Source organism: Dermacentor silvarum, chromosome 1 (assembly GCF_013339745.2).
Source record: "Dermacentor silvarum isolate Dsil-2018 chromosome 1, BIME_Dsil_1.4, whole genome shotgun sequence".
Classification (NCBI taxonomy): Eukaryota; Metazoa; Arthropoda; class Arachnida; order Ixodida; family Ixodidae; genus Dermacentor; species Dermacentor silvarum.
The window spans coordinates 254,785,420-254,855,752 of record NC_051154.1 but is presented as its reverse complement, the minus strand read 5'-3'; the positions used below and the strand labels follow the sequence as shown (position 1 = coordinate 254,855,752).

Below are 70,333 nucleotides of genomic sequence, written 5' to 3'. Positions count from 1 at the left end.
AAACAAAGATTTCGTTTGAATTCTACGTTTCTGTCACCATTAGCCTTTCGCGATTGGTGAAATGGTTTTCGCACAACGTCTTCTTCACTTGTCTGTCACGTGACGTCGCTAAACAGCAGAAACTTACATGCCGAAATTACGTGTACGCACTAAAGATGTGTTATTATGCCGAACTATACTGAAAGTTTTTTGCAATAGCCAGAGACTGGCATGTTTCAAAATGAATACAGCGCGGCCACTGATCGCTGCGGCGCTGTGTACTCGGAGCTGCCGGCGAGAATTGATTTCTTTGCTATGTAACGTAATAAAGGAGACACAGATACAGCACCAGTTTCTGGGCCAGCTGTTCTATTCTCTTCCTCGCCGTCTTTCCTTCGAGCGCCCGCCTTGCGAGCGCCCGCGGCCAAGCTCACTTCGTCTTTACACTCAGCCATGCTGCATGCTTCCGGCGCGCGTGAAACCACACAACTTGTCCATGTATTGAAGTCGACATTTGTGAGCCGTTCAGCCTAAAGCCCCTATATATAAAATGTAGCGCCATTCTTAGATCTTGCCGCCACCGCGCTCACCCCGGCGGTTCCTCCTCGCCGCCTCCTGTCGCCCCAGCCTTCTCCGCTCCCCCATTGGCCAATTCGTATCACGTGGAAGCACGCGTTGCGCTTCTGTATATTTTTTTTCTTTCCAGCGCGCTCCGACCGCCATTCTCGGGCCTCTGCGACGAAAGTGCTGCACGCACAAAGGGATCAAACGTGTTAGGGACAAGAACTTCGTTGTGATGGCATGCTGCTGCGCCTGAAGTTGCCGTAACCGACAAGGCGCGGGCTAAATGCTTTTTTGTTTACCATCCGGCGAGCGCAAACGCTTGCTGCACACTTGCTTTTTGCGCCGTCTCGCATCGTCGCGTTGCTACTTCCAAAACGGCATTATTAACGCCAGTTACTGACTGACGAAGCAAATTCGCACCTCAATAACTGCTCCGCAGGGCGCGATCTAAGTTTTCCGCGGATTTCCTCTGCTAGCGCGGTAGCTGTCGTCTGCCACGGCAGGCCCGACGTACGCGGCGCCACTGTCGATATCGCGCCTCGATCTCGCTGGCCGCGCCGAGCGCGACAGCGGAACGGAGGAGGAGGGAAGCGGATGGCGCTACTTTTTATATATAGGGGTTTTAGTTCAGCCTGCAACCATAGAGAAAGGAATTCAACAAGAGGGGACACTCGGCAAAAACTGGCAACAGGAAACACGTCACCATACGTCACGCTATACTTTTGACACCGAACGTTAGCTGCCGCGAGCATCGAAAAAAAAAGAAAGTGAACTTAAGTTAACAGGCATTCATTTATTTTTAACACGAAAGTGTTTTATGCCGGGGTCCACCAAGACTTCACTGACGTATTTCCGTCACGGAAATACGTCAGCATACAATGTACACGAACATAATACAAAGAAAGAAACCAGAAGAAAAAGTTCCACAAACATGCAAAATTTGGAAATCGAACCCACGACCTCTCGGTCCGCGACGATAGATCGCCGAGCGTTTAACCCATTGCGCCACAAACGCATTTGCAGAGAGCTACACAGACGCGCCTTATATATCTAACACTCCTCCGTGTACCCGCGCTCTTGCTCGGGGCGGTGCCGCCGCCAGGGGCACCGCCCCGAGGGGCGGTGCCCCTGGCGGCGGTGCCGGGCGGCGGTGCCGGGGCGGTGCTGCCGGGGCGGTGCCGGGGCGGTGCTGGCGGCGGCGCCGGGGCGGTGTCGGGGCGGTGCCGCCTCAGCACTACGACGCCTCGATGCCAGCATTCGAAGGGACGCTGGCATCAAGAAGCACTACCAACGCCACCTAGGTGGCGTTCACCGTACTCAGCACAGCGGAGCGTGGCCTCCGCAATTAGCTCTGAAAATGTTTCTGAAGTTGATCGCGGAGGCTGCAATTACGACGCGCCGTACGCGCTGATTTGACTCGGTGACGATTCAGTTACGTGCTTTGTCCTGCGTGTTGTATTAGTGTGTCAGTTACGTGCTTCGTCTTTCGCGTTGTGCTAGCGTGTGCAGCGTAGTGCAGCTTCCATATGCACGACGGTTGCTCATGGTCATCGACGTTGGTAGTCGGGATGGAGGAGACGTGCCACCAGGCGTCAGCGTGGGTGCATCAACGCCTAAGGGCGCTTTAGCCACAAAACACCAATAGACATTATATATCAATGTGCAATAAACATTACACTACTTCTGTGAAGACACGTTTCACTTTCGTGTTCTATACCGATTCCTATATAAGAGGGATCAACCACATTTTTTTTTAATTCTTTGCCGCGAAAACTAAAACGTTTTGCGTATAAATGAACTTAAGCTTTGTGACTTATTTTCCTTGCCTTACCTAGCCACAGGTCAATGACTCGGCAGATACAAGCGTCATCTGCCAGACACTCCCCCGAAGCCAGCGAGGATGGCTGCGCGCGCGTTTGAGCGCTCGCGCGCGGCGACCCGTCTGTCTCATTCTTTTTTTCTTTTTTAAATGTAACCTGGTTTATTGGGCTCTCGGCGTATTCTTGCGTTCCTTCTGCACTGGGACAAGACACCACTGCACTATTGGAATACGGCAAGGTGAGAAATCTTGTTTCACAGTCTACGACGCAATTAGGCTTACGGCACGGGACCGAGACTTAAGACGCATTTAGCGAAAAACAGCTCGGCCATCCTGGCACAGGTAATTTGAGTAAATGAATCGTGCTGAGACATGTTTCCGACACTTCCTATGGGACTATTGTAACTTATTTCGGTTTTTGAGCCACACTGGCCGCACAGGGCGCCGTGTCGCAGTTGGCGAGAACTCAGCCGTGGTGTGTAGTCTAGTGCATCTTGCTAGGAGAAGCTTGTGCCGCTTTCTCTGACGCCAGACATTACTGAAAAGTAATTTCGTTACTTTCTGGGGTACTTTTGAGGCACGCTGGCCGCACAGCGCGCTGTGACGCAGTTAGCGATAAGCAGCTCGGCCGTGCATGGTGATAAAGTTAGTTTGGCGTGTAATGAATCTTAGAGGGACAAGTCTGTGACGTTTTTTGTGGCTCCGCAACAACATATACCTTCTTTCGGTACTCACGCCTGTTGAAAACGCGATGGGCGATTGCCAAGAGTGATAACATGGGGTGTTCTGCTGGCGCCGGCAGAACGCGCGAACGACGAACATATCAGAAACTTGTAATTCGAAAATTATGTCTTCTAAAGGACTGAAAAAAGGCATTGCACCCACGCATTTGTCATGAGTGCCTGTTGCGTCCGTCTGTGTATGTCACGTACCGTCGCGTCGCCCGAGGCCAAGTTTTGGAAACGCGAAGTCGCTCGTGTATTTGTGCTGCCTAAGTGCAGGAAATAATGCCCGGAAATTGGGGAACGCTTGGAAATCAGATGTTTTCATATATGTTTGGGATGAGTCGGGTATTTCTACGCCATGTATGTAAAAGCGAATTGCTTTTGTTTGTAATGCCGCCCATTCACCGCTTTCGCACGTTTCGCCTCGCAGTATTCCTATGTCTAAATACCAAAATGACTCATGCTTGTAACATGCTGTTACGTGCTTGCAAATGTAACATGCTTGTAATTTAATTTTTTTTTTCAGCTGGTACCATCCGGTGGAGCTTCATACAGGAACTACTGCCTTACCTGCTGGTGTCACAACGTTGGATGAACGCACAAAAAGCGCGGAACGAGCTTTTATATAGAGCAAAATAAATATTTCCTCATTGCACAAAAGGTCTTGCGTCTACTTTGTGAAATTGCACGTGGGACAGATTCGATGGGACTTTACGAGATCGTTCGCAATCATTTTTACTAAATAATAAACCGATTCTGCACGAAGAGCAAAAAAAAAGGAAGGGGGGGGGGGGGGGGGGGAGGCGTAGCCGGCGTGCTAGCTTGCGTTCAAAATACGCACGCCCAAAACCGAAACCGGAAGTCATGCAAGTGATCGACACCGACCGCTTGGCACGCTGCAGTCAATTCGGCCGCTGGGCCCCCTTTCTCTATGCTGCAACCAGTTTCTCTGGCGGGCGGCACTGGCTGCTGCGCGTTGGTGGCAGGTCTCGCCGATGATTATCTCGCCGCTCAGCGTTGTCAATTTCAGCCGAAGTTGAGGAGATTCCCTTAAAGGGTGCTCCGTTAATTACTGTGAGTGGTGCGACTGCTCCCAGTCTTCCCCGCTTCTCCTCAGGTTTTCCAGGACTATCACAGGAAGAGTTTGAGAGGCAGTCCACGTATAGTGATGCTCTCAATGACTGGAAGGCACAGTCGGAGCCATTCTGATGCGGCTCTTCGTTGCGGTGGCCACTATGTCTTGGGCGCCGCAGCGTATTAAAGAATTGCGTGGCAGTGAATAATGTTGCTGAGCCCTTTCGGCACATATACGTCATCGCTGTGCCAAATCTTATTGACTTATCAGCCGTTCTAGCGGCATTTTAGGGGCGAAGCTCCTTAAAGCGGCACCCGTTCGTCCCTCGTCGTAGTAGTAGTGTGTAACCAGTCTGAGAAAAATGAGAAAAAAAATTCCGAAGTTGTGCCCGTAGCGCGGAATCGAACCAGGGACCCCTCGCTTCCGAGCGCGCGGCGTTCGCCCACTACGCCACGAAGCACACATAGACACAAGCACCACGATGGCAATAAATACCCAACATTAACGAAAGGCCGCGTTTCTAGCGCGTTTCTAACGCGTTTGTGCTAGCGCGTTACGGCCCGTGTAAGAAGCTGGTGTAAGACGCTGTGGCCTCTCCGCCTTACCTTCAACGCGTTTCGAACGCGCTGCCCAAGGCGGTGGCAAGTCAAGTTCAAGTCGAGGAGCGTTTATGAATACGGGGGGTATACTCTCTCAGCAGTCATGTGATGGCGTCGGCAAACGCGGTGCACGTTCCGGCATGTGTAAGTGGCTGCGTAAGACGCTGTGGCCGCTCCCCCTTACTAGAGAGTACTGCACGTCTCTAACGCGTTTGTGCTAGCGTCCCCTTAAGCGGGAGATCCGATGATTCCCTCCGGACCTTCGCCCACTCATCATCATTCACCCCGTGGATATGCTGTGATTTTTTTAACGGCCCATTGCACGCCGCCACAATCGTCGACGAGTCACTGCAAGATAAGCAAAGGGAAGCGGACCACTCAAGAGAAGATGGCACCGCTCTCCTCACCCGGTTATCTACTTTCACTGCGCTAGCTCAACGCCTCGTAGATAGCAGGTCTGTGCACTGTGTTTTATGACGTCATGCTACTTGGACTTCCTGGTAAAGCCCCTATATATAAAAAGTAGCGCCATTCTTAGATCTTGCCGCCACCGTGCTCACCCCGGCGTTTCCTCCTTGCCGCCTCTAAAACCCCTATATATAAAAAGTAGCGACACTCTCCTCCTCCGCCTTCCCTCCTCCTCGTTTCTCCTCTCTTTCGCGCCCCTTTTTCGACCGTTGCGCCGCCTACACCGCTTGAAACACGTGCACTTGTTTATCTTTCGCCGCTGATCAGATTCGACGATCGCCAACTGTGTTCGTCGCTATCGTCGTGCTCCTCGCCAGTCGGTAGACGCTTCTCGGGCGAAAATGGCGATGGAGCGTGATCGTAAACAAACGCAGCCAGCGCCCGGGGGCTCGACGGTCCACGTGATGCCATTAGGCCAATACCGACGCGGCGTCGGCCTCGGACAGGGTGTGCGAGGAGGCGGCGGCATTCTTCAAAGTGTGACGCTACTTTTTATATATAGGGGTTTTAACCGCCTCCTCCACTCCCCCATTGGCCAATCCGTGTTACGTAGACGCACGCGTTGCGCTTTTGTATATTTTTTTTTTCTTTCCAGCGCGCTCCGACTGCCATTCTCGGGCCTGTGCGACGAAAGTGCTGTACGCACAAACGGATCAAACGTGTTAGGGACAAGAACTTAGAACTTAGTTGTGATGGCATGCTGCTGCGCCTTAAGTTGCCGCAACCGGCAAGGCGAGGGCAAAAGGCTTTTTTTGTTCACCATCCGGCGTGCGCAAACGCTTGCTGCACACTTGATATTTGCGCCGTCTCGCATCGTCGCGTTGCTACTTCCAAAACGGCATTATTAAGACCAGTTACTGACTGACGAAGCAAAATCGAGCCTCAAAAACTTCTCCGCAGGGCGCGATCGAAGTTTTCCTCGGATTTCCTCTGGTAGCGCGTTAGCTGTCGTCTGCCACGGCAGGCCCGACGCAGGCGGCGCCACTGTCGATATCGCACCTCGATCGCGCTGGTCGCGCCGAGCGCGATAGTGGAACGGAGGAGAAGGGAAGTGGATGGCGCTACTTTTTATATATAGGGGCTTTACTTCCTGGCCGTCTCGAGCGCCACTCGCGTCCAAGGCCATTGACCGGGGTCAGACCGAGACTCCGGCCCACGCGTTCCGGACACTCTTCTCGTGACTCGGGCGGGGTCGCGCGCAGAGGTTTGCAGCTTGCGACCTCTACCATGGGTCGGGCAAGACCTGACAAGCGCGTGCACAAGCTACATCCACCAGCGCTCACGCATCTGCGAGCGCGTGATGATCGAGTTTGCCGCTTGTCGTGCCCACCAATGATTGCGCCCGGTTCCGGTTCGTTCCGCCTGGCCTGCGTGAACTACTGCAGAGGCGTCTGCTTTCACCCTCTCTGTGCCGATGTGCTGTGCACCGCTAAAATCCCTATATAAGAAAAGTACCGCCATCCTTTGATAAACGGCGCTTCTCTCTCTCCTGTATCTCCGATTGGACGATGATAGCGCGCGGTTTTCACTTCTTTATATTTTCTTTTTTTCCGCCTCAAAGTCATGTTGAAAGTCCTCTGCGCAGCCGCAGTCGCCGGCGGCGGCGGCGACGCGCGCCTGGCCTGAAAGCTTTAACGTGGACTTCCTAGGTGCGCTACCGGCGACTTGGCTTTCGCAAGCAAAAAGTAAGGAAAAAAGCATGCGCTTTAGGAGAGGAGGCGGCGGAGGAAAGAGTAGATGGCGGTACTTTTCTTATATAGGGACTTTATGCACCGCTCGTCCGCAGCGCCACTCGAAGCCTCGTCCACCGGAGGGTTTACTACTCGCCTTCGCCTCTAACGGACGCACTACTTATACTGACCCCGGTCCCTTTTGAACCTCGTTCCGGTCATTTGCTCTATCGCCGTTCCGTCTGGGCGGAGGGCCCTGTAGCGCCCACCAACGCCGCAGCGCGGAACGCTATGGTAGGCACTGCAAAGAGAAAAAAAAATAAAGATGCGCGGCACGTGCTCGAGGCGCAAGCTCGGCACGCGCAGTGTCGTTCTGAAAGCTTGCACACCGCTCGGCTCGCCGCCTTCGCCTTCTTAGTAGGGACGACGGCACGGCTCGTACAGCCGCCGTCACGTCCTCCTACACTCTAACGGGGAAAAAACCAAAGTGGCAAAGAATCACGAATGAATGATGGTAATGGGTGCACGTATGGTTATGATAGTAACGATAATGATAGTAGAATACAATAATGGCTCAATAATGACCATGACAATAATGACCAAAAATGACAATGACTCAGCGATAAAAGGATAATGCTCAAAAACCACTGAAATAGGTTCGGGCGTGTGTACTAAGCGAAGGAGACACTAAGGGATGAGGTAGAATTCATAGTGATGAGCATAACTCCGCAGAAATGACTGACTCGGCGAAAAAAATTCGGGGTAGCTTGCACAATAGTGGCGCAAGGCTAAAAAACACCGCCCAAGCACTCCGTACAAATGGTTAACCAGCGAAGCTGAAACGTTCGGCCCCGGTGTTCAGCAGTGGGTTACTCTCGACGCTGTATTGAAGCGTTTCTCAATTATTGGTTATATGTTTGTGTTTCTAGTGGAACGCAAGCGTCAATGGCGGGCGGATGCTGCTAACCCCGACGTCGAGCTAACTCGAGATATCGAACGCATGCGACAACGGCGAGCCGAGGAGACGGCATTGCGGGCAGAGCAGCGTCAACGTGGCAATGGCGGGAATGCGTTCGCCGGGGCCAACGCCCGCTTTCGGCGGGAGTTTCTCGAGCGGCACTTCGGCTTCGGCTGCAACGAAACGTCCACGTTGAAATCGCGAAGTGGAACGCAAGCGCCAATGGCGGGTGGATGCTGCTAACCACGACGCCGAGCTAACTCGAGATATCGAACGCGTGCGACAACGGCGAGCCGAGGAGGCGGCGTTGCGGGCAGAGCAGGTACGACGCAGACAACGACGTGACTAACGGCGCTGCCAACGGCGCGCACTTAGGTGCGACGTAGAGAACGACGTAACTGACGGCGCAGGTAATGGAGACGTTTATCGAAACATTTGGCGAACGGTTTTTCGTTTCACCTAGCCATATACAGCTTTCACTGTAAAACACAGCGGAGCTGATCGCTTCCTACCTGGTCTTGGCTATACGAAGTGACGCTAATTTATACGAAGTAATGCCAAGAGATGCTAAGTTGATATGCTAAGTCGTTTTGCAGCGGTTTCTTCGGCTAACCGTGCTGGGTCCAATCGGCGTCGACGCTCGCAGTCTCGCTTAGCAGCGCACCGCGATTCTTGGTAAACGGCTTCTTCCACGGCAGTGCGAACCTTCCTTGGTCTCCCCATGTCTACATCTGGCGGGCCGCCGCCGCGCACCGGCTTTTACAAAACGAAGGAGCGCATGCACAGTTGGCCGTGACGTTACGTCTGACTCGCTGCGCATGTGCAGTAGTGCGCAGCTGGTGGCGAAGTCGTAGGGGAAGTATAGGGCGAATGCTATGCACTGTGTACGGGCAGCGAGCACGGACGCGCCGGGATCATGTCACGGCGCAGGCGCAGTAGCCCGCAGCTGGCGGGAGCTCGGCGGAGCCGTGTCTGTGTCGGGCGAAGCGAGCGCGCACCTGCGTCGGCGGTTATGCAACACGAGGGGATGTCATCGATGCGTGGAGTTTTTTCTGTCTACGACAGACAGATTACGCTCGGCATAAACTGTCAGTCAGTCAGTCAACAAACCTTATTAAGGTCCTAAGGAACTACTAAGCCGTAGTTGCGGTCCACTGCCATGTTGGGGCCGGAAGACCATGGTCGGCATAAACAGTTCCGCTGTTAAAATGAACCCTCAAAAAGCCGGCAAATCAAATTACGGGGTTTTACGTGCCAAAGCCACGATCTGATTATGAGGCACGCCGTAGTGGGGGACTCCGGAAATTTGGACCACCTCGGGTTCTTTAACGTGCACCAAAATCTAAGTACACGGGTGTTTTCGCATTTCGCCCCCATCGAAATGCGGCCGCCGAGGCCGGGATTCGATCCCGCGACCTCGTGCTCAGCAGCCCAACACCATAGCCACTGAAAAAAAAAACGCCGGCAGATCCCACGCTCTGTGGGAATCGATGCTATGCGAAGCAGTGTGCGGGGAGCCTACCAAGTTAACGAAACGACCATGCGAGCACCAAAATGTAGGGGGCTGTTTCATGACCTACATGACACGCATGTCATAACATTCTTGTCATGACCCATCATTTAAGTCCGAACCCATTTCAGTGGTTTTTGAATGTTAATCTTTTTTCGCTGAGTTATGTCATTTTTACTGAGTCATGCTCATGAATATTTGGGGTACTCACGCGGGGCTCGGCAGAATACTCGGCACTGCGACACCGAGTAGTAAACGATGCTGTAAGATTGGGCAAGTAAATTGCTACCTTTGGAATGAAACACGTTATCTAAAACCCTACAATCAAGACTTCAATCGCCTAGCCAGGGAGCTGCGTTGACTGTGGCATAGGCAGCAAATGGGGAGATGCCGCGAACGCGAGTCACGTTATGACACTTTCTACGTCACAGCGAAGACATCACCGGTCTCTCCAGTGGTGGCACTTGAGGCCAATATCCAGCCAAGGCCGGGATTTGTTATAGTTTTGGTCGGATTCGCGGAGTAAGATATATAGTCACGCCGTCTACATGATAAATGGGGTGCGACTGTTTTCGCAACAAATACGTGCAGGGGCGGGGCCTCGCCTCGCCTCGATGACGTATCACCATTACCGTTTTTTTTTTCTTCCTCTCTGTTTGGCGGCGGTAACGGAGAACATGTTGGGCTGTTGGTGACTACGCACAACTGTGGCTGCTGTTAAGGGCTCGATGCTATTCTTAAATAAACGCATCACTGTTTCGATGATCCAAATATAATCTCACTATCACGGAGGGAGCAGTATACCTGACTGAAGCAGTATTTTTTTATTTGGGGTGTTGCTATGCTGCGCTCCGCAACACCCCAACGACCACCGCTTCGTGTCGGCGCCCGGCACCGCTGCTTCCGCCGCGGCACCAGGGCACCACCAACCGCTCCGCAAAACAGAGAGGGAAAAAAGAAGAAAATGGTGATACCAAGAAAGAAAACAAATAAACTTCCTGTCGAGGCGGGATTCGAACCCGCGTACCACAGCGGGTCGGCTGTCGCTGTTGGAAATACGATCGCTTTCGCGAGTTTTTGTGTGACATTTATTTAGACGCACTGTTTTAACGCTTAATTCCCTTCCAATTGAATTTCAGATGACGGGACGCCGAACCAGGTGAAGAAGCTGGAGTTCGAAGGCGTGCAGGTTGTCGAGAAGGGCGACATCGACCGTGCCATCGACGTCTTCGGCGAGGTGATCCGCGTGGTACACAGGAGGGCCTCCGGCTACAACGTATAGCACGGTGCTGGCGCTGCGCATCAAGGGTGACGTTGGCCGTAAGTCAGCTACACGTCACACCGTGTAAAAGAGACATGCACTAAACGGTAAAAAAAAAGAGCTTACACTCTCTTGGGGCGTACTTTGCCCCCAAACAATAACCTGTCTTGCTTCCATATCCTGTCTTGAAAACTCTGCACTCGCTACTTTCCTGTGCAATATGATGTATGTGTCACGCTGATAACGCACATGACGTTCTTGGCCTGGAATGGCCGGGCACGCATCATTAAAGGAAGGAAAGTCACCCGAGAAAGATTAATATTATTGATTTGGGGACAAAATACGCCCGCAAGGGTATAAATTTTATTACAGTGCACTTCTCTTGCACTTCAAAACTGTTACTCAATTAAGGAAAAAATCCATAACCCTTCATCAGTGTTATGGCCGCTTCCTCCTAACGCTGGGCACTTTCTCCACAGAAGAGCACAAAATTATGGTCCGGCGCACAGGGTCCCCAAGAAAGACGATAGTGGGGCCAAAGGTTGCACTTCCTGAAAGTGTATACTTTAAAAAAATTTTCACGAAAAATACCTGCGACCTTGTGTGCATTTCCTTTTAAGTGTGCAGCCAGAATGTTCTTGACAGGAACGCAATGCGCATCTCAGCGTCCCATAGAATTCGTAACAGGAAAGCACCAGGCACGCGGCGGTTCCTCGTCTTCTCGTTAATAGCGTGCCGTTCAAGTTGCATGGCAAAACTGTAGCCAAAAGAGTGTAGCTTTTAAGAGTGCATACCCTAAGAGTGCGACCTTCTTAGGCATGTGCGTCAGGTCACAGAATGCTTAGCTAAGTGCTGTTGCAGTCCAGTTCGTTTAAAGCTCCGGTAGAGCACCGTAATGTGATTGACAACATAAAGCTATACTACAAAGGTGCACAGCCCTACGATCCACTTGGCCACCCTAACAGTGGAGCAATAGTATCGTTCCATGTGTCCACTTTCAGTTTAGCGTTTTTGTGCAAGCGCACTCGCGTTGTGCCATATCAGCAGAGCGAGGTGTGCCATATAAGCACTCTGAGGAGGAGGAAGTAAAACACGTGGCCACTTGCGAACATTGTTGCCTCCGATAAACAACCAAGAGCCAGAGACCGCTTAATTAGGCCGGTTAAGTAACCGGCTTAATTCATGATGAGACAAGATCGAAGAAACGATACAGCAAGGGTTGCTGAGAAAAAAAGGGCTCTTATAGCGAGCAACGCCCGCGGCCCATAGCGCACTCAATCACGAGTTTGATGACGATGCAACGAGCACATTCTACGGTGATTGCAGCACAGCTAACTGGAAGACAAGTCACAGGCGAGGAGGAGTGACCTTGGAGTCTTCGGTAAATATTCTGGGTCAGGTCTGAACACGGCTTTTGCAAAACGCAGCTGGTCGCCACAAAACGGTGTCTTATCGGACGCTCCGCCGGCTCGGCATGCGCCGATGTCGGCGAATCGTTGGCGCGCACTGGAATCGAGTAATAAACGATGAATCATACATCCGGGCGGGGAAGCTCAACTGCGCTTACAGGCAGCATGGGGAATAGGGTATCTCTCGAACATGCAATCTGACGAAGGACGCGGACAGCACGGATGGAAGGGGGCGGGGTGGCGGGATCGACCACTTGGCACCCACCTGCAGCGTATGTGCCCTTGCCTGAGCACAAAAAGACGATGTATTAGTTTCCTTTCAGCAACAACTCTAGACAAACTGCATTTAAATGCACCGCGAATGTCGCAGTGCACGAAAAAAAAACTTATCTATGCATATATAATACAGCGCGGAGTCTGCAACAGGCGTGAGTAACATAATTTTATCTTCTTGGAAGATCAGCACACCTTCCTCTGCGACACACAGTCACTCCAGCACTTCGCTGCCGTCCCAGCTGCACTGTCGTCGTCACATATGTGTACAATGAGCGCCGAGAGCCACACACAAAATAGCGACACGCGTTTGCTACGCTAGCCTGTTTGTCTGTCGTCTGCTGCCTACACTCGTCGAAACGGCAGTGTAGAAAGTGTAGTTTTCATGCTACACTTTTGCTTTCAAATATGATTTCGTGTACGTGGGCGGAGCTACGCTTTTTCTACACATAATAAAAGATATGGCGATTGCCTACACTATAGTGTAGCTGCACTCGTGCAGCCAGTGTAGGTAAAAAGAAATTGCCCTAGTATCCTCGTGGTCATCTATAGAGAAGTACGCGGCTAGGAGGAGAGGGCGTCCCTGGGTAGGGTAGCGAAGGTGAAAAATAAACCCCTCGCTCGCATTCAAGCACAGAGTGGTTTATGGACCATTTAATTTTTACCTACGCCAGCAATGCAGAAATATCACACAAGATGGCATTCACTGATAAGCGCGATGCACGCGAAACTGACCTGCGTAGCAGAGCCCACCAACGTGGATGGCGCATGATTCGTGTTACGGGAGAGCTATCGACTCGGCCCACTGGGCCACTCAGCTGGACCGATCGTGTTGTTGGCAGGGTGCGGAAAATCCCTATGCCTCCCTTGGAACACTTGGTTCAATGCTGATACACGGTAGCAGCGCCGCTTCTACCACTAGCGATTGCCAGATATACAACTGGAAATAATTCACAAACAAAACAATGCCTCATGACGTCCCTGATGGTGTCGAAAGGTAGAGGGAGAGCTGCCAGGAGGAGGAGGGTTGGCACTTACGCCCTCCTTTCCCACTTCGCATGCGTGCGGGCTGTGTTAATTTGCGGCACGGAGACATTGGCAAAATTGCGGAGCAGAACCCGCTGAAGTGTGCCGTGTTTGGGGAGCGCTTTCTTTCAACCGCGTTTACCTTGCAAGCTTATATTCATTTTCTTAATCACTGGGGCATGGCTCGTTCGTACGCAGCAGCGCCAGGTAATTACAGTGAAACTTCACACGAACGAACTTCAAGGGACCCAGAAAAAAGTTCGTTAAAGTGAAAGTTGAACTAAAATAGCTATGTTGCAACTTGTTATCAGGAGCTAAAGAAAACATCAGCTGCTGAAATGAAATTTGAACCCTTTTATTTGGAATGCTGCTGATTTGAGTGTGAATTTCTGCTTATTTAGCATGTTTTGAAGAATGCAATAATTTTTCGCTGCACTTGTGCCCTTAGGACTGCAGTGGTCATGAATTGAGTCACTGTGTCCAAACTCTCATTAACCTTCTCCGGCACAACGCTCTGCTGGGCAACGAAGGACTTCACTTTTTCCAAGTACATCAGTGCTTCTTTAGCGGAAATTCTTGGTGCATTCTCTACAAGGGTTGCTTCTTCGTCCTCTTCTTCTTTCTGAGGTAGGACGCTCGCTACAATCTCTTCTGTAGACAGAGCGGCACATGTCTCAACGTGAGAGTCACAGGTGACTTAGTCCTCAAAAGGCAAAGCGCTGTCTGTACCCAGTCTTTCAGACAATTCCTTCCAGCCACCGGGTTCAGTGCTGTCATCAGTGTATCAGCTGTCATTGTATGTAGCCAGCTAATCCAGTTTAAAGATGAAAGGGTCCGACTGTTCGTCACGTAGTATGAAGCGCCGTTATCAGCATAAAATAATGGCCTCCGCGATGGGCGCCGGTGGCGCGCCGCTGGCGGAACTTATTGCGAAGGCCACGGTAAAGCTATGCTACAGAAAGTGCGGTTGTACTTGTGATCAATATGATGTGGGAGCCATTGGATGGTGTCACAAAATATGTTCGTAGAACTGAAATGCGCTCTGCACTATATGTTTCGTTAAACTGAAATGCGTTAATATTGGGTCCTATGGCGCTTCGGCGGGGGATTTAAAAACGTTCCTACAACTGAATAGTTTGTAACTGACGTTCGTTCAAGTGGTATTTTACCTTATAATGAGAAATATTTATACAGCAAACGTCGCTAACGACCAATATTAGCTCTTAAAACGCTACAGTTTTGTCATTTCGTGAAAGTAGTCGCTTTAAAATTCCTGACTTGTGGTTAAGTTTAGGGCGACGGTTTAACCTATCTGTTGTTACAGTGGGGGCTAGCATAAAGAAAAATACCTTCCTTGCCTCATTATTCGTTAATTTTGTTCGTGTGTTGTGAAGTATATCAACTAAACATGGCGGAATTCCCAGTCTCCCAAAACTCAACACTTGAAAAAGTCAAACGTTTTTCTTTTTGTTCACACACTTTGTACTGCAACAAGACTGACCTCCACGCAGAGCGAAAGTGTCAATCTGCAGAAGCAATTTTCATTCATTAGTGAAATTTGCACATAATAAGAGAACATAGATTCCAGAAGATACAAACCAATGGGGAAATTATTTAACATGATGGTTGTGTCTTTCTTTTTTTTTTTCTTTTTTTTTACTTTAACCTTGCCTGTGCATGTCGACGAAGTAAAGATTGAACAAAATGTAATACCCAACAAACACGCACTCAAGCCCTTCATTACAAGTATTTCACCGGCAGAACATGGGCTGCCGTCATGACGAATGAGTCGAGTGACACTGCTCTTATGTCAGTCTACTCAGACTTGCACGGAACATGATCACTCATGCAAAACTAATACCTGCGCGGAAAATAGAGTGAAACACTTGTGCTTACCTGTTGTCATTAGGAAACCTGAAAAACTTCGCAGAACTGCAAATCGCGGTCTTAGAACACCACGCAGCCGCACAAGACATGTGATGGCCCAATTTTGCCATCTTCCTCTATAATGCTTGGTTGGCCTAGTTTCCTGCGTCTGCCGTTCCTTGCACGCCTGATCAAGCTTATCTGTCTTATTTTTCCCATCTTCATACTTGACACGACAACCGAAGCAGGTGATCGAGCGCGATTCAACTTGATATCGCTAAGCGCGTGGCAATGGTGAGTGGAGGCAAGCTTGACGGACGGGCGAAGACAAGCACTTCCCGCGAATCGCCCGATTTAAAATTGAAAAAAAAAAAGAAATGAAGGAATAACTTAGGATGTCCGGCAACCGCCAGGAGCGCATGTTCTTTAAAACCGAAACTTGCACTCACCTTCAGGGGGTTGTTGTCGGCATGAGCTCAGTACTGTGCGGGACAGCCATGGCGTGCTCGTGTAATGCGGTTCCTTGCTTCAGGTGCGCGTCCGGACTGATGCAAGGCGTGGCGGGCATCGTCCACTGCATGTTCGCACTGCTGCTCAGGTTGAGCCAAGAGGATCGATGGCTTCTAGTTCGGCCTCAACCTCCTGCTAGACGTAACGGTGAGCAGCGCTTGAGGCGTGTTCAGTCTAGGTGCATTCAGCAGTAACATTCAAATACGAGTTCACACAAATACCGCGATCGTGACGAATAATCGGGGTGCCTGATGAACGTCTGCCAACGGCGTCTGAGATTAATTGATTTAGTCGACACTCAATAAAAGCATCATGTGAAGTGTTATCGTCTGGATTCAGAAGCAATGCAGGTAGATAAAGAACTGTTATTGCTGACCATAAGGTTGGTGTTTAAGTTCCTCGCCGCTGTGGCTGCATTACGATGGGGGCGGTAAACACCGCGGGAATGGGCAGTGACAGCGACAACACTTAGGCAGCCAGACAACTAAAGCGAAGCTATACTACAACGTACAGAGTAGAGTGGTTACAGTCATCCGTAAAACTTTACGGACCACGTAAGCCCGAGGCCAACAGCGTCTTCGCGACACTTCGGCTACGTCAGCTGCAATCGACAGCAACGCTACGCCCTAGGCGCATCTCTCCCTAATCGATGGCCTGTCTATTTTCTCACTCGGCACAAATATTTTCTATCTCTTTTTAACGCGGCGCACTCTTCGGCAGCCATGGCTACGTGCTTTTGTCTCGAGAGCCGTATATCAATATAGCTTATCAGTCGCGAGCCCTGCGGCTGGCATCAGTTTGATTTACGGGTTGCGACGATAATTTTTTTTTTCATTTACAGTTGTCCTTTGCTGCTTTGACCATTTGTTTTTTTTTTTTTTTTTACCCGCCGGGGTGGCTCAGTCAGCTAAGGCGTTGCGCTGCTGAGCACGAGGTCGCGGGATCGAATCCCGGCCCCGGCGGCCGCATTTCGATGGAGGCGAAATGCAAAAACGCCCGTGTGCTTGCGTTGTAGTGCACGTTAAAGAACCCCAGGTGGTCAAAATTTTTCCGGAGCCCTCCACTACGGCGTGCCTCATAATCAGAACTGGTTTTGGCACGTAAAACCCCAGAAAGAAGAAGAAGACCATTTGTTTTGATCGCATTTTATTGTTTTGCAGGGGGAGCGCTAGCATGAGTTCTGCGGCAATGTTAGAGGACAAAATAAAACCTAGGCTAAAAACAACGTTATGTGGGACACCTCCGGATAAATTGACAGCACACGGGCATTTTCGCATTTCGCCCCTATCGCAATGAGACAGCGGCGGCCGTGAATTGATCACATGGTGCCGGGTTTAGCAGTGCAAGGCCCAAACCACCACGCTACGAGAGTGCTTACCGTTTGAAAAATGAGGAATAATCTGGTGCAATGACTCTGTGTACAAATGTATTCATAAAGCCTATACATATATGCCATGGTGTATGTAGAAAAGCTAGTACGATGTGAAATGTCCACCGGTTTCGACAACGTTATTAATGCGTGCTGGCATCGACTCGTAGAGAGAGTTTGTAATATCCGGTCAAGAACGCAAGGTCTCCCATTCTTGTGCGATTGCCTGCCACAACGCATCCGAAGTGCGGCCGCGGTTGACTCGTGTGTGTCGCCAGGCGCTTTTTTCAGCATGCCCCATAGGTTTCAGGTCGGGGCCACACGGAGGCCCCTCAAGCTGGCGCACAGCAAGTTTTTCGGGCGATGTGCTCACAACGAGTTTTATGTACAGTTGAGTGCAAAATTCTAGAGACCACGAGAACGGCGACTGAATTGCATCACAGCGCCTTCTGACTGCTGCGCGCCTAAAGGCCCAACCACAAGGAACGGATTTCCGACGGATTTTCGGCGTCGGCGCCGGCCGACGGCCCGCGGCGTGGACGCTCATTGACGGCTCTCAACCACAAGAGACTCTCGGCGTCGACGTACTTCAAGCGTGGCGCAATGTGGCCAGATCCTTGGCCCCGAATTTAGCCGGTCAGTTTTGCAAAATGTTGCGCTAACAGAACAATTGTTTTTACTAAGCAAGGACTTCTTGTACTTTTAAAACTTCATAAAATTGTCCGTAGCTCTAGTGCCAACATGTACGCTGGTTGTCTGTGCTGAAAAACGTAGCACCAGTCGCATAGCATGGATAGCATCACCAGCAGCTTCTGTTCCTAGCAAAAATACTTTCCGCTAGATAACGTGACGCGTAAATTCTACATTGCATGAAAAACTATATCCGCTGTCGAACGTTAAACACGAACGAGAGCTCCGATACTTGTCGAGCTCAGCTACAGTGCACGGCTACCGGCGGCAGACGACCGGCTCGGTTGTGCCCGCATCACAGCCGACGGCGCCGCTAATATCAGCGCATTTTCTTCTTTGTGTATAATTATAGCGAATAGCGACAACAACGGTGACAAAATATCGCGGCTGGTGAGCGTCGGTGATTCATTCCGAAGCGCCGTCAGCTTAAGCTTTCGAGTGAGCCGGAGAAGGCCTAGCGACGATATCGGCGCCGCCGAACGATCAGCGGCGGTGAGGCTGCCGTCGGTGCCAGGGTGACCACCCCTCGGTCACTGATTGGCCACTTCGCTGTACAGCTGCAGTACAAATGGGTCCCGGTCCCATCCTGTCTACGGCAGGGAAATCTCGCCGCTCGCGAGCGAAACCAACGTCAAACGGCGACCCGCGAACGGCGAGTTGGCGTGCCGGTAACGTGGACGGGCCTTAAGTGTGCACTTCGGCGTTCCTTGCATGTCCCTGTCTGGAAAGAGTATACATCATTATCTATGATACCATACAAAGCTGCACCACTTGCAATGACCGGAGCACGCGCGAGCGATCGGCTGTTTGGGACGCAGACGAGGCACAGGCACCACAGAACACCCATACAGGCACTCGCGGACGACAACGCCGGAAGCTCGCTTTGTAAATGGCCTCCGAGCTCACTTACATGGCACGGTGCACCATCTCGGACGCTATATTTTGTTTGTCACCTGCGTCTACCGCCACTTCCGCCGTCAGCGCTGCAGTCTGGCCTGCTCTAGAATCACTGGAAAAACAGAGTACCGCAAAGGTACGCGGCATGCCGGCAACATTGAGTGGCGGCGGCCATGTTCCTTCCAGACCGCCGACGCGCTGTAGCGGTGCCAGCGTGCATTGAGTAGCGTTGACTTAACTGGCGGATTTCCCCCCTAGATTTCGAGTCCCGTTTCACGAAACTGGATTATTTTTGTGTTTTTCTTCAAATGGATGCCACAAGTGACATCAGGATATCGACGGAAATGAACGTACTGCGCGGTAAGCGACGGAACGTATAAAATGTGCGGCGATGGTTCCGATGCTCTACGTGTCGCTTTTGGACTTCGTCTTGCGTCAAGTGCTATGTGCAGAGCTGCTGCAAACATACTTGTATGCGCACAGTGAATTCGCTTGAAACGTCTTTTACATGAAAACTGGGCCCTGAGGTTGTGTTTGCGCTAAAAACGCAGCTTGACAGCCGATGGAATATGCAGTGGGTGTTCAGGTTGCCTTCATAGTGCTCGTTCGCGTCCTTTCGAAGTACAAAAGCAAGCAAATGTAAACAGCTTACTGCTGCGCTTGTTTATCTGTATAATCGGAGCAAAGTGTAAGCAGTAATTTTTATGTAGATTTATAAAGTTGCCTGTCACGTATCAGTGATAAAACGCCAGCAGCCTCTGCAAGCAAACTTCGCGTCTTGCGGCTACTGGCGTGTTTGCGAATGCGTGCTTGTAATGTTCTCGTCGATTTGTGAAATAAGCTCTCTGAAGGTAACGTTGTAAACGACTGGTTAACAGCTTTTAATTCACGCGAAACTCAAGCAGGTATCCGCATACGGCTATAAAGAATGTGTGCGAATGTTTTTTTTTTATACCTTTGATAATGTCAACCTTTTAGCGCACTTATTTCCAATCTGTTACTGTGTTCTGGAGTATTGTGTTGACATTGCCAGTACTAAACAGTGGTGCGGTTTTCCTATATTTATTTTCGATCATGCTCCTTTTATTGTATACCCTTTATGTGAATCGGATCATTAACACAAAAAGAAGTTTTCGAAAAAAAAAGTTGCGAAGACACGGTAAAAACTAGGTTTCTGAAACGGAATTGTAACATTGAGCACTTCTATGTTTTAAATGATGTTCTTGTCGCTGCACTCACGGAATAAAAATATGTATGAGGCTGTTTATAGAGGTGCTGTGCCAGTTGACAAGCATTCGTAATCATGCTGTAGCAGGTTTGCAATAAAAATTACTATTTTACAGCCTCCCTGTATAAGGGACACCATACCATTTGTCCCCGAATTGCTTCATGCTGTCAGCAAAATTCCCATTTTCAGAACAGCATGCAGTCACAAAGTAAGATGTGGAGGCAAGCAACATATTTATTTCACAACAGTCACAACAACAATTTATTTCGTCAAGCATGACAACAGCATACCGTCTTCCGATTCGACTCTTGGTTTCTCAAAATCATCAGGAATGAAACGGTCCTATAGTTTGTCCATGGAGAAAACAAAGAAAAATAGGAATGTTAATAAACCTACCCTGTGACAGTGCTTAAAATATCTAAAGTGTAAGTAGTCGCAAAAAAAAAGAGTTAGGAAATCTATAGAAGACATTTTGAAGCAACATTTTCTGTGTAGACCTGGTGCTTGTTTAAAACACGTTATTCATGGGAACCGCCTCCTTTTACTTTGTAGCACAACATGCTCACTTGAAATGCATGTTTGTTGTTTCCATCGAGCCGCGCGAATCAAGCACTGCAGCTTGCTTGACATGTATGTACGTTTTCTTCAAACGCGGCGCGCAAACCGAATGAAACAGTGGAGAGCTTGCTAGAAAGTTCGTAGTGCGACGTTTTCAACAGCACTAAGAGACTTGAAACATAGGTACTGGGCAATTTTCAATAGCGCAAAACAAAGCGAGCCGCGCGAACCGAACAGTTTACTGGAAACAATAGCGCAAAGCAGAGCGGGCCTCGCGAACCAGAGACCTTACTTGAAAGATAGGTACTGGGCGATTTTCAATAGCATGAAACAAAGCGAGCCACGCGAACAGAACAGCTCACTCAAAACCACGTGTGCTAGCTACATAGTGTTCAATAGCCGCACCCAGAGCGATGAGCGTGAACTGGACAGGTAAAGTTTAGCGGTCACACGCAAGTACAGTCACTTGAAAGCAATAACTGTCCAGCAAACTAGTTATTCAAGAAACTTACCTCGCACAAGCGGGTGTTCTTCGAGGGCGCGAAGTTTTTGCGGCCAATTCTGTGGAGCCACGCAGAACGTCGTTCACCGTCGTCCTTCCAGCACGGAATAGAGAAAAATGCCTTCCCGGACTCCGTTCGGTTGCTACACCCGAAGGCGCAGCAACCAGGCATGATGATGGGTTATTTCTGACGCCTGTGTTCGCAAGCGCAACGCAAGCGCAACGCAAGCGTTGAACGAAACGGCGAAGTGCTCTCCGTGCGCGGTGCGTGCGCTACGGGTTCGACGTGCCAACTGAAAGGGCTTGGAAGAAATATGGCGGCAAAAGGTCACGTGACACGAGCGCCCCAATCACCGGTGGCCGCGGCAGGAGGCGGCGCGCGGAAAACAAATGCGATACTCTAAAATTTTTCCAGTGACTCTAGTCTGGCCTGCTCTAGGGTGCCTCGATGCCCAGCGCGAACGGCGGCGCTGGCATCGAGGCACCCTAGCCTGCTCGGTCTTGCGGCGCCGACCGGCGGCGCATTGTTCTCCACGCCGCCGGCCGCCGTCGCGTGCCGCCGGCCGGCGCCGACGCCGAAAATCCGTCGGAAATCCGTTCCTTGTGGTTGGGCCTTAAGTTCGAGAGCGCGTACTGCACACGCGCGTCCTTTATAATCTGCCAACCTGCTCGTTCTCTCGCTTCAACCACGCGCGCACCAGAATGCGGGCGAGAACGCAAGGTGCCACTTCTGCAGTTGCTGTGCAAGCGCGCGAGGGATGATATAGCCCGGCCCACATTCAGCGTTTTCACCGGCGTTTCCTGCCATTGCGTCTCTCGGCGTCGTTGCATCAACGGCGCCGGAGAGGTCACAGACGCACGCAAACAGCGCCAGTCCAGCGTCGCACAATGTGACCAGACAGATTTAACCAGAAGCAGTGTGCAATGTCATTCAAGTGAACTATGAGTAATGTTCCCGATTAAGGTTTTTAAGCCCTGTTTATAGTTCTGCGGCACACACACACACGCACACACATTCACGGCAGCGCGCTCGAAGGTACGAGCGGCTGCTTTCTCAGACGGCGCCGCCTCGCCGACGAGACACTGGCGCCACATGGTGGCACGCACGCGAAATGGTTGCTGCGGAAGTCGCTTGCAAAAGTTGCCAGCAGCGCGGCCGCAGCCATGCGCTGATTGGTCGGCGCCAAGTCGGCGCTCATCGATCCGCTTCCGGCGGCGGCGCCGGCGCCGAGATTTCTGGTGTGCCTTGAGTACGACGTTTCGGCTTGGCGCCTCCCTCAGCGTCGACGCTGAGCGGCGCCGGGTCACGAAACGCCAGGAAACGCCGGGAAAACGCCGAATGTGGTCGGGCCTATCGCGAAGGAAATAGTTCATTTGTTCTGGCAGGGCTCCGAGCGCGCCGCTCTCTAGGCCTTGCTTCTAGACGTAGTAGCACAAATAATTGCATCATTTTTATGGGGTTTTACGTGCCAAAACCACGATCTGATTGAGGCACTCCGTAGTGGGGGACTCCGGAATAATTTGGACCACCTGGGATTCTTTAACGTGCACCTAAATCTAAGTAGTACAGAGGTCAACACTCATGTCTAGAACAACGGAGCGTCGCGCTCGGGACTGAACGTGCGACATCTACAGTTTGAAATAGCCCTTTGTGCGTCAGCGAGACACATACGTCCCACTTTTCCTTGTGCAGAAAAAAATTTCTCTACAAACACCCGTTGCAGGCAGCTTAACGGTAAAATGCTGCCATCTAACGTTAGTCATTATAAATTCAAGAAAAATTGTTTTACTTCGACTTCGACAGGTGACAGTAGTGCCTCAATCAGTTGAACGTTGAACTTTGTATTGTCTTTTAGGAAAGCTTCTGAATATCCTCTCGTTCAGCGCAAAAAAAGCTGCCGTTCAAGATGCCAGGTAAGTTTCTCTTTGTGCGGTTTTTTAGAGTGATCATTCTAGATTCCAATCATCATGGGTTTGCATATATTTGTGCAGTAACTCGAGCTGTAAACGTATCGAAGCACAGTCATAGGCAGAATTGCCAAGTTTTTCGCTAAGCCTACTTTTTGTGAATAGTGCAAAGAAATATTTTTTCTTGATTTCGTACGCTTTAATGCATTGCAGGGACCTCGCTTACGCCCGAAGAGGCCTTGGAATTGTTCTTTAGCCTTCCCGGTGACTCTGAGACCAGTGGCGATGAGGCCGAAAGTAGTGACTGATTTCGTGCCTGAGATTAGGCCGGCGGAAGGCAGCAAGGAGAGCGACGACATCGATACACAGACAGCCAGGAAGCGGAAAAGGTTGCAGAGAAAAAAAAAGAAAATCGAAGCGACCAGCTGACACCTCGGAGCTGAGGGATGAAGGTAGCGACAAGTCCGAAGGAGAGGAAGTTGAGCCTAGTTTGTGGAGTACTTCGGAACCTTTGAACATTGTTAGAAGCCTCAAGATATGGGATCCGCAATTTTCTTCAAAAGTGCCAACAAATGCAGCTGAAGCATTTGCTCTCTATTTCACCGATGACCTTCTCGATGTCATAATAGAGCACACAAATCGCGAGGGTGCCCGAAAGTACGGACGCAAGTGGTCAGTTCTGAGCATGGAGGAACTAAAGGCATACTTTGGTATGCTTTTACTGATGGGTGTCTCTCCAAGGCACCATCTCTACCACTACTGGAGCCGTGACGGCTTTTTTCATAGCCCCGAAATATCGCCAGTGACGACATTCAGGCGATTTCAGACTATCATGAACAGCCTGCACATGAATGACAGGAGCAAGCAAAAAACCAGGGTATGAGGACTATGATAGGCTTGTCAAGGTACGTCTGCTCATCGACGCCCTCAACAAATTTTTTCAAGCTGAGTATACTCCCTCTCCCCACCAAGCTATAGAGGAAAGCATGATTCCCTTTAAAGGCAGGTCCACTATGAAGCAATATTTGCCACTCAATTAAGCCCATAAAAGGGGGCTACAAGGTGTGTTGTAGGGCAGATTCTAAGACCGGGTACCTGTTAGAATTTCAAGTTTACGAAGGAAAAAATGCAAATCGACCATCGGACCTGGGTCTGGGTGAACACGTACTCGTCTCGCTTTCCAGCAGCATACAGCATGGAGGTCAAGTTTATTTTGATTATTATTTCACGTCTACGAGACTGATGGAAGGCCTTGCCAGGAAGAGCATCCTTGCAGTGGGGACTCTGCGGGTAAACAGGAAAGATCTGACCGAGGCAATCAAGAAAGACAATATACATAGTTTGCACCCGCGTCACTTCCGCACCGGTCCGCGCGCCTGTTCGCCATCTTTAGGCAACTGCGCGCCTGCGGAAGCGTGATGCAGCACGCTGCGCGCGCTGACACGTTGTTGATCCGAAGTTCCTTCTCACGTCGTGATCATGCCAATCTGCATGATTTTCGGTTGCCGCACAAGAAGTACCACTGCCGCGAAGCCGAGCTACGCAGAACCAAGTGTAGGTCTGCACCAAAAGTAATAACATGGGAGTGTGAACGCAGAGGAATTCTGTCGGAGAAACGTCAGTGCCTGTGGCTTTTCCGGATAAATCGGAAGGACCCGAACAACGTGCGTGTCGTCACTTTGTTTCGGGCGAGTATATAACACGCGAAAACACCGGACATCACGCATGATCGTAAAAGGGTGGCAGCGAAAACCCCCGTATAGGTTGGTGACCGCCTGCTCGCACACGCATGGTCGCTTTCACCGCTCTGAAAAACGCCCGTGTGCTTGTGTTTTAGTGCACGTTAAAGAACTCAGGGTGGTCAAAATTATCCCGGTACCCTCCAAAACCGCGTGTTTCATAATTAGATCGTGATTTTAGCACGGAAAACCCCAATTTTCTTTAACGGCCTGCAAACTGCTTCGCATCGTCATTTCTTGGTATGTGTGCTTCGCCTAGCGATATGCTAAGCAATATTTGAATGTCTGCATGCTTTCAATATAATGGGCTACTTCTATTTAATGCAACAAAATTCACATGCACGGACATGCACCGAACTGTAAACCAAAACTCGCAGAAAGAAGCGAACACACGTTTTGAAGCTTGGGGAAAAAGTGCATATAGCTGAACCTTTGTGCCAAGAAAGCTGTCCCTGAATGGAGCAGCACAAAAAATACTGAGATAGTTTTCTCTGCCGCGCGCCAACGAACATATGCTTTCATTGAGTCACCTCGCCGAGGACGATGTTAAGACCCGACGACAGGCGCTTCGCTGCAACCTTCCTCACCCAACCGCTCGTGAAGTAATTGTGCGGCTTCAGCGATTTGTAAGCCTTTATTTCGTTCAGCGTGACGTAGCTCGTGGACGGCACAAGATAATTAATAATATCCACGTACTTCGTGGCCGGGAGCACCTCGGGGTCTGAACTGGTATCCACGTCAACGTGCAGCTAGTATGGGTCCACGCCGTCGCACATTCCGACCTTTTCCTTGTAGCAAGCCCGCGTCGGCCCTACAAGCTTGTCCATGTAGGAAGGGCAAAATTCAGGGCTCCTGACTTTTGCCATTGCAAAGCTTTCACGAGAGCAAACATGCGGCGCTGACACGTAGAAGCGAGCGCCGAACACAAACGCAGCGGACCAGCGGCTAATAGCGAGGTGCATGCCTAGCGATGGCGGACGGTCGGGGCAGGCGGCGGATATGACGTCACGTGCAAACTATGTATAAATTGAAGAAGGGCGACTACATATGGAGATCGAAAGGCCCAGTTGAAGCTTATCAGTGGCGTGACACAAAAAACGTCCATGTGCTGTCGAATTTTCACTATCCGGAAGACAATGAGGTGGTGTCACGCGAACTGTCCAATGGATCATCCATCGGTGTCACATGCCCAAAGGCAATTGCTGATTACAACTGCTGGATGAATGCTGTGGACAAGTATGATCAAAAGAGAAATTCCTACCGCACCGACAGACGCTCAAAGAAATCATGGTATAGGATGTTCTATTTTCTTTTTGATGCAGCAATTGTAAATGCATCTATTCAACTCGCAGCAAGCAATGACATGAATTCCTACATGTATTTCCGCGTCGTTCTTGGCCGTCTCTTGATAAATGGGCAGAAATTCAGGGACAACAACAGTACTCGACCCTATCGATAGCAAAAGAAAGGACAAAAAATGACCAAAAAATGGTTGGTGTATGCGATGAGGGGAGGTTTGCGGGAACAGACCACAACCCTATGGAGGTTCCCAAGAGGCGCCGGTGTAGGTGGTGTTCTACTGCTGGGAGTGAGGTGCGCACAAAGTTCCTCTGCGCAACTTGTGAAGTGCCCCTCTGCGCCACATGTTTTGGACCATTTCATGCAAAAAACACGGCGAAGTAATCGCAAGATGGTGCCTTGAAGAGTCAGTGGGACAATGTTTTCCCACTTTTGAAAAGTCGCTCATGGGTCAGCGGGACATATATGTCCTACTTTTTTAATAAACTATTGGCTTGATTTTGATGAAATTTGTTTTATAGTATTTCTTTGCGGCTTATATGCATATACCACAGCCGTTTTTTTTTATATTATCGTGTGAAAAATATACATGAACCTACAAAGGGATAGGCCACATCTGAGCATGCGCGGTGCCAATGACGCACCTGCCTCGCATTTTCTCTCCTTGTTTATCGCCGCGGCTGTAACAACTGCTTTGGCTGGTAGAAGCGCTGTCAACGGGGTAGCGCTAGGTAGCGCCGCCAAAAAAATTGACCGCCAATCCACCCTGTGAAGGTGGTTGGAAAGCGAAGCTTTTTACGCCACCCTCACGGTGACTGCGGCGCACTTGATATTTCACACACTACAACGTAACTTCAACCACGGCCTTTATTATTATTATTGCGATAGCAATTATATGGACACTCAAAAGCAGACTTCTGCCGTCGGCGTCGCCGTCGCCGTCACCGTCACCGTCGCCGTGAGGTTCCGTATGACGTCAATGGAGATTAAATCGTCGCCGCGCGCCGAACGCTGTATGTGCGAGTGAAAGGGCGCGAGGGGCGCGCGCTTTCACGGGGAGTGAACGCACGGCGGAGAACAAACGCGCGTTCTGTGCCGTGCTCCCTTAAGGGCTGCAGAAGTAGGCGTCTCTTTCCTCATTTACAATCACCATATATGTAGAGCAAACGCGCCTTCTTCCGATGCGCGAGAGGCCGTGGGGGAGGGGGGAGGGGGAGGGAAGGGAGGCGACGTTTAGCTGCGGCACCAAGTGCCTATTTATATCAGAGGCTCCGGCAACAGTCACCAACGCCGCACGCATTTTGAGCGAACGCGGGCAAAACGCCGACGGCGTCGACAACAGTTCTGCGTGTTGCCAGTGCTGCTGCATGTCCAAGTTTATACAGTTGATAAAACTACTATCCTTACTCCGTATAGCTCTCTACTAATTTGCTATCGCAATTGATGCTTCGCCTTTCAGGTGAAACTGCGACAACTTTTTTTTATTATTTACTTCACAACAATCTTCACTAGTGATTTATGATCGGTGTGATATACACTACTAGACTACCCCATAGTGGTGTAGTCTAGAAAATGAACCGAAGCAGTTACTAGGCTGGAAGGGTTTCGAATGACGTCAACCCTCTTTCAAGCAGCTGCATAAGCTTTGCAACAGCTGCAATCTAATCTTACGGACCGCGCCGAGCCTGTTTCCGTTGTTTTCCCGCAGCCCTTATCATCCATCATGTTGGCTCATCACTTTGAAGCTTGTTTTTTGTGGTTTTTCTTGCGAAAACGAGTGCTTAGTAGTACGCTGAATGCCTGAATTCAAGTAAGCTATACTGCTATACCTGAAATTGTTAGCGGTTCGTCGGGATCGTTTTTTGCTTACAACGACGGACACGACAGAACCCTTGGCTGGTAGAGGCACAAAGCTTCGCTTTAAAAGAAAAACTCGCGGAATCAGCCGGCTCGGCGCCCTTATACTGCAGGCTTATTCTCAGTTCGCGGTATCGCCATACCGCCATTGCGTCGCGCATTATATCTCGCGCATCGCGCCATGGATTTTGCATAACGCATTGCGTTTATTGCCGTCTGTTATGAGTGAATTTTACAAACCTACTTTCATCGTTTATTGGTCGTCAACCCGCCAACGTTAATTGCCAATAATTGTAGGTTTCGATCGCACATACAGAAAAATGCTGCCTAGATACCCTGAACTTATGAGTTTTACTGAAATCAACACATATAGGTACCTTAAGAACGCTGTCAAATGTAAGCACAACATACATGCATACATACATACATACATACATACATACATACATACATACATACATACATACATACATACATACATACATACATACATACATACATACATACATACATACATACATACATACATACATACATACATACATACATACATACATACATACATACATACATACATACATACATACATACATACATACATACATACATACATACATACATACATACATACATACATACATACATACATACATACATACATACATACATACATACATACATACATACATACATACATACATACATACATACATACATACATAGTAGGCTTGGTAATATCGATGAACAATTAATCGATTAATCGATTAAAAGTATCCCGCAAAACGATGAATCTTCATCGATGTCCACCTTTCATTTAATCGACGTAATCGATTAGGCCTGTTCGATTAATCGTTTTCAAAAGTTCGACAGCAGTGGCACGACAATTTTGAAATCGTACTGGAATGGCGGCCCACGAGCAGTGTCTGTGCGGCTGGGGTAGAGCGACTGACGACTGTCTTTCCGAGTCCAGAGTGATGCCAACCTGAGCGTACTCCCCTCTCTTCCTCCCCCCCCCCCCCCCCCCCCCATCGCACACGCCACCACGCCAGGCGGAGGCTTGAAATGCCTTCACAATTCAAGGCAACCCAGTCGTTAATCGTAGTGCCACTCCCAGTCCACTAAACATGTTTCACAGAATTCGCGCCGGCTAAGACCATGTATTTTCATAGCGATGGAGTTCTATACTCTCGCATGCTGGTTGTGATTCAAAGTAGGTGTCGGTTTCGCCCAAACATGCCAGCCAATTGACATTCCTTCGCTCTGTATAAAAAAATTATGTGGTTTAATATCCTAAACCACTGACTTTCTTTTCCCCTGTGTACATTGCAATTTCTTGCATATTTCTGTTAAACTTCACCTTTCACTTTTGCCATTTTTCTTAATTCTTCTTTAACTGTACAGTGCTGGGATTCACTAGTGCAATGTACCTTAATAAAGAGAAGCTTTATATGTCTATAGTCGAATACACCTTAAGTCTGCAGTGAAGCCCCGCCCACGCCCTCATAACCACCAGCCACTGTTCCTCCGCGAGGCTGCAAATAGTTCGTACTTCAAAGATTCCCTGTTATTTAAATAAGGCGGTAACCATAAAAATAAAATTTCACTCAACTATTATAGTGGGAAGTACAAGTACGTCAAGTAGAGTCGTATCAAGTATGACACCATTTTGAAAACGTCGCATGACGACGATTTTGTGTGCTTCTGTGATTGGCTGGCGGAGTAACACAACCCCGCGCAGTCCGTCTGCCTTCTTTGCCAACTGCTGTTTTTAAAGTTGTATCCTACTATAGGCGAAATCGTATATGGCTAGGCGAAATCGCCTGTGTACACAAAACAATAATCATCAGCATTTGCTCGAGCGTCGTCTTCTTCCGCAGCTGGCTCGTTGATGCCCCTCGGGTTGCGCTCGTTCTCGTGCTCGGCTTGCACTCGTGCCACTGCTCCCGCGTTCGTCGTCATCGTCTGCTTCCATAGCTGACTGCGTAGCCGCTAATCATTCCAGCACATAATTTCACTTCTCTTCTGTCGTCGTAATGAGGAGGCCGCGTTTATACGGCGCTATGATCTCAAGGGGGTATGAGCCATTTATTGTCTTACGTGAGGGACAGATTTAATTTTTGAAGCAATTTGATTTCGAAGAACCGCAAGCGGCAGTGGCGGACGAATGCTGCTAACCACGCCGTCGAGAAAACTCGAGACATCGAACGCAAGCGACAACGGCGAACTGCGGGCATACCGTCATTGACGTTCTCCCCGTCGCAGCCGAACGTGTGTGTAACCTCATAGGATAGGATAGGAATAAACTTTATTTGTCCAATGGTTATAGCTCATAATTGCGAAATACTTTAATGAACCCTAGGGATTAACCCAGTGATTAATACCGCGGCCGCACGTTTCAGCTTCGCTGGTTAACCATCTTCAAGGAGTGGTAAGGCCGACAATTTTTTTTCATTCTGGGCTAAGTGCCATTTTATAACATATATTGGTGATCTTGTCAAAAGCCACTAGTGCCAACTATAATTAATCATTAACAAGGTAATGATTACCTTTATCAAACGTTTATACAATTGTGTTTCAAACCTGGTTCCACCTCTCAAATATTAAAATAGGGCCCTACAAAAGTAGGGCATGGGACATCCATCCATCCATCCTACAAAAGTCGATAACGGCGTTTCAGCCTTCTTGAAAGTGTCCGGCGAAAATTTCGATTAATCAATTAATCGATGAAAAACCCTGCATCGAAAGCGATTAATTGATTAAAGGCTAAAAGGATGAATGATTAATCGTTAATCGAATAAAATAATTAATCGACCATAATTAATAAGCAAGCAAGCAAAGCAAGCAAAGCAAGCAAAGCAAGCAAGCAAAGCAAGCAAGCAAGCAAGCCAAGCAAGCCAAGCAAGCCAAGCAAGCCAAGCAAGCCAAGCAAGCAGAGGCATTTCACACATCATCATATCACCGTGGAAAATCACATTGGCAGCTTTAGAATAATCAATTATGAAAGAAGTTTAATCAGTGTTGTAAACATTCCATCACTACAGAAAAAGCTGGGCACTTTTACGTGAAACTTATCTGTGATGCAGAATTATTGGCTGTTCCGCAATTATCTTCACTCATGAATTATGCATAAATATATAAACTTACCTGCACTTAAGTGGACGCCAAACACGATTCGTCCGTGAAGATGACTTCGACCCATTCTTCTGCTGTACAATCTTTTATAACGAACTTAAGTCTTTCCAAACAACTGGCTGTCTGAAAAGCTGAGCTTCTGAGCTGCTATGAAACAGTGTAGCCCAAGCTCATTCGGCCTTCTCATTTTGTCGGACGATACCGTGAGCGAGAGCGCTTCGCGGATATCCTCAGCGCTTTGAGAGGGATCATCCACGACTGCGGCAGTAATCAGGCGGTCCTCATCCTCAGTCGTGGCCCTTGGGACACCCACTGCTCTCCGCATCTGTGAATCTCGTATTGGTTCGGCGGTAAATTTCCCCGCTGAGGTACGCCTTCTATAGAGTTTTCATGTAACGTCACCGAGGCAGCTCCCACCGTTCTAGTACCTAAAGATGGCGGCTACGATGACGTCAGTGCACCGTCTTATCACGCGCACTCTGTTTTACTTTTTGACGGCGACTGTTTTTCACAGGTTTATCGCTCTTATCGCTTTGACGTTGACTGTTTTTCACAGGTTTATCACTGTTATCGCTTTGAAGTTCGACGCAAGACGTGCCTGTCGTGCTGTAATGCTGTCATGTTTCTTGATTACGCCGCTTCTCGAGCTGCTGGTACCTAAAGATGGCGTCCGCGATGACGTATGTGCAAACTATCTATAAATAAGCGCACAATGTGTATTCGTTCTTCTAATGAAACTCGATAGGCCATCTTCCCTTGCTACTAATCCGTGCCACCAGCAGGTCTACTTGAGCCGATTTTTGAGCAATAGGGAATTTGTGTTTCCTGGTGCACTCTGCGATACGTCACGTTACTTCTACGCAGATGTGTTAATCGTGGGTAACGGAAATTTTGTGCCTGCATCCGACTTTCTTTTCCCTTTGCTCTTTGTTACGGTAAAACGTCACCTTACCCTTTCTCTTTTCGTGGACAGAGCAGCAACACTCTTTGGAACAAGAGACAATCAAAACAAGCAGTCGTAATAAACGGTGCGTAACAAGTAAGTACCGTCGCAACCCTTCGCACAAACATATATATACCCATCAGCACACCGCTCGAGTCACGCCGTGATTGGTATGATACTGATATCAAGGTAGAAGCGTGGCGGCCTTATTGCAGATAACCACTTAATGTTGTGTGATGCGTGGTTCGTGCTGATTTTTTCATGAAGGCAAATGCAAGGCTCGTTGGAACCAACGTTTCTCAAGTACGCACAGTGAACTTTTCACGTTCGTGTCCTCTCCCAGAACTTGCGTCTCATTTGGCTTTGCGGAAACGCGCACGTTCTCCACCATATTTTGCAGCATAGCGAACATGTGCACGCTTTCATGGCAGGATGACAAAATGCAGATATCCCCCACCACGCGACAAACGCTGGCGCAGATTACGTGGTCTCAGCGATCGGCCCAGCTTTAGGTACACTATTTCCGGGATATGCCCACTTTTCTCGATATTATGTCTACAGCGCCTCCCTTTAGTTCACGCTTTCAACTTCAGATAAGATTGCTGCACTCGCCGATGCTTGCTCGTATGTGATTGGTCAGGAAATGTACAAAGAAACGCGTTTCACCAAAATAAAGAGGATTCAGTGCTATCCGTTTCTGGACTAGCGACGGTCGTTCTATCGCCGAATGCGAAACAACTTCTAGGAACCAACCGAACCACACCGCGGGGAGGAAAGGAAAGAATGCTTTACTTTAATGGAGAAATACAATCTTGAAGGAGTCTATTTGTTGCAGTAAGGATAGTTAGGTACCACTCGTTTCACGCGCGGACAGTTTTCTGGTTGGGTGACCATTGAAATGTTTAACCATATAAAAATTTGTCTTAGTGAATAATTTTTTTAGACATTCTTCAGCGCTTTAAATACCACACAATTGAACTGACAACTGGGATAGGTGGTAAAGATTCGTTATGAGTGCGGTAACACGATACATGGGGAGAACAAGGTGAGGACAAGACAGAAAAATAACAATGAACGAAAACAAGCCTAAGTACGAGAGTATTTGCATTCGTGTGACGTACACAAGACAGCTCACGTGTCTTATGCATGCACAGAGGGTACCGAGGGTCGATTGGAGTAGTCAGATTATCTGCTTTTACGGGGGGACGTATGAGAGGTATAAACTGTAGGTGATTATCCATGACGTCATTCTGTTCTTTTGTTTTCCCGGTCTTCATACGTACATGCGCATTATTTTGGCAAGTACACCCCAGAATATAAATTTCATTACACTTACTCACCCAACTTCATTGGGTGCTTCTGAGCACGCTCAACAACTTTTCAAGTACGACTTAGCCCTAAAACGTATATTCAAAAATATTCATAAACGTAGCTAATTAACTAACTAATCGCAATTTAATAGTCTGAGTAACTCGACGGCTATGTACAATATACCGTTGGTCTTATTCATCTGTACCACTTTATGTATTCTCGAAGTTTGGTTCAAGTTACGTGAAACACTCGGCAGAAGGCTTCATCTTTACAACGCCGTTGCTGATCTGGCTTGCTAGTTTTTTGGTCTGGTCACTTCTTTGCCCCCGGCATGCACTTTGTTGAGTAAAAATGCGCTTAACAGCATTACAATCGAGGGACCAGGTTCAGTAATGGTTCATTTCCGAAACAGAATATTCAGTGAATTGTAGGAGATTCGCGATTTTAAAAGCACGGGTAAAGGACACGGACACATGGGTTGACGAAAAGGGCACCGATGAAATGTGCATGGTCTCCTTTTGTGGGTTGCGTAAACGACTGCATTAGGATGATTGAACTTTATTGAGAGCCGACTAAGTTGTTTGGTCAGCCTTCCTTGGGGATGTCCCCCTTAGTCCTAGAAGCCATGTGGCCTGGCCGTCTGTATTGCCCTGTTTACCAGCTGACGACGGTCATCATATCGTTGAGGCTGGTGAGCTGTGTTTCCCACTGCTCTTGTGCGGGGCAGGGGTTAGGGGGTCGGTCGCATTCCCAGACGACGCCATGGTACAGGGTGTTTGAATACATAAGGTATTTTTAAGTGGGGTCTACAGTTTTCCTCGATACAGCTTATGCCCCAAAATAAACGTCAAATTTATTTACCTAACTGATCTTAATTGTTCAGTTATTTAAGCGCACAAGAAATATCTCTCAAGGAATCTGCGAACAGATGTGCCGCTCATCGCGTTCGTTTACGAAGTATGTCATTATTACTTCTTTAATGTTTAGCTAAAGAGACTTGAACACCCGGTATTAAACCACGCTCAGACGCTATTCTGCACGTCACCAATCATCTCACGCATGCAACATTTCTTCCAGAATATTCCTCTCGGTTGCGCAATTGCCACGGCGTTGACGCAGCGAACGGAATGTCGTGAACCGCAAGTGTACGTCAACCAGGTAAGGGGGCTTGGCGTTTTCTTCTTCGCTTATATCGGCTTTTATTCTTTTTTATAACTGAGTATGAAGTATTACAGCATATCGGCAACCAGGGCCGGGATAATGTAACGATTTCATTCCGATGCTATTCCTTCTCGCGTTTCGTCAGTGGTTCGATCAGCGTTCTGTCTACGCGTGGCCGCAGAGATCGCAACGGCGCTCCTGCCGTTGCAATCCCTGAATCCACGTACGCCCTACGTTAGTATCACCGGGATCGCCCAGTCGGCAACGGTGGATAAGAGGAATAGAATCGAGCGAGAGGAATTCTTACATTATACCGGCCCTGACGTCGGTATGGCATACGCAGTGAGCTTTGCGACAGCCGCGCCACCTGCATGCGGCGCTGCTGATAGTAGACGCCGCGGACGCTATTTCCTTCACGCGCTATCGTAGCGCGCTGTATGTTGCCGTGCGCGCGTGTCTAATCTATAACATGTATCGGGACTATCGGCGACGCTCAGCGTGTGTTTCAAGTCCAAATAAAGTGTACTACCGGAATAGTTAGTCGTCATCATCATCAGCCTATATTTATGTCCACTAAAGGCCTCTCCCTGTGATGTCCAATTACCCCTGTCTTGCGCTAGCTGATTCCAACTTGCGCCTGCAAATTTCGTAACTTCATTGCCCCCTAGTCTTCTGTCGTCCTCGACTGCGCTCCCCTTCTCTTGGTATCCATTCTGTAACTCTAATGGTCCACCGTTTATCCATCCTACGCATTACATGGCCTGCCCTGCTCCATTTTTTCCACTTTATGTCAACTAGAATATAGGTTATCCGGTATTTAGTTAGAGTAAATGTATATTAAGCCGGACATGACACTGAACCCCTAACCTGAAGCAGTCAAATGTTTGCTGCACTGAAGTGTGATTCAATTTCATTAACAAAACCACTTGAAATGATCAGGGTCACAAGTACGTGAACTGAATAATCATTGATGTAATCATTCTCTTGGATGTAAGGGCTTTTTTAATCATTGTGGGCACGACAAACTCGTCCTTGCCGACATTCATATCTTAAGCTTGGACTTTTGCCCTCCTTCTCTGTTTCCCTACCCTACCAGACCCGAATTTGAGTCTTTAAGGCAATAATGTTTAGAGGGCTAATACGAGGGCTAATACATGTTCCATTTTTCGTCAGCGATGAAGTGTTTGAAGAAGGGACTTCTCAGGCTGGAGCTAACGTTTCGACAAGAGGACTTGTGTTGGTCAGGGCTGACCAAGTCAAGTCCCCTTGTTCAGCCACTGTTGATCACTAGAGGATAGGATAGGAATAAACTTTATTTGTCCAGCGGTTAAGGCTGTTGGTGCCCGGGGCTAGGCTGCCAGGGGTCCATCGCCGGAGAAAAATCTTTCGAGATCCTCGGCAATGGCCCTGGCCCGCTGGACGGCCCCCTCGGTAGAGACCGAATTTTAGGCAAATGCCTGTTTTGTTCCTTGCACTTCTATCACCCCACTTTGATATATGAGCATGAATTAGAGGTTAAGAAGGACTTTTATAGTGTTTTTATAGTGCCTATAAATGCCTATTTTGGCGTTTGTGCCTAAATGCTTATAAATGCCTATAAATGTCTATTTTCAATATCGGTGCCTATTTGAACACTATTTAGCCTCAAGTTTCGCTTTCGAGTGCAGTTAGAGACCGTTATTCATGTTACCGGGAAACATTGACTGTTCGAAACTCTATGGGGTTCAACCCAGTCCTTTAGTTCAACCAACTCCCGGAAAACAACCGCTGGCAGCATTGAAATGGGACGCGCCGGCCAGCATACGCCGTCGTGCTGACATTGCGCGAGCGGTTGGCGAATGCGAAACCGCGGAGGACCATCAGGGGAAAGGAGAGTGAAGAGCAAAAGAAGAAAGAAAAATGTGATGTGCACGCGGCTTTTGTTTTGTTTGGAATTTACTTTTTAAGGTGTTCACTGCCGTCGGGCGTTCCTTCTCAGCGTACGAGATCATTCTCAGTGACAACAAGCACAATTTTGAATCCAAAAATCTGGAGATGGTGGTGGTTTGCTATTGTTCCCACAATCTTCACAGTGATTCTTAGACTATACGTTCCGCGTGCTCTCCAAACAGATTTCTTCAAACATGTGCACTTCAAATGGGCGGAAGTGTATTTGGCAGTGTTCGGACGTCTGGCCTGTAAAATTCGGATAATGTCATTGTATATGAGGAAATTGCGAAGAGTTGTACGTAACAGTCATCATGTAAGAACATGCTAATTTCTTAATGAATCGTAGTCTCTCTTCCATTTGTTATTTGTCTGTCTTTGCTGTGTCTTAATTTAATTGCGTCAGGCAGACATAAAGTATGGGTTTTTTAATCAGTATTGCCAGCTTTCAAGTATTCTTTTTCATTCCTGTTTCACTATATGCGACGCTCGAGTACAGTGACCATTGAACATGAATATGAGCAGTGTGCTTATTGAATGAAGCCAATTTATAGACAATAACATTTCTTGTTTTCCTATCATAGATATAGGCCACGCACGTCTTCGTTTCAAATTATTTGCATTTATGTAAAAATGTGTTGTGCCTATATTTACGACGTTGGAGGCCTAAAACGTTGTTTTGCCTCCCTATTTTTGGCGCCTAAAACGCGCTTCTTTAATGCCTAAAGATCCGGCCTCTATTGATCACTTCGTCTGGCTCGAACTTCTTCGTCGGCGTTCTTTTTTTTTTTTTTTTTTTCGCGCAGCTCTGTCATACTATAGGCTCATGTAAATCAAACTATAGACCAAACAGTAGTTCATTTATGACGTAATCGCTCTGACCGCTTAGACCTCGTCTCGCGGCCCGTTGCATTGACCCGGACGTCTTTCCTTCTCTCCCGCCGAGCGGCACTGGCACTGTCGTGGCACTCTGCGCAGTTCAACGCCGTGTGCGCTCTGGTCCTGGTCGTGCTGCCGTCTCCACCGCACAGCCAGGCGGAGCAGGTGACGCCCACGCGTTTCCACAGCTACAGGCTCGTCGCCCTCGACTACGGTGAGCCCCGCGGTCTGAAAGCATACCGTAGCCTGCCACAATGCGATACGGACGCTGTAACTTGCCGTGGTGGCTTAGTGGGTGTACGGCGTTGCGCTGCTAAGCACGAGGTCGCGGGATCAGATCCCGTCGGCGGCGGCCGCATTTCGGTGCAAGCAATACGCAAAAAAATAATCAAAAAATGCCAGTGTGCTGTGCATTCGGTGCACGTTAAAAATAAAAGAAAACTCAGGTGGTCAAAAATAATCCGAAATGCCCCATTACGGTGTGCCTCATAAAGATATCGTGGTTTTCGCAAGTAACGTACCCGAATTTAATTTCTAAGTATGCTAAAGCAACTGCAAAGTTTAAACAATGTACGCGGGAAAATACTTGTAGAGCTCTGGCGCGACACCGAAATATTCGCCCGCCTCGAAAATAGTTCTGCAACAATTCCTCCGAAATCTTCGTTTCTCTAATAGACCGATCTCACTTGCCACCGCTGCTGAAAAGAATGCCGGAAAGTGGAAGGTCTTAATCACTTTAAGGGCAACCAAGCTCAAAGCACATATTTTTTTACTTTCTTTTTTTTACACGCCGGCATAAACATCGAGATGAATTGGCAGGGGGTTAAGATGAGTAGAATTACTATAGGAAGAAGTACGACAAGATGAACTCGCTCACCCTTAATGAAAAAACCTAGAAGGCATATGTAACATAGCCGCGGCTGGAACGGAATGTACGTACACGCCTGCGAACGAGACTGGAAAAAAACCAACGTTTATTGTCAACTGTAGGGTGATTATATAGTAATCCAGGAGAGGAAATGGAAAGGGGACATAGCGAGGTAGAAAAACTTGACGCTTGCGCACTGTGTAGTCCGCACTATGACACAGCGGCCGATACAACACTTCTTCCTCCATAAATCAGTCAACTGGTTTCCTCGTCGAGCGTCGTAGGACTTGAGCGGGTTCACTTGGCACTACTGCTCCGGATGACGTAAGTGCCGGGAAGGCGCCGTCAACAAGATGATCCCCGACTGCAGGCGCCAACGCAACGGTTCCAGTCTCACATCGAGCTGGGACGCGGATTCCTCTGGCCTGAGTGTAGCGCCATCCGGGCGCGCGTCTTCCGCAGTGTCGGGTGACTGTGTTTCTGGAGTCCGAAGACGTACCTGGTCCACGTGCCGCCGGATAATTGCTCCAGGTGTTTCTACTCTAACAATTCGGGTCCCAGATGTAGATGTCACATGTCCTGGTATCCATTTCTATTCTGTCCCATAGTTGTGAACGTGCACACTGCTCTTTAGTTGGGGCAGCCACTCCTGGCTGTCAAACGTTGCGTCTCTACTACCGTTCGGGAAACAGGTATCCAGGCGCGATCTAATCTGGTATCCTAAAGCATCTCTGATGGCGACTTAATTCCCGCTCTTCTGGGGCGTCCTTCTGTAATTGAGCAGTAGACGCACAAGTTTGTGCTCCAATTTGCCTTCCCTCCGCTTCCGAAGACCATCTTTCACCGTTCGGACAGCTCTTTCGGCAGCCCCATTAGATTGCGGGTGGAAGGGGACGGTCCTAACGTGCGACATGTTGGTCTCGACAAATGTTGTAAATTCACGACTAGTGAATTGTGTTTCGTTATCGAAAACTATCGTTCTGGACACGCCAAATCGGCTCAATATGCCCCGCAAACAGTGGATTGTAGCTGTCGTGGTAGCTTGCTTCAGAGGAAGCGCTTCTATCCACTTGGTGTGCGAATCGATTAGCACAAGCACCATCTTGCCTTCTATCGGTCCGGCAAAATCCACGTGGATGCGCGACCACTTCTCAAACGTTTGTGGCCAGCTTGCCGGTGGAGCGGCTGGTGGTATGGGCAAATTGTCGATGCAATACTTGCACTGAGCCGACATTTCCTCAATCTCTCGGTCTAGGCCTGGCCAACAAAACAACGATCGCGCAATGGATTTCATCGGCGAAGACCCTTGGTGGGTGCATGTAATGCTGCAGCAATCGTTTTCGCGCACCATCGGGTATGACCACTCAATAGCCCCAATAAATTAACCCATATGCCAGGGACAACTCAAGTCGACGGTCAAAAAATACCGCCAGGCGCGGCTCAAGGCCGTTCGGGCTTCTAGGCCAACCTTGTAGCACGTAATGCTTGACGCGATCTAGTGTCGAGTCGACGGCTGTAAGGTCCTTCAGCCCTCGTGTCATGACTGTGCCTTCCTCCAGGTTTTCCAAAGAAAAAACGTACTCTTGCGGCTCTTGGGTCTCCATAATGGGACCGGGTGATTGCAGCGGAAGCCTGCTGAGGGCGTCCGAGTTCAGCAGTTGCCTTCCGGGAGTATACTGAAGTTTGTAACGATATCCTCCGAGATAGTGCCCAACTCTGAACGCGGGCTGCAACCATAGAGGGCGTCGGGCGGTCGGGCCTTAACAATCCGAGGAGAGGCTGGTGGTCTGTAACAAAGGTGAATTCACGGCCCAAAAGATAGTCTCGGAATCTCGTGACACCAAAACTAGCGCCAGCGCCTCACGCTCCAGCTGTGAGTAATTCCGTTCGGCTTTCGTGAGAGTCCTTGAGCGGAATCCGATCGGTCTGTGGGCGCTGCCTACCGTGTGAAACAGTACTGCGCCAATGCCGTGCGAGGAAGCGCCGCACTCTAGTTTCAGCTCCTTTAACGGGTCAAAATGGGCAAGCACTTCGGCATCCTTGAGACACTGTTTCGTCTTGATGAACACAGTTTCCTGGGGGTGGTTCCACTGCGATCGCTCATTCTTCTCCAGTAACTGATACAACGGGGACAACACGGTTGACATGTTCAGCAAAAACCTTGAATAAAATGTTAGCATTCCGTCAAACGAACGCAGCTCACTCACGTTACGAGGGCTCGGTGCTTTAATGATAGCTTCCACGTTCTTTTCCGTCGGGTGAAGACCGAGACGATCGATACACAGTGTCCCAGATAAGTAACCAATAGCTGGCTGAAATTGCATTTGTCATATCGCAGCTTTACGCCGTGCTCTCGAAATCGCTGCAACACTGTTTTCAGCCGAGCTCCGTTGTCTGCCGCCTTTTCAGACACAAGCACATCATCTAAGTATGCCTGAACTCCAGGCAGGCCCGCAAGAATGGTATCCATCTTCCTTTGAAATATCGCACGAGCACAGGAAATGCCGAACGGCAGCTTGTTGTAACAGAAGAGCCATTGGTGCGTATTAATCACGCACAGCTTGCGTGAAGCTTCGTCTAGTGGCACCTGGTTGTAGGCATCTTTCAGGTCGAGAGTACTAAAAACTTCACCACCGCTTAACGAAGCGAACATGTCTTCGATCACCGGAAGAGGACACTGCTCAAGTGCACAAGCATGATTCAAGGTGGCCTTATAATCCCCGCAAATCCGGACTGTGCCATCTTTTTTTAAGCACTGGTACTATGGGGGTCGCCCAGTCCGAATATATTATGGGCGATATTATGCCCAGTGACACTAGCCGATCCAACTATTTTGCCACTTTGTCGTGGAGCACGTACGGAAGCGGTCTCGCCTTACAAACTTTGCTAACCGCACCGTCCTTCAGCAGCAAGCTGGCTGGGGGTCCCTTCATCAGGCCCAATTTCTCCGAGGAGACATCCTCATTGTTACTGCGTAAGGCGTTGATGTGGCTGACGGCTTCTACCGTCACAGGCACTTCCCTTTTACTGACTTGCAGTACCGGAACTCCAGCCCTATCCAGCAGGGTTAACAGGTCTCGCCCGCACAGGCTTAGTCCGGTGCAGTCTAGTACTATGAGTGTGTATTCAACTGACACACCTTGGTGCGCAACCGCTAGCTGAAGCTCGCCTAACACAGGCAGCTTTGCAGCGTAGCACGAAAGTTTCAGATGTGAAGGCTTCAGTGTTGGCCAGTGTTTGCAATGCTTATCGAAAACCTGCCGCGCTATGACGCATACTGGTGATCCTGTGTCTACTTCTATTGCCAGTTCTACACCGCCCCAATTGAATGTGTGGCGAATTGGCGGCTCGAAACATTTCGTTCGCGCCGACAGCAAAGTACAGATATGAGCATTTTCATAGGAATCTTCCGACGTGGTTTTCTGCACTGTTAATGTTTGGCCCTGAGGCGCAGGTGCAGCAGCCCCGAGTTGCTTGTCGGGGCGATTGGGACACATTTTTGGCGAGATGTCCACGTTGACCACAGTGATAACAGGCCCAGCCGCAGCTGTTAGCGTCATGTTTCAAGCTTCCACATCTTCCGCATTGCCGACACTCTGCATTTTCGGCGCTTTCTCTCAGTGTTGGCCGGCGACGCGCTTGCATTTTCAATAGTGGCGTTACTACTTACGAAATTCTTTGCGCATAGTTTTCCGCGGCTTCAGCAGCTAATGCTATCGCTTCGGCTTCTTCTAGCGTTAGCTCTTTCTTTGCCAGGAGTTGTTTCCGTACTGCACTTGAGCGTACACCGCAGACAATCCTATCTCGGATCATCCTGTCAAGGCAACTGCCGAAGTTGCAGTTGTCTCCAATGCGGTGGATCTCGACGAGGAAAGCCTGAATCGATTCTCCTTCCAGATGGCAACGACTGAAGAATTTGTAGCTATCCGCAATTTCGTTCCGCTTAGGGTCATAGTATTTATTCTAGGCTTTGATAACTTCGTCATAACTCAGAGTTTGGCGCGCGGGGAGTCACCTTTGCGGCAAGGATTTTAATAGTCTGTGTGTTCAGTGCAGCCACAAGTGTTCTCTTCTTACTTGGCTCAGCGATGCCATTTGCTTCGAAATGCGCCTCCACTTTGATCAGGTACGGCTTCCACTTATATGTGCTTTCATCGAAGCTTAGGAGCATCTGGAAGGCCATGGAAGCCTATGGCACGGCTGTCTTCAGGGTCGGGGTGTCTGGGTCTGCCTTGACGACGTGGGTGTCGTTTTGACTCGTCGCCACTGTAACATAGCCGCGGTCGATATGCCACGGCAGGAACGGAACGTACGTACACACCTGGGAACGAGACAGAAAAAAAGCAACGTTTATTGTCAACTGCAGGGTAGTTATACAGTAATCCAGGAGAGAGAGGGAATGGAAAGGGGAGGTAGAAAGAAAACTTGACGCTTGCGCACTGTATAGCCCGCACTACGACACAGCGGCCGATACAACAGCATACGTAAAACGCATCGACGAAACTATAGTCTGCAGTTACAGTCGCACACCTTTATAACGAGGTGTGCTTGGGGCCTCCGAAATCATTCGTTATACAGGTCACTTTGTTGTATACCTGTCATGTACCGCACACTTCCCAATAGAATTGGAGCAACATTATTCCTTCGTTATACAGGTCATTTCGTTGTAGAGGTCACTCGACGTAGTACGTTGAAGTGCCGATGATTTAAAAACGTTGCTATACCCGTAAATTCGCGCGAAGCTTAAGTGAATATGTAATCCCCATTACAACCAACAGACGAGTTAAGATGTACTTATGACGGCATACTGGCACATGAAAATTTGTGAAATAATCGGGTCATGTCACGCCAGGTGGCTTATAGCTGAAGTAAAATGTCAAGTTTAGTTTGCGTAACGCTTAATCGATGTCAGCAATTTCGTGAAATTAAATTGAGTGGCCCTATTTTGGATAGTTTGTAACATACCGAATAAATGAAAAATTGTACGATGCATAAGCTTCGCCTTTAAGAGTGGAACGAAATGGCATATAACGATCCCTGAATGCGCCTCACACTTCCCGGCAACTGCAACTTATGTAACCGTATTGTTTATCGAGAAACGCTGGGGCGAACGCTATGCACCAAGGCGAGCTTTCTGGTGAAACGCAGCCTCTTGCGTGACACGATTCCGGCGGTAGCTCACAGCCGCGCCAAACAAATTATGTAATTTTCAGGGTCTTGTTATTGTTTCGCACTTTTAGTATTTCAGTCTGAGAAGATTTCACATAAAAGGCATGCGTTGTGGGTGTTTCGTTTCATGAGATTTGTTTGTGGGCTGCCATTCTAAAAATTCCGATGAATAACTATGTCAAGAATGTAAGACAAGGTAAGTAACTTCAGTGATATGATGGTATGGCAATATACCCGGCATATACCGCATTTCATATAGTGAGGCGTGGCATATGCATTTACCTCTATATATGCGGGAATTGTCGCTCACGGGACGCCGACACCGGATTCTCTGCGACACGGAGCCCTTCTACGACACCCTTTCTGCGACACGATAACGTTATAAAGAATAAAAAGTACGAATTGCTGCCGAGAAAATTAAGGAGCCATGATAACGTTGATGAGTCCAGTCAGTGTTAATTTTAAAATCAGTCGCAAGCTTGCAACACGATCAAACGCCTTAGCGAAATTAAGGGATAGGCAATCGGTATGTTGGTAACTGCTGATATTAAAGTACAGGTCAGTTAGATCTCACGTGAAAAGGCTTTCCTAACTCAATGCTCATTAGGGGGGGAAATTTGTTCGACACTAGATGCGTTCACATGTTAGTCAATTATACATGCGAGCATCTGGCAATATAATAGCTTTTCTCAAATAAGGCTGTACTTATTGATCAAGCTTGCACACCTTAATGAACTATTGCAACAACAGGAAGGTTCGATGTCCAGAAAAACGTTGCTGTCACCTAAGGTGCAATCATTAGGCATGCCGCTTATTTTATAATTACTGTAAATTTGAAATAAAAGAGAAAGAAACGGATGACTCGTCGTCTCTTCTGTGGCGTTGGTGGTTTTGCGTAACATCCATCGGTGAAATATGTGAAGACGGAAGGCCGCATGTAATCGACATTTCGTGGTTAAAAGTGAACGCTTTGTGGTTAAACGTGAATACAAAGGAGCCCTGAAGTAGTGATCCAGAGAATTTGTATCACCCTGCATGTACGTATCTGTTGTTTAAAATCAATTTCGATAAGCAGCATTTAAGTTTCATCCTTTGCTAGAAGCTCACTGAAATACATGCCATCGCGGAGTTAGAATCGCGCCATCCTATCCATACGCTGGAGTGACTTGGATAAGAATTCTGCATCTGTGGCAGTGTTTTAGATGCGAGAGCATCTTATGCTCGGGGCAGTGTCCGTTCTGCCGCGTGCGCACCCATACTGCGCATGCGCAACTCTCCCTCGTTCTCCTTTCCTACGCAGGTGTACGCTCTCCTCCTCCCCTCTCCCCCTATCCGCCACAGGTGCGGTGCAGCAAATCAATGCATATAACTCTCTCTCACTCTCTAAGGGTACGCCGGTAGGCGGCGCAAGTGTCGCGGCGCAGTATAAAGCGCGCGCTTTCGCTGTGCTTCCGTCATTCTCTCTCTGTGCAACGATGTGCGAAACGCCATGAACAACGTCCACGTCGGCGCTAGTTGCAACGGGAAGTCGGTGGTGTCACCGTATACGTGAAACGCACTCTCACCGCAAACGCAAAGGACCTAGACCTACCGGTCACCACTCAAAGGCACAATGGAGAGCACTCGGCCGTCCGACTACCCGTCTACGGTGACAACAACATCGTCATCCTGACGCTGTATCTCAAACCCAACATCTCAAGAGAAAGCGTCAAACTTTATCTCGCAAGGAGCATGGTAGAGTACACCAAGACCTACAGACACGCGCCCTTCATACTGCAGGGGACTTCAACGTAGACATACTGACAACCGATTGGCTGGTGCAGCACATGAAGGACGTATACTCTTTGCGATGCATTTCCCAAGATCGCAAGCAACCCACCACCCTCAGGGGAACGTGCATAGACCTCGTCTTCGCAAATTTCAAACTAGACCCTCTGCAGCAAGACCCATTGACGCTACACTTCACCGACCACAAAGCCATCGTCTTCAAGATACCGCGCGCACCGACGCTAGTAATCACGTACGATCTCTAAATAAAGACGCAACAACCCCGTACAAACGTCTCCTCTCTTCTCAATACATTCTCTCACTCTCACTTTCATTGGGTTGTGTTGTCAAGTGAAACGAAACGGAAACTCGATGCGCACACCCCGCGATGCTTTCGCATCCCACCATGGTTGCCCGTAGGGTGAGATGCGATTTTGTTCCTCTGTGCCGACTTTAATTTCTACACCAGCTTGCCCAACTGCTCTCATTTCTTTTCGGGGTCGCTGGCGCCATAACCTCGGCTCCAATGTTCGTATGTGTGCACAGTGTACGTGGCGTCCGTGGTGATTCCGGTGATCGTGGTCGCGCTGTCCTTCTGCTGCCTGCTGACACTGACAAGTCCTCTGCGGACTGTGGTGCCCTCCAGAGAGTCGGTCTCCTTCGTGCAGGTGCGCATCCTTGGACATTATGTTGTACGTACATTACGCTAGATAATCGCCCGCACTGCGCAATGGTTTCACCAGTTTTATGTGATAACCTTCCGGTGAACTCCGGCGGCGTCTTTGCGCTCTGCAAAGATACCGGGATAGCATAAAAACTGTGTTCCTAATGCCAAGGTGCATGGCAAAGGTGGTGGCGGTGGTAAGAGGTGACAGAAAACAGGTGATTGTGCGTTGTTCACGTTGTTACTTGAATGAGTTTGATCGACGTCCTTGGGTTCAAACCACCAGCGGCTGCGCGAGTAAATGGCACCCCGTTCTGCCTGAGCCTACATGTGTACGTATATCAATACGCCACCTCATACTTCTGTGATCGGGAGTCGGTATTTCCACTTCCATTTCCGCAGGAACGCAAGACGGATGACATCATGCTGCATCCGTACAAGTGGGTCTACCGCGGTACCGACCGCAGCTTGTCGTCTCGGAAGCTGCATATACACGGCAGGAGGCCGCAGTCTCCTAACGACGACAGCCTTCGCTACCCACCGCTGCGGAAAGTGCGCGGAAAGCCGACAGGATTGGCTTGCTTACATAGCACGTGCGTAAAATAGCTTTCTGAAGCAAACAGAACACTGGTCGCGGTCAAGTTGCATCGTCGGCTGGAGCTGAGACCACTAACGCATTCACAACAACGCACTATTACTAAGGACGAATTACGTACAGTGTCGTCCCATCGCTAGAGAAGCGCCTGGTGACAGCTTAAACATGGAGGATCAAGACATGGACGCTAATGCGTCGTGAATACCTATAAACGTTAGGCGTTATCATGACTACCTTTCTGCCTGTGAAATAAAATAAACGCTAAAGTTTATCACATTTATGCGCTTGTATACTTCTGCTAGAAGTTGCTTTAAGTTCCCAGGTGTTGGGTTTCTCTGTGCGCCTCAGGAATAATAAGCCCGAGATCATGGGTGGCGGTGACATCTATTGTGACAAGTTGAATACAGGTTTACAGTGGTACCTATAGTGCCTACTGGAGCACCACGACGGTTGGTAAGCAGTGTACATCCAATCGTAAAGCTTTTCAACGTACGTGTTCAGAATTTAAAGAAAAACACGAAATTTCGTCGCAGCCAGCTTCGAATGAGAAATGAGCGGTTTGTCGTCGTACAAAGCCCTTACTTGCTCGTCTAAATTTTAGCCCTAGTTGCAACTGCACCAGGAAATTCAGCATATTGAACCAGAGAACTGAGCTTCTTTTCGCGCAGAAAACTTTTGCAGTCGAGCGTTCATTGCAATTAATCCCCAGTCATATAACGGTGCTATATGTTTAATGGCTGTGTGCTATGCATGTAGTTTAGCCAAGGCGGATGATTTACGATAAATGCGAAGTGTCCCCACCTAACGTAGATTAAAAGCGAGTAGTCAGCTGTTCTGCGACTGCAGTGAGCAGAAGAAACAGCCAAATACGCACAAGTTTGACGAGGACAATGCTGGACTGGTTGAACTAAATTAGAAAGCGCGTGCGTTTAAGGAGAGTATGACTCTTAGAATCGTAAACCTGCTTGCCCAGCTTGAAGTTTTTGTAAAGGAGTCAGTAAGCGACAGCGTTCGAGTGCGTAAGAACATGTTGCTTGTCCGTTACTTTATTGAAATTTTTATTCGGAGCTATTTCCTGGGTCGGTCAAGCAACCGGCCGGCGCTCATATATATGAATTGTCACAGGGTGCGAGAAGACGAAAGATTATATGAATTCCCCGTAATTCCAGCACATACGCACGACTTGCTGTTGAACACATGTAATCCTTGACGAATGACAGCGACTTGGCCATCGTATACAAGGTGAAACGTTTGAGGCGACGGTAACTAAGCTACCGGACGCTTAACGAGAAGCACGTTGCCGAGAATCCGCAGGTTGGCCGAAGCACCTCTGACGATACACACACTGAGCTTTCGGGAGGTGGTATACACGTGTTCTAGCTGTAAAACGATAACGCCTGTTTGTGCGCAATATTACCAGCCGCGAGCCATCCACCTGAACGAGGCGGTGGCGTGTGTGGCTGAGCCTTGCAGCGTGCTGTCTTGTGTGATCCCAAAAGTTGCGGGCGGCAATAATTCTGGAGACTTGGCGACGAAGTCTTCCATGAATGCCCATCAAAGGTTACATGCGAGAACGAATCGAACAGCCGCGGTGCCAATCTCCGTTCAAAATACTGTGTCATCGAAGGCTGAGCACGCAAGTACCTCAGTCGCTGCGCATATTGCAAATTAAATACCAAATTTAGGTGCTCTGAAACGCCATTTTGTGTCATCGCAGCTTCACAGCAGGCAGGCGTTGAAAACTCACTTACACGTCTTCGTGATTATAGTATACAAATATATAGCTTATTTGTTGCGGCAATTGCGTTCCGTGATTAGTACACAGAATAGGATCAACTGTTTATGTTGTTTCTCTTCAACAGGCTTTATTGAATCCGCTTAGTGATTGGAGGTAATTTTGTGCTCGTTCATTAACACAGGAAGGTCGGACTTTGCCTGGAGGAACAGCTGGCTTGCGAAGCCACGCCGCCCCTCAAATGTCCCCTGTAAAGGCTGCTATGCTACGTTATTGAAGTCTATGAGGGAAAGCAGCTCTTGCTCCGCAAGACGGCAAAGTCAGTTTATCAGTGGGCATATTCCTGTAATCGTCTCAAAACGTATCGCTCGAGAATAAAACAAGTGCACACGAAGAAGGAATGCAGCAAACAAAAGAACAGCTACGGAATCAGGCAATTTTTTCCAAATGGCGACATTTTACGCGCGTATTTTTCAAACATGCGTTTGAACGATTTTGCAGTGGAGCTTCTCAAAATTCTTTCTGTGCATAATTTCACAGTAATAAAAGAAATATCACATTGCATAAAAAAATAAGCAATCATTCAACCCGACAACTCCACTACGCTTTTCTTGCACAAAAAGTGGCGCGCCTGCGATAAAATAGTGATAGCAATAGCTACAACTTCATCGCCGGTGACGCCGTTTAGACGCTAAATTCGAAACGGCAAGTTGGGCTGCATTTCTTCGAGAATAAACAATCCTCCCTGCTCGGACATCTTAGATTTCTAAGCCTGGCTTACGACAAGGCTTCCTTTTTTTTTTTTTTTTTCGCGCTTAAGTTTATTTTCCAGCCACATCAAATGTAAAGATCGGTTTTAGAATAGGGGCCCCAAAGGGCTTTGCGGGTGTTAGCGTTTGAGCTTGCAGCGCCACTACGGTGTCATAGAAAAACTATTATAAATATGAAAATAAACTATACTATTGTATGATAAGAAGAGTCATTTTGACTCGCGGTTTTGCGTTTAATTACAATTGAGAGGTTATTCTATAGGTGGTATTCACGCGTAAGCAACACTGTGATCCCGTGCAGCATGACCGGAAGGGCTCAGGCCGGCGCGGCGAGCTTTGCGCTTCCGGCCGCCATATCCTTGGGGGAATGCTTTCGTTTCGTGGTGCTTTGAAGTGCAGCAGCAGGCATTGCAATCTCAAGGACCTCGGCAATCATTTTAATCATGGTTAATTGCGCTGTGTTCGGATGCAACAACGAGTCGCGGCGGAAAACTGACTCTGGTGAGAACACGAAGAAGCTTAGTTTTTTTTCTGTGCCGAATGTTGTTCGTTGGCAATGCAGCCAGACCTTAGAGATCTCAACGAAGCGTCGAGCGGAATGGTTTCGTCGCCTCTACCGGGGTGACATTAATACAGACGCTACCCACTACAAAGTCTGCAGCGAGCACTTCGTTTCTGGTGAGTGCATATTTGTCGTTCTGCTACAAATTACGCAGCGCGAATTTGAAGGGTAGGGCTTGCACGTGATCGATGCTAGTAATGCTGTAGCGTATGTGGTTAGCATAACGTTTGAAGGCTTGCTTTAGGTAGTGAACTGTAGTAAAAGACAACACGGTGGTTGCTACTCTGCCGCCTTCTCCTGTTCCCTTTCACTCAAACTGAGTTGCACTAAATGCCAAGACACCCGCCGTGGTGGCTTAGCGGCTAGAGCGTTGCGCAGCTAAGCGCGATTTCGCGGTACGAAATCCCGGCCACGCCAGCCGCATTTTGATGGGATGGGGTGAACCGCAAAAACGCCCGTGTACCGTGTATTGGGTGCACGTTAAAGAACCCCAGGTGGTCAGAATCATTCCGGAGTCCCCCGCTGCGACGTGCCTCGAAGTGGTTCAGAAGTACTGTAGATTGGGCAAGTTGGTGCATCGTATTCTGTCACCTGTTCCCTTTTTTCCTTCATACTCAAACTGAGTTGCGCTAAAGCAAGAACTCGAAGTGGTCTTGGCATGTAAAACCCCAGAAATTAACTAATGCTATGACATCATGCCTGTTCGTGTTTATGATGCTGGCGTAATTGTTCCGGAAACGAGCGAAGCCTGTCGTACTGCTGATTCTGCTGTTTGAAGTTATTTTGCCCGAGAGCCCTTAGCACACTGCGTGATTTTTGTGTAAAAGCTGGTTGTCGTGCAGTTGTGGCCTCAAGTAATGGCTAGACTTCTTGCTACTGCAACCAGTGGCTATTCTTGTTAGAAATGCGTCAGTTTTCAAGGAACTTGTTTTGTTGTGCAAACGCAGTCTCGTTCATACTTGCAGGCAGGCCATCCTACTTAATGGATCTGACGAACCCGGACTGGGCGCCAAGCTTGCACCTAGGGTATGACACAAAGTCAACAACTCGATCTGAAGAAAGGTATGTATGTATGTGCTCTTTCTGGTAGCGCACAGCAAACCCAGACTTTAAAAATAGCTGAGACCTAAGAGGTGCTGGCGGACACTGTGTTGATACAGCAGCTATGTTTTATATTGCACTCCCGACTGCAGTTACGTAGTATAAGTTACATAGTCATCAAGTAATGCATTCCAATCAGTTACTTCCAAGTTAGCATTATTTTGAGAATAGTTGTGTCTGCAGAGAGTAGGCGGGTTTCAGTTTCCAAGAGAATACAAATTTGTGAGAACTGGTGCCAGCACTGTGACAAATAGCAAGCAGTTGTAGAGGTAGAATCATCAATGCAAGTAGTGGTAATGAGTACAACGTAGACATTTTTACAGAGAGGTACATTTTATTTCAGGCACCAGCGACGTTGCAAGAGGGCTGCGACTCCAAAGGTGGTCCAAAAGGCCGATAGCAGAGTGCTGCGACCCTTGACTACAATGTTGAATGCACAGCAGAGTGCTGTGAACAGTACTGTCACAAGTAAAATGGCTGATTCATACAAGGGGAATATTTCCTTTAATGACATTCAGCGTCTTAACATCTTTGTTTTTATGCAGGCACACCACTTGCAAGTCCCATTGCAGTACAAAATGACCAAGGCAATGAGTCACATATGTCTCATTGCACAATAAATGATTCAGGTCAGTGCCCTGTGTAAGCTGTTCATTTAGACTGGACATAACATTACAGCGTGCTTGTAATGGAATTATTATTGTTCCCTATGTTCTTTGAGTTTGCATGCAGTTAATTGTTGCATGATTAGTCTTTCTGTCAAGAACAACCTCACTGCAGGTGGCCCATCATCTACCCCATTTCTTGCATTTCTTTGAGTTTGCATGCAGTTAATGGTTGCATGATTAGTCTTTCTGTCAAGAACAACCTCACTGCAGGTGGCCCATCATCTACCCCATTTCTTGCAGTAAGCAGTGTCGCATATCCGACGGTCGCCCAGCATGACCTATTGGGTGCTTCTCTTTCTGGAGCTGTAGGCGCCTTATTGTGTGTATACAGGATATGTGCAGTTTTGATGCGCCCGAGTTGTTGCAGAAACAAGGTTGATGGTTGTGAAATGCCAATGATAACACTTTAATGCAGGCCCAACAATGCTGCAACAAGTACCAGCTGCAACTGTACCACAAGATGCTGATACTGCAGCTGACATATTTCGTGAGTGAACTTTGTTTGCACAGTTGCAAAGGGCCTGAGCACCTTAAGAACACAATTTAAATGACTGTTAATGCCTCACCGCAGACCCACCATCCATGCCATCACCTGAGGTAGGCAGGGCCCCAGTCTCAGCTGAAACTGGTTCTACTGCTGGAGCTGCAGTGGATGGCGCATCCTGTGAGTACTGCATTCATGCAATTGCAGCAAACCAGAGGTTTTCAGCACCATGCTGAGTACAAGTGTTACATTCTTGCATTATTTATTTATTTATCAGATGTGAAGTTCTCTGAGGCTGGTGTTCAAGCCACCACTTCGACGGCTGAAGCTTCAGTGAACACCACGTCATGTAAGTACAGTGGCACATATCTCATAGCAGCCTGCACCTGAATATGACACGCGTAGTAATGTATTGTCTGTATGTTTCTTTCAGTGCTAAAGGACGCTGAAACCCAAACAGATATCACAAGCAGTGCATTAAACAGCTTCGAAGGCGACAACCAGGCCCTACGTGCAGAGCTAAACGAAGTGAAGGGCTCTTTGCGTAGACTTCAGTTGTCTAAAGCTTCATTGGAGCAAGACGACAACCGTGTAAAATTTTACACTGGCCTACCAAGCTACACAGTTTTGATAGCGCTGTTCGCGCTTCTCGAGAGTGGTGTGTCGCACAGCGCAAACAATGTGCTTACTAAGTTCGAAGAGCTTGTGCTCACACTTGTGAGGCTGCGACTAGGAGTGCCCTTGCAGGACCTGGCGTATAGATTTGAGGTAAGTGGACTGGTGGAATTTGTATTGTTGCGAGCACTTATTTACAGTTGGCATCACGTATATGTTATAATACTCTCGTGGGCTAACATTTGGTGGCAAGATGGCCCTGTTTGCTTTATAATAGTGACTGGCTTTATCTTTCAGGTCAGCCAAGCCACAGCAACACGAGTAGTCAACCGGTGGATCGCGGCCATGCATGTACGACTAAAACAGCTGGTGGACTGGCCCAGTCGTGAACAATTGCAGCAGACCATGCCAATGGCCTTCAGAAAAGCATTTGGCACGAGTGTGGCAGTCATTATAGACTGCTTCGAGATATTCATTGAGCGCCCTTCGTCAATGCTCCCTAGGTCACAGACGTGGTCGCGGTATAAGCACCACAACACGGCAAAATATCTGATAGGAATAGCACCTCAGGGAGCAATCACTTTCATTTCCAAAGGGTGGGGAGGCAGGACAAGCGACAAGCTTATAACAGAGTCGAGTGGAATGTTGAACCACCTTCTCCCAGGTGACACGGTGCTCGCCGACAGAGGATTCACGATTGGTGATGCCGTAGGCATTCATCGTGCACGCCTTGAGGTTCCTGCATTCACAAGGGGCAAACCTCAGCTATCAGCCTGGGAGGTTGAAAAAACTAGGAAAATTGCGAATGTGCGCATCCACGTGGAACGTGTGATAGGTTTGCTGAGGCGAAAGTACAAAATTCTTTCAAGCACCATCCCTATTGATCTGCTAGCAGTGCAAAGCGAGGACACTCTAACACAACTTGACAAAATTGTTGCGGTGTGTGCTGCGCTGACAAATCTGAGCAAATCGGTTGTGCCTGTTGACTGATCTGGATGCGCCAAATCTAAATTTTACTTAAAGGGGTTGAGACACCAAATTTTGAGGGTATAAAAGGCCTGCTGCAGGCTTCCTCTGTATGAAAGGACACTCAACATGAAGTGTTCGACACAGCAAACGTGTTAAATATATTTTAATTTGCTTCCAAAGAGTGCCTAAATGCTCGTTCTCGCGATCGAGACCCATAGCTAGCGCGATTAACACCGACGTCACTGTGTTGGAAGCGTAACGTGTTTTAGTGACGTCATACCACATTAGAGCGACGTACGATGAGCGGTGACCCACAGCACGGGGCAAGCCTCGAGTCTAGAGTACAGTATAAGCTGCATCGGACGAAGACGCAGTCGGAATCGGAGCTGCCGCAGCTAGCGATGGCAACTGTCGGCGTGGGTTTGTTTGCTTGCGCTGGTACAAAACGTGTGTGCGAGAGCAGACGATGCAGCAGTGCGTGCGTCACAGCCTTGTGGGCCCACGTGACCAAGCTTCCTAGCCAGTGACGTCACTGTCCAACTCGGCGCCGAGAAACCGAAATTGGTGCACATAAATAATGCGATATTAAATTATTTACCGAGAATATATGATCCTTCCAGCGTGTATCATGCTTTATGGAGCAATAAGAAACGTTTGAAACAAACAACGCGCAAGCCACAAATTTGATGTCTCAACCACTTTAAATGAAGGGGCCCTGCCACACCTAAGGATCTGCCATGTACTGCAACGGAAACAACTGCTGGTGTAATGAAGCAGAGGCCGCCCCTGTGTATGTGCCAACTGAAGAGGAAGACGAAGTATTGTGCCGTGATCGCGAGTGAGCCCCGTGCTACGAAAAGCCCTTGCAGTGCCTACCTTTACGTAACGTTATTGCAACGTTATCGGCAACAATAAACCTCGTCGCACTGGAAATAAAGTTATTCTTTCCACCTAAATTTGTCTTGCACAAGTTCACTTTTCGTTCCTTGAAATCCGCTCCTACCCTAATCCACCATGTTTTGCCATGTGCATTACATGCCGAGCCCATTATGTCAAAGAACCCCAGCGACCCAACGTGTGCAGCACTCATGCTAGAGAAAACACTGCAATAGAAACAAAACTGCTGTGAATGAAAAATACCTGCTGTCATCCAAAGATTCCACATTTATTAGACTGCTCCTTCATAATGTACTTCGCTATGTAAAATTCAGTGATAAGGTGAACAGTTTGATGACTCTGTTCAGTTTCCCCTTGTATGCAGCAATATTTTGTAAGGCTAATTTCACAGAACAAGTTCACTAGGTCCTTTCATGTGTGCACTTACATTACCTATAACAGGACTACAAATATGCATATTTATCACTTTCGGGGTTTGCAACCCTTGCAGAACCAAGCCTTCGCTTTCGGAGGGCGCTTCAAGTTGGCACACTGAAAGTGAAACCATTTACCCTCACAGTCTGGGCCACTGCATTCTACCATGTCTCCAGACTCTGGACCACCGCAATAACAGAAATGCAGTGCTCCGTCATCAGAAGAGTCTTCAGGCCCATTTTTGTTCTCTGAAGATGTTGTCCAGGTCTTAAATAACAACTCTGGCAACAGGACTATCTTGAAAAAATCCCTACTCCTGTTCACGACCCCTTGACAAAATTCGGCATCCAGGAAGATTCTTTCAAGATGGCTATCTGCTGGTGTCCACACAAAAAAGTCGCAATAGCTGCGCTGGCAAACAAAAAGCTGCATTTGTATTTGCGTGTAGTAAGCATGTTGTCGTTTCAGCTTTAGTGTATTATCACTAGCAGCAACTTCTAAGCAGCCACTTTTCTGGGTCACAACGTCCTTTACACAAGCAGCTGAATATGGGCACTTAATTTCTAAAACGCCATCTTGGCAGCAGGCACAAGAAATCAGGCCATCTGGGCTTGCTGCCATGTGGGGCTCATGTGAACTAATATGCAATCCAGACTTGTTGCAAACAAACTCTTTGTGCTGGCTGGATGCTTCAGCAACGTATTGGTTCCTGGCAATGTCCTCCTTGCGCAGACCCCAATTAGTTGCAGGAGAAGAAAACTTGCTCTCCTCCGGGTAGCAGATCTTCTTAACCAGGCTCACAGATGGCTGAGTCAAGGTCGTTCGGCAAGCTGCGTGGGCTGTCGATGCTGTGACCCGGCCTGCTCTGAAGGCGAACCATGTTGGTGAGGCCGACTGACCTCTCGTTGCCGCTTCCACATCTTTACAGACCTGCATTTTCAATACAATGACTTTTCACACTAATTCAATGTACATGATCACAAAACTGCATTTAGCTAGCAGCAACCATGCAGGTTGGGCAATGTAAACACTGGTAGTTTCAAGCTTTTAGCAGTGCCTTGTCTGTCATGCAACATGTAGTTACTTTATATCAATAAAGCTATCCTTCAATGGAAATATAAATACCTTTGGCTCTACAACATACGCCTGGGCAAACATTTCGCACTCCTCCAGCATCGCATCCCTTGACAATGGCTTGTCTCTTGCCAAGTGTCCGAGAAGAGCAGTGGAGTGCTTCACTTGCACAGGAATGAACTCCTCGCAATAGTCCTTTTTCAGTGCCAACACTGCAGAATATTTGCCAGCCTTCTTAATTCTGTCGAGAAAGCCCTTCCATTCGCACTGTGAAGGCCTCTCAATAGTGGTGGCTGGTTTCTTTGAGGATGATGATCGATGTCCATCTAGCCGCCTTTTCTTGGTGGTAGCTGACGCAAAGTCGATGTGTGCAAGTGGCGCACAAGGCACAGTACTTGAGTATGGAGGCAGCCATGCATTTTCCTTATCAGTGCAAGCCTGACCATCACGAAAGTTTGAAGCTGCTTCTAAATAGAAGAGCAGTGCACCAATGTGTGAGCAGGCTTCGCCGAGACCCGCCATACACGTGCAGTGTGCAGCTTTGACCATTCCATCCTGCTTGACAAGAAGCCATGGCTCGAGTGGCTGAGTGGAAATTGCCTGGGAGTGATTTACCTGCAAATGGAGGAAGTGATCTATTTAGCTGCTGGTTCTATGCATGCTGAGAACACAGGTTGCCCCACTGCACAAAAAGCAAGGCGAGTTACTAAATCAGCAGTGAGTGAAACTAATGTAGGTGTATCCATGAGTGTAAATAAGCAAAACACCAGCGAGTGGTTTTTATGCTTGCACAATCGAATCGCAACTGCGCATACGTATGCAAAGCTCGCGGCCTCGTCGGTAGCGATAATTTGTAGAACGTAGTAAACGCTTGGGCAGGTGACGGGAATTTGCAAAAAAAAAAAAAAAAGGAAGGGGGGGGGGGGGGGAGAGGGGCTGGAGCAAGGTGAACCGCTGGAAGTAGCCGCTAAACAGCAAGTGTTTCTAAAGGTGCAGCATGGTGGTAGCTGACTTGTTGCGTACAAACGATTTTCTTTGGTATCGTTTTCGCTCCCTTAACTCCGGAAGGCACTGCGTTGCTGGACGCTGCGCTGCGCGAAAGCCTACTCCTGAAATTTTCATCTACTATCAAGGAGCAACGGTACATAAACGATGAAAAAAGTGCCGCTCGCTGGCAGTAACTTGAGAAAGTGCTACGATGTTTCGCTGCGCAGCGAAACATTCCGAACACGAATCACACTACTGTCACACACATTGGCAAGTATTACCCGTTAGCGTTACAATTCGACCCGGTAATACAAAGACCAACTAGCTGATGTAGCGTTTTAGATTGTCTTACCTTCGTGCGCACAATGACGTGCTCGCCGTGTCTTCTCAGCTGGGGTTCTTGAACAAAGCCGCTGGTCAAATAGTTGTGCGACTCCAGGGATTTTCTTGCTTTCAGCTGTTCGTGAGTTATGAAGCTTGTAGCGTGCACAAGGTAGTCCTTAATATCAGAAAGTTCTACCTTGGGTACGAGCGCGAGATCAAATGACGCCTCTTTGCCAGTAAGCATAAGTGGATCGACGCCACCGCAAAGCTCCACTTTCTCGACGTAGCGCACCTTCGCACCGGACTCTAAATTCTGCGCGTACGTGCTTAAGTGCATTAATGAGGGGCTGGCATTCATGCTTGCAAAGTTGCAAGAGATAGGCACTTTAGTGACTCCTCCTAAAGTAAAAAAAACACACACATCGTCAGCGCTTCAACAGCGGAGATAGGCTTTGTTGACACCGACTCCCCAAAAATATGGCGGTTTCATAGTGGCCAACGCAGCTTGTGCCCTTTCCGCTACAGCGCCCGCCAGACTGCTCTTCCGTGACGTCACGTGAATACCACCTATATGAAATGAAAATTACGCGCAACGATAGCAGACGACACTACAGATTTCGCAAGACGCGTTCTTGTAAAGGCGATCGTTTGAAAGACTGCGCACAGCAGCACATTTGAAATAGAGGACACGCGAAGTGCAAAATGTTATCTGGGTGATTGTTTAGCGTCATTCTAAAGTGTAAATCTACCGGACAACCTGTCCCTGTGGCGCGCACTGCATTGTACTTACCGTAATTTCCCCAGGCAAACGATGTGCTGCAGTTTCTCTACGAACTCTACACGAGCTGAGCAAAATGGAATTTAGTTTCTCCACGGCAATTTTTCACCGTGTAAAAGGGTACCCCATTTCATATCCCTCTAGGTCAACGTTTATAGATACTTTGGGACTTGTACGTGAACAATAACCGACATCTCCATTTTCCCTACGGGGGAATGAGTAAAGAGGGGAGAGAAAGACGAACATGAAAACTAATGGTGATTATTCTTTGGGGACAACTAATTAAGGTAAGCCCAAAAAAGCATTGAGGAAATTGCTCAATCACAATCGAGAGTAAATATGAATGCTGGTATGATTAATGCGGCGCAAGATTGAAGCGAGTTACAGTGTTACCTTTTTACCGATACCGCTTCCCCCAACTGCGCATGTGCAGCCGTCAGCAGGCGGCATCGGTAATGTTTTTGTGCTACAACACTCTGCTGAATCTGGAACTACTGTACTCTCCACAGTCGACCATGACGAAGAATCCTTTATTGCACGTGCAAGTCATTTGACAGCTAGCTAGCCGCTAAATGAGCCCGCATTTTTTAAGTCAAAAGCCATGAACAGCTACCAGAATCGCAATTTATCATATATACTGTCTTGTTCATTCTATGAGTCAAGTTCCACATGCACCAAATTTAATGCATACATGATCTCACTTCCATCTTAGTCTTTCGGTGTGAATCACTAAAGGCCTGTGCAAATACAAAATTTAAAAGTTAGCATGCATGCAGAAAAGTAGGTCCAATTATGTGGTTCCTGAAATTACATATTTGTGTAACAGTCGAATGACAAAGCAAAAGCATTTGATATATAGTATTGTGTGTATGGGACCACAGCAGACAGTGACAACAGCATCATATGCCATTAAAAACTATTTATTTTGATGTGTATCTACAAAATACAGTCCAGTTCAAGAAATTGATAACTATACATAAGATAGCTCTGGTTAAAGCATCCGAAGGCACAGGCTACTAATCAGAGAAGATAAGCGCTCATTGTAATCTCTGCTTCACAAGTGTAGCGCTAGTTTTAATACTCTGCTGATTAGGCCAAGTTAAAAACAAACTGTTGAGAGCGATGCTTCGCTGTAACAGATCAGACACTTTTTCAGAGCCAGTAGATGTAAAAAGATCATGCTTCCATCTGTAAAAATGTACGAAAAACATGCAAGAAGAACTTTGTACAAAGAAATAGCATTGATGGTATGCATGAAAACAGTTGCATAGACTGTGCTGCAACAGTTGCATTGCATAAGCCACAAAACATCGTCACAGGCTGCTCTTGCATGACTGCATCTTCACTTGCAACTGTAAAAATATCCTGGCTCACACACAACCCTCCCTTGCTTATTGACAAGTTAAACAGCAAAACAATGCCATCCTTTCAAGCTTAGGAATGCATTTCACTAACCTGTCTTCTGGTTAAATTTGTAGAAAGGGACAACCTACATGAGGCAACGCTTGTGGTTCGATGTCACAGAAACAATGTAACACTTTCCTTAGAATTCATTTCTTTAGCTCACCACTGGCTGTATTCGCAGGCGAAGGGCAGCATGTGCAAGGCAACATTGACACTCTGAATACGAACCACCCGCCACCCGTCGAAAAAAGTGCACGCATCAGCAAACATGCGAGTGACTCGCACTAGACTTAGCCCATGTCTAATAAAGTTGGAGAGGTCACAGCATGTTACTAAGGGCCACAGATGTCATGGAACATGTAGGCTACAAAAAGCTGAATATGCTGGTAGACATAACATAAAACCGCAGCACTCAGCTTCTTGCTTCCAGGCTATAAAAAAATTTAGAGCTTTTCAGGTCTCTACGTTCTATAAACTTTTGCAACAAAGTGTATAGTGTTTTCCAGCATGATAAAGGTAGCCTTACAGGCTGCAATTACTCTCCCAAGGCTCTCAAGGATCATTTAACCACCATATATGAATGTCTGCAAGCAGTTGTTCCTATAGAATAACGAAATCCTCACTTGCACATGCTTGAGCGCAATCAAGAAACAGGAACCATTCCAAATGATGAACCCTCTTTTAAAGTTCTAAAACAACATTCTTCTAAAGCTTATTTCCAAAATGTGAATGCTCACTTCATGTTCCTTCTTGAACACGAGTGCAAGGTAAGTGCTGCCAGCATGATAGTGTAGCAGCCTGCAGCTTGAAGAAAAAGTAGTTTATGTGGCTAGCAAGTGATTAATTACAGTGCTTTAAGAATGAGCAAGCAGTGTGCTCTGTTAGATGCTCCGTAAAGAAGCCGTGGCAGCACAGAAGTGAAAGAGGAAAGCTAATTACACACGAGGTACAGCCATTCGAAACATGAACGTGAAACAACATGTCGATACAATTCAGCAAAGCTCTCAAAACCACCTCAGCACCAGCGAGTCACCTCACCACGAACCACCCTGGCTTGAATCACAGATGCTACCCAACACTGCTTGCGGGCAAAGGAGTTTGTGGACTAAGGGCACGACTAGATTCAGTAACAAACAGTGGGAGATGTATGTACAGTGAGGTATTGAGTGTGGAGGATGATTTCACTGGCAATCTGCAGTACAGGGACAGAGTATGAGCTTAGAGGCCAAGGGGTCACACAGGATTGTCATCGCCTGGACGAAACTTCATATGAAGACCTCTTTTTTTTTAGCTCTGGCACACTGAAAGACTGTTTTTGGTTCACTTCTTGATGAATCCTTTGGTAACCTGCAAAAGAGATAGAAAAGTACCCAATTGTCAGCATTGTACAATATACACAGTGTTCGTGCAGCATTGAGAAAAAGGAGCACTGATACAGCTTCCATGTCGCTAACAGTTCTTGATTCACACTGACGTGACAGACGTGACAAGTTTCCATAAATGTTGGGCATGCCTCTACTCCTCTACTGTTCTCTCTGTATGCACCATCCATTTTTGTTTGGCGGGGACATTTTATAACTGCCCTGATAAAATATCTATGGGCAAATTTCTTCATTCGTCCCTAGTGAAGATCAATGATAAGCTATGTAAACACCGATTTCCTCTAGCATGAGCTTTAAACACGAGCTATATCACAATCAGATATAAAAAGTCAGATACAATGGGCCTGCTCAGAGAGTGAGTAAAAGGACCCAGTATGTCACACACTGTGCAAGTAAGAAGCCTTTCTGCATTGTCTCAAGTGCAGTGACTACGATTCAACAATGCTTGAAGGGAAAGTGCATTAACAGATGGCCTGTATGCATGCCTCAGTTGACACAGTCATCATGCACTTCCGGTCTGAGTAACATGCGGTCATAGGACATTGACTTGTGTTCACTAATCTGCTGATGTCCCATCCTAAGCATTCTTCTCTGTCAATCATACTAATGGTGAACGCACAGCCAAGTCAGCGTCATTATGCAAATTCCTCCACTGCGTGAGCATTGTTCCATTTTGTGACACCAACACACTCATGACGTGCACACTTTCACTTTGCAGCATCGACACATTTGTGATGTGTGCATTACTACAACCTGTGATGCTGACACACTTGCATGTACAGAATGTTACAATGTGCAAATGCGACAAAGCACATTGTGTCATTTTGCGACATGATGCACATGCATGTGCACCCTACTCTGTCTGCAATGGTGACACTTGAGACATGCACACTGTTCCAGTTAGTGACACCGTCACACTTGTCACTTACACTACTCCATAGTGTGACAGACTTGTGACGAGCCATTAGCTACATATTGTGACAACGACGCACTTATGACGTGCACACTGTTCCAGTGACACTGTCACACTTGCACGCTGCTCTGTTTTGTGAAATAAGGCCACTCGCGATGTGCACATTACTCTAACCTGCACTGCTGACACACCTGGGATATGCACGCTTTTCTGTTTAGTGACATCGTCACACTTGTTGCATGCATTGTTCCATTTTGTGACATTGTTAATTGTGATGAACACACTGCTACATTTTGTGACGCTGATAAGCTTGTGATGTGCAGACTGCTCTATTTATGAGATGTCGAGTCCTCTTTTCTACTCACATTTCAAGCCAAAGTATTAAAATTCCCTAATAAAAACTATAATTCGCTGTGTACAAACAGAAGGAAGACTTTTCACCAAGCTTCTGCTAGCATATTGGAGTGCAGTATTGAAGAGTATGACTTATGTTGTCACAGAGTGCTTCTTTATGCGACAGTAATCATGGCATAGCAAGACACAGCATCACATGACCAAGCAAATGACAGAACCAGAAGCAGACAAAAGACACTACTTGCCACACAACACAGACACGGACAATACCACGGTGTAAGCAGACGTCATGTAGTGACTGCCTGAAAAGCAGACAACACAAGAGCACCATCAGACAACTGAATCACTTTCAACACATGAGACGCTAAAGAGGAACACTAAGTTCACATACAGAGTGTTTCAGCGAACACTTTCAAAATTTTTTTAAGGTTGTCTGTGGTAAAGCCCCTCCATAAGCGTTTTCGCCGACCAGGTTAAGTACCGCCAACCTACCCTCCTCCTCCACGCTCCTCCCTCGCTCACCCCCTCAGTTTCCGGCGTCAAGCGGAACTTGCGTAGTCCCAGCTTCCGTTTTAACGGAAGCAACATCACTGCTGCGTAGAGGTGCGAGCGTGCAACAAGCCAAAATTCAGGAACCGGAAATCCCGGAAGTAGAAAAAATGGAAACGGAAACCCCGGAAGCGGAACTGGTTTGAGCGACGAATCAGGGAACAGCGGCGCACATGAAAGGTTGGCGCTACTTAGAAAAAGCGGCGGTGGCACGTGGATGGAGGGGCTTTAGCCTGTGGTAGATAGCACAATTCTGATTAATGAGCTGGTCTACTAGAAGAGGCAGAGATTGCTTGCACAAGACATTGAAATGCATAATATACTAATTAACAAAAATTCACTATTTAGGTTTTGAACTAATTACTTGATGGCCCGTATTGCAATTTACAAATTGTAGCCATGGAGTTCGCAAGGCGGATCCACTTGGAACGAATTCTCAGGATCCACTGAAGAGTGGAATTATATGCTTAGCGCTGCTGCACAGTTATTACTGTTGAGTTCGAACATGGTCTATTAAAGAATTATAACTTCTTGGCATGATATATGGGCAGATGTCTAGACTAGGAACCCAAAAGGACACACACACACACAAAACAGCTATGGGAGAAAAACAAGATTCATTTCTGGTAGTCTACGCCCATTTTGTCCACGTCTTCCTGTCTTTAGTCTATATTCGCAAGGTGGTTCTTAATCGCTGCCACACAAATGGAACCACGCGAGGGCCACGACTTGCCTGTTCGTAGAATGACCAAGCCATGGCAGTGACCAGCGTCCTCCGCAGCATCCTTGGTACCAGCCCACGGAAATAACCAACCATGCCCTCCTCCTGCAAGTGACATTGACAGTGCGGCACAATCTGTGACTGCTCGCCAAACCACAATGCACGGATGCAGCTATATAACGTGAAAAGCTTGGAGATGATTGCTGAATCACTGCAGTTACCACCTCACATTACAGTCAAACATCAACGAAGCCAGAACGTTAACCGTACTAAATCGTTTGTGGTCGGTGTCTCATTTTATTTCAAATATTTGAAAATGGAACAAATAAAAAGCCCTGCATTTCTGTGCTCAATGATACCAAGGTGTTAATGAAGTACAAGAGAGAAGTTGCTGAGGCAATTTACATAACAGTGCATGCTATGCATAAGCTAGTTCTATTAGTATCACTCTACAAGACTGGCTATTTTTTTCTTTTTTAATCTTGGGGGAGAGGAGGCTATATTAATCAATGTTCTTTATATTGATTATCATGTTGTGTTCTTTCACCTTCTTTCTTAAGGTGGCCATCTGCATTGTTTCGATGCAGCGAATTCACGTGACCATTGCCTGTATGATGAAGGGTGTGTTAATTTCATTAATATACTTTCAGCTGGGATAGCACATTTGTACGTCCAATCCCTTTCGTTGTCCTGTGTTTTTTGCGCCAAATATGAGTACTTGATGAATTCCTGCGGACGTTGGGTGTCTTAGCAAAGCCTTTCCATTTAGTAAACTGGCAGACGTAATTTTCAGTGCTTGTCCACGATACTACGGACACCGTAATGAAACAACTGTTTGTGCAGCTTTTCCCATAGATATGATATTCTAAGAACACGAAACGTGCTACACCAATGCCTCCTACCCCATTTTGAGCCAATCTGTAGCAATCTGGAGAGCCGACTTCATTTGCAACAATAGTCTTACGTCATTCTAAGCCAGAGAACACCCCTAACCACCATCGTCTTCAATGGTCCACAAAGAATTTTAAAGTTGAAAAGCGGAATAGCTGGTTGACTTGCGTAATTCTCAACGTTTTCCAGTGGCACCACTGTTTTTCAGCTCTGCTGTGAGAATGTGTTATTTTGTCCAAGTAACTGGACTCGATACCACAGTTGGACTTAGTTGGACCACAGCGGACGAAGTTGGACTCCTACAGCAATCACTTGGACTAGGATTCGTTTAAGAGGTACCTCGGGGCCAACTCAGACTTTCCTGTCGCAATACATGTAAAATGCAGAAATGGCAGATTTCCGCCGAGCTGTTGGCAGTGCACGGTGACGGTCACCGTACAACGTCACCGGCTCGGCTATGAATCTCTTTGGCATCGCATCCCTTGAAATGCAGAAAGCGGATCGCTACTCGTGCTTCAACCAGCTTTACCAACTAACGCTGCCACTTTCAGTTTGAAATGCCCTAAGGTTGCTTTGCAAGTACTACATAGAACAAAATTTTTTTTAATATCCTGCTGAAACTAGAGAGACGTGCGCTCATTTTGATGCCCATCACGTGCACGCCTGTTCCAAATCTATGGTACCGACAAAACAAACTTTGAGAGCGCTCCTTGTAAACGACTTCACCGCAGGAGCCTAACCTCCGTGGTTCCATGGCTCTTCGCACGCACCTTGGCAATGAGGAGAACGGAGGCGAGGATACTCCGGAACTTGCCGGGCTGCAGCTGCATGTGGGTCTTGATCACGTCGGCCGGCTGCGTGACGAGCGAGGCAAGCAGGCCCGCGGCCACGCCGCACGTGAAGTTGGCGGCCACCAGGTGGCTCCCTTCCCTCACTCCTGGAGAAGCGAGATTTGCAGAAAAGGGCCATCATTAGCGGATGGCTGCCAGAGTAGTAACGCTTCGAAGCTCCAGATCTCAATCTTGAACATGGTGGAGTTTCACCAGGAATAATAGTGTGCCTCCATCAAAGTACACATATTATAAAAAAGGCTTAAAGCGAGACAAAAATGTGTTGTTGGTCGGGTTGGTTCACGATACGGAATAAATTAAAAGAGCGCAATAAATAAGAAAAAAGATATGGACAGGACAGGGAACAGCACAAGCACTCACTAACAACTGATGTATTTTAGGAAGAAGTGAAAGGACAGTTCTAGGTATGCACGTGAAAGGCTAAATTGACAAGGTCGTTAGTTCAAGTAAAGGAATGGCTGAGCTTTTTTTTTTCTTTTGATTACCCCTGGTGTTTGTTGCAGTTCAGAGTCTGCATGTGCAGACCCTGAACTGTGCATTTACTTCTTCCTGAAATATATTTAATAATGAGCGTTTGTACAGCTCCTTGTCCTGTCTTTGTCTTTCTTTCTTTAATGTGCTCTTTAAATGTATTCCTTAAAGCAAGACATCCATTCAGTACGAATGCCGCATTGAGTGAAATTTAGACATTCAAATTATCCACCATGGTGGCTCGCAAGCTATAGGGTTCTGCAACTAGACATGGAAGTGTGGACTGCACTGCAATAGGGCAGAAATGCAAGAAGCCCTTGTGTGATGAGCTTTGGTTGCACATTAAAGAATCAATCAATCAATCAATTAATCAATCAATGTTCAAACTAATCTGTGATGTGGTCTTATGAAGAGTGGGCTATGAAGGATTCCATAGCGGAGGAATTCAAATGAATCTTGAACTCTGGGGTTCCTTAACATGTGCCCAAAGCTCGGAATGCAAATGTTACTGCACTCCACCAAAACGAAGCCATCAATATTGGGGATAAAGACTGTCATATAGTGAACAGCAGCAGAACACTATACTCACACAAACTCTGCTGTGGGTAATCCTCAAGTCAAGCTCAGCGTTACCATTTTAATTGTGAAAGTCATTAGGAGCGCAGGAATGCAGTCAAGAGAAACTGTGCACCACAAATGCAGCAGTTACATTGCACTCAAAACAATTCGGGACAAGCATCAATGCATGGCACAGACTGAAGTTATAGCACCTTTGGGTCGTGTGCGCTTGTAAATGTGAAAGAAAGGCAGAATAATTAATAGGCTGCTCCAACAGTTTTCGTCAAAGCTACGGTCTTTGTCCCCAAAAAACCTTAAAGCAACGCCCTTGCAAAACTGCCCTGCAAATCTCGTAACATTACACCTACAATTTTTCATTTCATCACTTAGTGCGCAATCATTAGCCTCTTCTGAAGCTTCTTTGTTAACCTTGACGTTTTGCTCTGCAGTTGACACGAAAAGACTGCTGATGATGACAACAATTACAAACAATTTACCAAGCAAACGGGCATTCAGTGAATATGGAAAGCACATAAAAAGATGTGCTTTTGTTAGGATTAGTCTATGTGAGTGGGAAAGCTCACTTTCAGGGATGAAGCGCTTGGCCTGGACGTAGAAGACGAGGTAGATTCCAGAGTACGGAGCGTCGCGCACCAATGTCGGAATAAGACCGGAGTAAAGACCTGCAGGGTAGAACAATGGCCAGGTCAGGAACAGTGAGCATTACAAGTGAAGCGAACGACCAAGCGAAAGGTCACAGGCGTATACATTACACAGCCATGGAAGCACACACAATCTGCACTTGCTTTTTTTTTTAAAGGCCGACTGCATTGAAATTTCACAACGAAATGAACTTATTTATATAAAATTTTAAAAAAATGCTTCCATTGCTGCTTGCTGAAAAATGATGTAGAACCCTGAATATGAGGGGAAGTCAAAAAGAAAAGGGACTTTTGACAAAAGGTACATTTATTCTAATGATAGTGAACTGAAACATACATTATTTTTCTACATAACCTCCCCGCACTTCAACGCACTTTGCCCAACGTTTCACAAGTTTTTTTTATTCTTTCTGAAAAAAAGTTTTTGGGTTGCACCTGTAACCAATTTTGCAGCGCAACAATGACTTCTGCATCGGTTGCAAATCTTCTTCCCCTGAGCCTTCAATGATCCAAACATATGAAACTCGCTTGGAGCCAGGTCTGGACTGAATGGCGGGTGTTCCAGTAATTCGAATCCCAACTCCTTTATTGTTTCGGCCGTCCGTTTGGCAGAGTGCACGGAGGTTATGTAGAAAAATAATACATGTTTCAGTTTTCTATCATTAGAATAAATGTACCTTTTCTCAAAAGTCCCTTTACTTTTTAACTTGCCCTCGTATTAAGGAACAGTGCAGCACCTGAGCATGATCTACGAGATCTGGCAGTGTCTGCGGCATGCTGAAGGGTCTCGGAGGCAATGGTCCAGGATTTGCATCATATCCGACCATGTTCCCTTATCATCTACTTAGGGGCTACTTAGAGGCTGTTAATAGCCAAACAAATTTAGAAAATCGCCAGCACTCTGGTTTTGCGAAGATTGCTTCGACATACCTACTCATTTATAACCAATTTAGCCAAAGGGAAATTTCTGCGCAGTTGGCCTTTAATTAAGTGGCCGCAGCACCTACCTCGAAGGCCATTTGTCCTGTAGATGTCTCTCGTGGCCTCGCTCATAGTCCTATAGTGGTACACTTCACTCTGAAAATATGAGACAAGAAAAAAAAAAAGTTAAATTGTGGCATTAAACGTCTCAGAGCTACTCATGGACTACGATAGATGCCATTGTGGGTTGTCATTTTGTCAGGTGTATGCATGTCAGGTGCACAGACTCATCCTGAACTCATGATTTTGAGTTCAGGATGAGTCATGTGAGCTTTTTTTTTTGCATTCTGCCCCAAGTGATCACATTAATGGTTGCTCGTGCACAAGCATAAGTAAAGAAAATCTGAGAGACAGCCGAAACCACTGAAACCAACGCACATTGGGTACAGATCTCTCTTTTCTTTCTCTCTCTCTTGCTTTAGTAACCCTGTCAGTGGTATTACTATTCACATTTGATAAAAATTAAAGTAAAAAAAATTATATATAAATTACAAGGTTCTACGTGCCAAAACCACGATCGCATTATGAGGATTTAACTTTGACCATCTGGAGTTCTTCAATGTGCAACTAAATCTAAGTGCAGGAGTGTTTCTTGCATTTCGCCCCCCACCGAAATGCAGTTGCCAAAGCCAGGATCGAATCCATCGATTCGAGCCGACAACTTGTACGTGGGTCTGGCAGCTTGCATGCAGCTTGTGCATTCAAAAGGAAGCTGCCATTTGACTCTTAAAGCGAGATTGACAGTGAAAACAGCGAAGTGTAGTTTTGTTCTTCAGGCGACGAGGTCGATGACATAGTTATCATCAGTTCATCTACCGAAAGTGATGGATCGGTAAGCAAGGACAGCAATGACATGGGGAGACATTGGTGCAGTGTGGACGTCAACCCCCTCTCCCCCTCCACCCCTTTCTGTGTCTGCCCCGCTCCATGCCTTGGCTCACGAGGTATGACACAGGAAACGCCTCAGAAGTGTTCTAGACATGGGTAAGTTTAAAAAGTTGCAATGGCTTAGCTCGGCTATGCCAGGATATACGTAGCGTTAGCAAAGGTTCAGCTGATTATTCTTAGCTTTCCTGGTTGTCTAGATTGTCAAGGATTAGCTTGATTGTCATGCTTACTGCTGCTCCAATGACACACACGCGGTATACGTATTATGTGGCACATGTATTCATTCCTCCTACGCTCAACCGCTAATTGCCAGGCAACTACTTCGGGATCCGATGAGTCAAGCTTCTCCGTTCTTCTGCGCTGTTGAGCAGTATTTGCGCTCTCCTTCTCCATGGCTATACCACACTGGCAAACGCCAGTCAGAAGCGTAGTGTCAGACGGCGACTGCACAGCGAGCGCGCCGGCGCCAATGCGTCTACCACGGCTACGACGTCACTCCTCTGGAATGCGCAGACCGGCGGCGGTGAGTCGCGCGCTCCGGCGGCGGAGTGCGCGAGAGGTGCCAGCTCCGGTGGCTCTCCGGTGCGCAAGCCGTGTGACATCACTGATCCTTGCGCATGCGCAGCACGGCTCTTGATGTGCCGCGCGAAACGGGCTTGGCTAGGCCAGTGTAGCTAACGCTACAAAATATTCCGTAAGAAAAGAAGTGAAATAAATTCTCTTTTGGTAAGAATGTGAATGTTGTCAGTGGCTCTGCCAACATGGGAAAATCCACAAAGTGGGGCTTCAGGTTATCGGCGATACGGTAAAACTTGAAAGTTCTCCGGCGCTTCATGTGCATGAGTCGGGAACAACTCCTCCAAAGATGTACCACCTTGACAAACCTCGATGAGGCAACGTAAACCATGGATTGCGATGCACTCGACTCCTTTTCCAGGCACATGCAAGCACGGCTGGCCAACAGCACCGCCGTGTTATTTTTTTTTTCATCTAGACAAACATGCTTTAAACCACGAATGTAAATATCAAACTGAGAGTCCTTATCATGCCCCACACTTTGCACACCTGCTGGGCGGAAGGAACTGCCTAGCGAGAGGAGATGTGGTCTGGTGCTCCAACGGGGAGCGGCAGGCAGTCATGTGTCTGCCATCAGAGACAAGATGGGCGATAAAGAGATAAGGGGAGATATCGGCTCCAAGCTTCCTCCTGCCTTTTACTGCTCCACACAAACATAAAGCCACGTGCGTGCTGGCATCCTCGTGCTTCCATCCTCAAAGCCAAAGGTGAACGACCAGAGGCGTCTGCGCGAAACGTGGCGGGCAACTGACTATGCCAGACGGGCTTCCGGGTGACGACAGCCGTGCTGCGATTCCAGCTGACAGTTTTGCCACGAGAGAGCACTCGGCCGAGGTTAGAAGTGTCTGACTGACCTCCTCTACCATCAACGCTTTAGAAAAATGCCAGAGACACACTGCACTTAATTCCAATCTCTGGCTCACCCCGTACACTAGGGTACTTGTGAGAGGTAGGTGTAAGTGCGGTCATTGAAAATACAATTTTGAGAGGTAGATTTGAGCCACTGAAATGACAATTAAATTCAATTAAGTTCTGCGGCTTTACGTGCCAAAAACCACAAACTGGTCACGAGGCAGTCCGAAGTTGGAGGACTCCGGATTAATATTGACTACCTGGGGTTCTTCAATGCGAACCTAAATCGAGGCACACGAGCGTTCTTGCATTTTTGCTTCCATCAAAACGTGGCCGCCGACCAAACCTGCGACCTCGAGCTAAGCAATGCAATACCATCCTCTAAGATACCGCGGCAGGTCTCGAAGTGACAATTATTCTAGCTTAATTTTTCTAATAAACTGCACAAAATTTCCCGACTGTTTTGTATAGTATACTATACTGTTACGTGTTTTGAAAATAACAGAAAAGCGCAGAAATATAATGATACGATAGGAAACATGACAGAAAAGCGCAACGCTTTCTTTAATTTGCTTGGGCGGACCAGCAACTTATACATACTGTTGTCAGCATATCTTTCCTGTTTGTATTACTTGTCACAGTATCTATCCTGTTCGCCATGCTGAACATGTACCAACAAGCTCCGCTCGGAGCTCTCACGCAGTTTATTGTCTGTTGGTGTCGATTAG

At 47.7% G+C, this 70,333-nt stretch overlaps 4 protein-coding genes and 1 long non-coding RNA gene across 8 annotated transcripts; 3 read left to right on the top strand and 2 right to left on the bottom strand.

Annotated features, from left to right (window-relative positions):
- The first annotated feature begins 2,423 nt into the window (after positions 1-2,423).
- On the top strand, positions 2,424-3,747 carry LOC125942733 (uncharacterized). The gene is made up of 2 exons (XR_007465328.1): positions 2,424-2,601; positions 3,614-3,747. It is a non-coding gene; the product is annotated as an uncharacterized LOC125942733 (long non-coding RNA).
- A 19,116-nt stretch (positions 3,748-22,863) lies between these two features.
- On the top strand, positions 22,864-46,309 carry LOC125942604 (uncharacterized). The gene is made up of 4 exons (XM_049660793.1): positions 22,864-22,870; positions 37,179-37,325; positions 45,462-45,583; positions 45,982-46,309. Exons 1-4 carry the CDS (start codon positions 22,864-22,866, stop codon positions 46,183-46,185), a joined length of 480 nt encoding a protein of 159 aa, XP_049516750.1. The 3' UTR covers positions 46,186-46,309.
- Positions 46,310-49,008: 2,699 nt separating this feature from the next.
- LOC119437063 (uncharacterized) lies at positions 49,009-53,941 on the top strand. Of its 3 annotated transcripts, none has more exons than XM_037704134.2 (9): positions 49,010-49,357; positions 50,207-50,303; positions 50,686-50,810; positions 50,888-50,971; positions 51,426-51,497; positions 51,582-51,674; positions 51,772-51,843; positions 51,928-52,262; positions 52,407-53,939. In XM_037704134.2, the coding sequence occupies exons 1-9, from the start codon at positions 49,123-49,125 to the stop codon at positions 53,097-53,099; spliced, it is 1,806 nt and encodes a 601-aa protein (XP_037560062.1). In that variant the 5' UTR covers positions 49,010-49,122; the 3' UTR covers positions 53,100-53,939. The 3 variants fall into 3 exon arrangements, with proteins under 3 accessions (XP_037560061.1, XP_037560062.1, XP_037560063.1); XM_037704135.2 differs by having other exon boundaries at positions 49,024-49,180; positions 49,242-49,357; positions 51,928-53,941; XM_037704133.2 differs by having other exon boundaries at positions 49,009-49,357; positions 51,928-53,940.
- Positions 53,942-54,222: 281 nt separating this feature from the next.
- LOC119439351 (uncharacterized) lies at positions 54,223-57,320 on the bottom strand. Its single transcript, XM_037704837.2, has 3 exons — positions 56,803-57,320; positions 55,515-56,078; positions 54,223-55,319 (listed from the first exon to the last, which is right to left on the bottom strand). The coding sequence occupies exons 1-3, from the start codon at positions 57,130-57,132 to the stop codon at positions 54,438-54,440; spliced, it is 1,776 nt and encodes a 591-aa protein (XP_037560765.2). The 5' UTR covers positions 57,133-57,320; the 3' UTR covers positions 54,223-54,437.
- Positions 57,321-58,456: 1,136 nt separating this feature from the next.
- Positions 58,457-67,426, bottom strand: LOC119437062 (mitochondrial glycine transporter). 2 transcript variants are annotated; one of them, XM_049660258.1, is made up of 6 exons: positions 67,316-67,426; positions 66,231-66,329; positions 64,537-64,703; positions 62,884-62,980; positions 61,851-61,903; positions 58,457-60,303 (listed from the first exon to the last, which is right to left on the bottom strand). In XM_049660258.1, the coding sequence occupies exons 1-5, from the start codon at positions 67,359-67,361 to the stop codon at positions 61,893-61,895; spliced, it is 420 nt and encodes a 139-aa protein (XP_049516215.1). In that variant the 5' UTR covers positions 67,362-67,426; the 3' UTR covers positions 58,457-60,303; positions 61,851-61,892. The 2 variants fall into 2 exon arrangements, with proteins under 2 accessions (XP_049516215.1, XP_049516214.1); XM_049660257.1 differs by lacking the exon at positions 61,851-61,903 and having other exon boundaries at positions 62,888-62,980.
- Between the last annotated feature and the right edge of the window lie 2,907 nt (positions 67,427-70,333).

Bases quoted from the DNA above. Each gene is read 5' to 3' on its own strand.
- LOC125942604 (XM_049660793.1), top strand. The intron at 37,326-45,461 runs GTGAGCCCCGCG...ATGTGTGCACAG, and splicing joins GCTCGTCGCCCTCGACTACG to TGTACGTGGCGTCCGTGGTG. The intron at 45,584-45,981 runs GTGCGCATCCTT...CCATTTCCGCAG, and splicing joins AGTCGGTCTCCTTCGTGCAG to GAACGCAAGACGGATGACAT.
- LOC119437063 (XM_037704133.2), top strand. From the start codon at position 49,123: ATGGTTAATTGCGCTGTGTTCGGATGCAACAACGAGTCGCGGCGGAAA. The intron at 49,358-50,206 runs GTGAGTGCATAT...TCATACTTGCAG, and splicing joins CAGCGAGCACTTCGTTTCTG to GCAGGCCATCCTACTTAATG. The intron at 51,844-51,927 runs GTAAGTACAGTG...TGTTTCTTTCAG, and splicing joins TTCAGTGAACACCACGTCAT to TGCTAAAGGACGCTGAAACC.
- LOC119439351 (XM_037704837.2), bottom strand. From the start codon at position 57,132: ATGAATGCCAGCCCCTCATTAATGCACTTAAGCACGTACGCGCAGAAT. The intron at 56,079-56,802 runs GTAAGACAATCT...CTCCATTTGCAG, and splicing joins ACGTCATTGTGCGCACGAAG to GTAAATCACTCCCAGGCAAT. The intron at 55,320-55,514 runs GTATTTATATTT...TTGAAAATGCAG, and splicing joins CGTATGTTGTAGAGCCAAAG to GTCTGTAAAGATGTGGAAGC.
- LOC119437062 (XM_049660257.1), bottom strand. From the start codon at position 67,361: ATGAGCGAGGCCACGAGAGACATCTACAGGACAAATGGCCTTCGAG. The intron at 66,330-67,315 runs GTAGGTGCTGCG...TCTACCCTGCAG, and splicing joins CAGGACAAATGGCCTTCGAG to GTCTTTACTCCGGTCTTATT. The intron at 64,704-66,230 runs GTGAGCTTTCCC...TCGCTTCTCCAG, and splicing joins CAAGCGCTTCATCCCTGAAA to GAGTGAGGGAAGGGAGCCAC.